The following is a 72,089-nucleotide window of genomic DNA, read 5'->3' as shown; positions in this document are numbered from 1 at the left end:
CCCGTGTTAAGAATAGCTTTCTACATAACGGTAATACTATCTTTTGTTTATTAAATTGTTAGGTGAAAGTATAAAAAAAAGAGACGCAATTTAGAGGCATATCAAACGGGTAGCAATAAAAACCAGACAACCCCTGATAGCGGAGGGGTCATAAAGATGAGAATAGCCACGGTTAGGCACGCGTAGAGGCCAAGGAAAGGAAAGGAAGATAAGAAACAAAAAAAGGGGGAAAAAAAGAAGAGACGCTAATTAGAAACATATCAAACGGGTAGCAAAAAAAAAAAAAAAAAGATAGACAAGCAAACAGAGGAAGTCATAAATTATGAGACACGCGCCAGATGAAGGGAGGGAGGCGAACAGAATAAAACAGAATTGTAGCACCCTATTTTTATTGATTGATGTATATCCTGAATCGTTTATTTTTGAAAATCTATTCTTGCCCTAGTCAGGTATTCAAATCTTAAATTAGTCATTAAAAAAAAAAAAAAAATAATTATTGTAGTTAAGAAGAGAAAAAAAAACTTAATGATTGAGGGATGTTCTGTGTTTAAGGGTTTCTATTGGTCGCTCGGCGGCGAACTCCATTGCTCTTACGAAAAAAAAAAGGGGTTTAAGACATCTTAGGACCGAAGGGAACGGGTGGTTGGAAGACGTAAACCCAGTGCACGGTTTGCAAAATTATCAAAGGATGTGGCACGAGAAAACTTATTGTGAGGTTGTTGGAAAGTGTGCTGGTCGCGTGGGACGGCGTAAGTCCAGTGATGGAAAAAAGGACCTGTGATTGTCAGGTATGGTAACACGAGAAACCATATTACCGAGGAGTGTACAACGGGGAAAGAGATTGTAAAGTCATCAGAGGATGTAATACGAGAAAAGAAAACACATTGTGAGATTATTGGAAAATATACTGGTCGCATAAGACGGCGTAAGTCCAGTGATGGGACACGAAAAAGGACCTGTGACTGTCAGGTGTGTTATACTAGGAGAAGGTAATTACTCCGTCAATTTTTTTTTCTGCCTCGTTGGAGGGCGAGGCTGAGTACCCTCCCTGGTATTCGAAGCAGTATACCAGCCGACCAGGAGACTGGCGGAAAAAAAAAATGCTTCACAAAGGGGCATGGAGTTATTGTTCGCTGACGGCTGGTTGATGCACAAGAAAGTGAACGCGTGTGAGTACAGGATGCCTAGAAACGTTTGTTGTTACCAGTGAGAGTGAGAGAAGTAATAATCTAATTGATGGTAGTGTTAAATCATTTAAACTGTCGAGTAGAATATCTTAAAGAAACTAACGGTGCTGATGTTGTTCTGTTTTGGAAAAGAGAAATTTAGAAATGCTCAGTCGAGAAGGATTTCTCCTTCATGGGACGGGGATTTAATATTGTTAGTGTAGCGTTGAAACAGTTATTGCACTTGGTCTCTGACCAAAATGGCGCTGCTGGGACAAATTATGGGACTGAAGGGCAGGATTGCCTCGGTCGGGGAGGATTTCTCCTTCACTGGATGAGAATAGTGCATGTTGGGTGTGGCGTTAGGGCAGATGCTGTACCTTGTTCCGAGTGAGAGAATGCTTATGGGACAAGTGAAGGTATAAAAAAGCTTGGGCACCGTAGAGTTTAATGAAAGCTGTACAGGAAAGTGTAACGTTGTGTAAGTATGGTTTGGAAAACGTATTAGCTGTGGAGGAAACTTAGTCTCCTTGCACCGGGGTATTTAGGAGAAACGATATGCACCCTCCCCAGCTGGCACGTCTATGTTGTTTTATATTTGGGACCATGGTGAAGAAATTGAGATGAAAGATTTTGTTGCCGTCGGTTGCATCGATGCACTAGAAATGTACGTGTGTGTGTGTGTGTGTGTGTGTGTATCTGGTTGGTGTGCCTGGAAACTTTTGTTGATCTCGTAGGAGAAAGAATTAATTGTATTGGGAATTCTGTATTGTATTGTATTTGGGAAATTCTGGGAAAAAAGAAAAAAAAAGAAACAGTTTAGTTGAGGACGGACTAGATTGGGAAAGGAAGGGGAGTATAAAAAAAATGGATATGTGGATAGGATTTGTTCAATGAGGTGTGAGAAAGAAAATCTGGAGAGTGTTTTTTAATTTGCAGATAGCTGGATAAGGATGTGAGGGGGTCAATGATGAAGAGACCTCCCCAGTGTTAAGTGTAGGGAGAAATCAGGTGACCGTAAACCACTGACGGCAGCGCGCCTGGGCGGGGCAGGGATACCAATGAGTGCCCTCCACCAAAACCTGGATAGGGTGCATGGGCTGCAACTATCGACAAAACCCAAGGTTGCAGCACAGTCAATCCCTAAGCCATTATTAACAAAAAAAGAGAAAAAAAAAGAATGAAAAAAAAACCCCAAATATCAAAAGTACAAATATTTTTCTGATTATTTTATGATGTATGAGAAAGAGAAAATGAGCAAGTAGTTAAAGGGTGTATGAGCCCTCTTTTGATAGTGAACTGAGCATGGTTATCTTTCCTCAGGTGCATGCACATAGATTAAGGCATAGAGAAGGGCCGAATATTGAAAATAAATGAAAAGAAAAGAGAAACTGTTTTGCATGTACATGGGTTAGTCACCTTAAAAGGACTAGTAGAACAAAAAAAAAAATGAGAGTTTAACAATCGAAAAAAAATATATGCATGTATACAATCTCATACACCAAGATAAGCAGAACCATTAGAGCAGAACATTTTTGCATACCAACCGGACCATTGATACAAGAACATTTTTGCATGCCGAATGGACAATTTTTGTCAGTTGCTGTTAATTGACCTAGACTGTAGAATTACTAGTTTCGGATCCGGCTTCTGATGCAGGTCGCGTATATGCCAATTATGGCTAATTGACAGGTGTAAGGGGAGGGCGGATGTGACGGGACACCGGACGATGCCGGGTGTCCCGTTCAGCTAGGTCAAGATAAGAATGCTTATGGCCGGGGGGGGGGGGCGTGCTGATACTGTGTCAAAGATTAAGACAGGCGTTTATGAGATTTTCGGGAGAAATGATATCTGTTTTAATGGCGAAAAAAAAAGAGATAAGTCTGAAAATTGGAATTTCGGACAAAGAGATTATTTTTCTAGTTGGATCTGGTGAGAATGAGTTTTAACTAACGTAATTGATTCGGACAGTCTCGAGAATTTGGGTTCCAAATGTCTGCTCGGAGTCGGGGACCCGGGGTGTTTTAACTCGGAGACCACCAAGCTAGTTTGACAGAAATGTTCACAAAACAATAGAGAAAGGGAAAAGAATAAGAAAATAGGGGGATAGAGAAAGAAATTCACAAGAGAAGAAAGAGGGGGAATAGAAGATAATGGAGAAAAGGAAGGAAGATGCTTTTTATAAACAACGATTGCCTACTCGAAAAAGAGATAGAAGGGTTTTGGCAGTCTTTGGCTAGCGAGCGATGCGTACACATCGGCTCTCGCCCCGCCTGGGGTGAGAGGGGCAGAAATCTCAATAAGAACTAACTTGAAAAGATCTTGTTCTTAGCTAGAGAATTAACCTGATATCTCAAGTATACAACCTGCATCACGAAGCGCGGATAACGAAAACACGACTTTAAACAAATGTAGAATGATTGCAAATAATTATTTTATTTCGTTTAAACGAAATTGACCTCAGAGTTTTTTCTTTGTTTTTCGATTGCCGGCATAAGTGAAGATGCAGTTTATTTCGGGTATGCCCTGACGCCAGACGACGAAGACACATACACAAAACCAGAGTGACGGCCGAAGAGGAAAATGTTGCCACACGGACTTGGGGTCATGCACGTTTAACGTGCCTTGAGCAGCGGAGGTATGTTTTCCAGGGACCAGTGCGTGTCTGGTCACGCTGGAGGGATCCACCACTAGACGACGCATGCCCGGGGCACGAAAGTGTCACATTCACGTGCCAGTGACATATATCTGTTATAATCTGGTGCCGATGACTATCACGATCTGTTGCCGTGACTCTTGTGTCACAACGTGATGCGCGTGACACCTTCCCGTTACAGTGCTATACAAGGGGAAGAGTAGCAGAGATGAATGTGGAAACTATCGAGGCATCTCTTTGCTGTCAGTAGTCGGTAAGGTGCTCTGTAGGATCATGCTAGACAGAATACTGGAGCATATTGCTGATGATGTTTTGCCTGAGTCTCAGTGTGATTACAGAAGATGTTGAGGGACAGTGGATATGATTTTTACAACCAAGCAACTGCAGGAGAAATGTATAGAACAGCAAAAGGGACTGTATCAGGTTTTCATCGATTTAACTAAGGTCTTTGATACAGTCAATAGGGATGCTTTGTGGGGAATTTTGAAAAGGCTTGGCTTTCCTGACAAGTTTATAACCATCTTAAAGCTCTTCCTCGATGATATGAAGGCTGTGATCAATGTTGGGGGAAAACTGGCTGATCCTATCTCAGTAGAAAATGGTGTTAAGCAGGGAGACATTCCAGCACCCACACTATTTGCGTTGTATTTCACCATAGTCTTTCGGATGGCATTTGGGGGGTGCTCTGATGGTGTTTATATTCGTTACCGAACTACTGGGGGGTTGTTCAACATTAGGCGCTTCAATGCAAGTACAAAGGTACTCACCAACACGATTCGTGACTTGCTCTATGCGGATGACTGTGATCTGGTGGCTCATACGCTGACTGATATGCAGCGTCTTGTGGACGCTTTTGCGGTTGCCTGCAGCGCATTAGGCCTGACCATCAATCTGAAAAAGACTGTCTTAATGTATCAGCCTGCTCCGGGCATGCCATACTATGAGCCATCAGTTTATATCTGTGGGTCAAGGATAGCGGCTGTCTCTAAGTTTGTATATTTGGGTAGCACACTGAGTATGTCTGGTACCTTGGATGATGAGGTATCGTTACGGATCAGCAGGGCAACTGATGCCTTCGGAAGGTTGGACGGGCGTCTGTGCAGACGTCATGGGATCTTGCTGCCAACCAAGATTAAGGTTTATGCCGTATGCGTTCTCTCTACTCTTCTCTATGGTTATGAAACTTGGACAACATACAGGGAGCATTTGAGACGTCTCGAGCGGTTTCATCAGATGTGCCTATGGCGAATCTTAGGTGTGGGTTGGCAGATGCATGTCAGTGATATGAAGGTGTGTGATCGAAACCAATGCTTTAGCATTAAGGCTCACGTTATTAAGCATAGACTGAGATGGAGTGGACATGTGGTGAGGATGTTAGACAGTCGACTTCCCAAACAACTCCTTTTTGGTGAGCTCGCTGAGGGAAGACGTCTGGCTCAAAAGCCTAAATTGAGATTTATGGATTGTTTAAGATCCACCTTAAAAATGTGGGATTGATGAAAGAACCTGGGAGAGTCTTGCTTTGGATCGCGGAGGGTGGAGAAGGACCCTGTGGGGAGGTGTGGGCAAGTTTAAGGTGGATCGAACCCAGTATGAGCGGCTGAATGTTTTTAGCCCATTTTTCGATATTTCTCGTCCGAAGGATCGAGCTTCAAAACGATATCAATCTTGTGAAAATTCGTCGCCTTTGTCGAAAGTTTTAGGCAAACATTAATTTTTTCATCCTCAACTGAGCACTTTTCTACAAGGAGCGGTCGCCCTTTTACCGATATTTTCGAAAATCATCCCCTCTTTTTGATTGACGAGCCTTAATTTAAACCTTCGTCACTTCCGGTTTGGCGATGGACACAACGGCAAAGACATTTTTTTCACCTTCTTTTCCTCATTCGAGGTACGGGCTCGAGTCTGCCTGCCTACTACTTTTTTTTTTGCTAAACACCTAGTACCCAGGCTAGTATTTACTAAGGTTATGGTTTCCAGTAGTAAAAGAAAAAATGATTTAATTTATTTTCGGATTTTTTATGAAAAAAAGCATCGTAAATTGTAACAATACCAAAATAATTTTTTTCAGGAACATTATAAAAAACCACCTAAAGTGTGAGAAATTCTACAATTTGTAGTGACAACTTTATTTGTCCAGAACAAATCATTTGAAGAGACATTCTAAATGCAATCGTCGTTTTCAACACGTATGCATGTGAAGTGCATGTAAGCTTACACCGTTGTGTTTTGCCTATCTGCATACATACGATGAAAGGACGTCATACACTAGCAGTGTCAGAAACTAACATTGAAAAAAAATTGAATAATTCGACCTCCTATATTTCCAAGCTTATAAGTACTTGAAAAATGTAATTCAAGCCCTATTTTTTCAATTAAAGGAGCACAGACCACATTTTAAAAAATGGCAGGTTTAATAGCAAATTATTCAATATTTGTTTTTTTAATCGGTTTTCTTAAAAAAATTTTTAAAGAAAATCAACAAGTTTAACTTGCTTCGATAAATATATGTATATATAAATTCAAAAAAATCACTTACCTATAAAAAATGCTATTTAATGGGTACTTCAATTATTCATTGTTAAGAATTTATCCATATTTATATTTTAAATTCCATGTATTTTTTAAATAAAATAATTTTTTTAAACAACTATTTGAAAATAGTGCCATATGCGTAAGCATTGTTATGTATTAGCGAAACACAGGAAGTGGTGTTTATTCTTCTTTTGAAATACGGATGAACAGAAAGGAATAAAAACCACACGTTCGCGTTAGCCGTCTAGCCTTGTGCACAAAGAAATATGTGTCTCCGTATGTAAAAAATACTCACATTTTACTTATAAGTTTTTGCCTTAAAAAAAAGTCGAAGAAGTTTTTCTTTTCTCAAAGAAATACATGAGTATTTGATTTAATATATTTTATTACTTCTTTATGAAGTGATTTTTGTTTTAATATCTAAAAAAACACTGAATGAAATAGAAATAAGTGTCATAATTAAACTAAACTTTCTGTTCAGTATAAGAACATTATAAGGTTTCACTTAAATATAATTCAACGTGGTTTAAAAAAGGTTTTAAACGTTGGACTTTACATGTAAATTTTCAAATAACTGTATTTTTTGTTTTGCTTTAAATTAGCTTATGTTATTTATTGATCTTTTATCTTAAATTTGTGATATATAAATTTGAGGTGATAAAATTAATTATTTTCATTTTAATAGAAATTTCAAAATGGGGGGTGTGAATTAAAAAAAACCCTTATCTAGAATATTATATTCGGTTTATTGGAAAGAGCGTAAAATTTCACATTAAACCTGAAAATATCGTAAAAAATTAACCAATAGAAAATTTTTCATAGATTTTTCAAGTGAAAAAAATTGAAAATAAATTAACTCGTAAAATTCAATTGATTTCATTCCGTAAACAAAATGGCTGCATGAAGGCTCGTAGGTACTCTGTAAACACTGTTTTTGAAAAAATAAAAAATAATATTTCTATTATTTTTTAAACGGCTTTAATAGTTTATTTGGGAATTATATTCCATAAAGAAAATAAACAACCCACTTATAGGAATTACGATATTTTTATATTTTATTCACAGGTTTTTGTTAGGGGTGTCAAAAATTCCCCCCAAATTCTGACACATCTGGTCATGCACCTAAGTTCCCATCATGGGAAGTACACTATCAAACGAGAAATAATTATTTTCAAGAAATTATTTAGAACTGCTGTTTGCACACACACACACACACACACACACACACACACACACACACACACACACACACTTGCATGCCACTTAAACATGTAGACGCATATACGTTTTAATAACCATTTTATTTTCCCTAAAAATACGCGCATGTTCCCTGTCAACATAAAACCCCATCAATATGAACTTATTACCTACTTCAACGAGTCACTATAGCAAAGCCCTTTCAATGAACACTTTATGTACATAATCATTAATATTATTTTTGGATTTGAATTATTGTTTCTTTAACAAATTCATAACTGTTATTCATTTTATATATAGCATCATCCAACATCCGCGCTCCCATAAAGTTATCATAAAATTTCTCATTATGAGTTTTGTAAAAGAAAAAAAGAAAAGAAAAAACGTAGATCAATTTAGTAATAATAACTCCTGCAGTATACAGACTGTGTCGGAAATTTATCCTCTTTCAGATAAATTCGACGCGAAAATAACTAACTTGCAAAAAAAATAATAAAAATAAATAAAATAAAACGATCGAATAAAAAAGGGGGTAAAGAATAAAATATAAAGGTCTTGTTTTAAAATGAAGAAGAGATTTTATTCACAGCGAATTTGTTTGACAATTTTTCCCTTTGCGGGCACTAAATTAAAAAAACACAGAATGCAAAAAAACAACAAAAAAACAACAAAAAACGCTGATTACTATTCTGAAAATGTATCAATGAACGAATACAATATAATTCAGATAGTAGTTCCTAATCACACTCTCATAGCAATAAATTTTAGGAACCTACTCACAAATTGATGGCGGACAGGCATGTGCCTTTTTCCTTTTTTGCTCAATTTAAAGTCCTTTAAAATTTCTCTCCTTCCAAGTATGTGCAAGCAGTAGCCACGTAAATAAGTATTCAGAAGTTCGCTTTCAACGCGTCCGGGGTATTCTTTGCCGGGTTATTCTTTGAAGGAGGGCACTGAAAGTTCCGTATCTGCGCCGGGCAATGAATCCACGTCCACTATCCACGCCGCAGGAATCCAAAAGAGGTCGAATTTCGCGCTGGGCGCGTGACGTCATCAAGAAGCTAGCGTTGCTCTTTTTCTTTAAATTAAAGTGAGTTTCGTACGAATTCAAAATATACGAAACTAAGAAGCATAAAAGATACGAAATACAGAAAATCAAATATAAGAACCAGAATAAAAATATAAATGTAATATATATATATATATATATATATATATATATATATATATATATATATATATATATATATATATATATACCGCACAATGTTCGGCTGCAGCATCTTTCGAAAAAAAAAACAAAAAAAACATGGATTTGTCATCTTAGATCTACAGAAAATTATTCTCATTATCAGACTTCTTCTTTATGCGCCTTCGAGGTCGTCCATTGGGCACACTCATCTGGATGTTCAGGCTCCTTAGCCTAGCAAGAGGGAGGATCTGTCTCATTAGCAGTTTCATCAGGAGGATCAGTCGCCTAGTGAGAATGGGTCAAACGCAATTCCAGAGGGTACAGGTGCTTTAGCGAATGGTCATGAATTCTACCATCTGATCTCCTCACTTTAACAGATCTCACACAACCATCATCTCCCCCCACCAGGTCTAATACTCTGCCCAAATACCAATAAGCCCGTGGTTTAGCTGGATTCTTCACTAAAACCCCATCCTCAACCTTGATAATGTTATGGAAACTATTCTGGTACAAGTCTTTACTCTGCTATCGCAAACTGAGTAAGTATTCTTTGTATCTTACTTTTGTATACATGTATCCTATTTCTCTAACTCCTATTATTCCACCTAATTATTTTTCTCTTTTTATCCACCTCTATCAACTTTACTTCCCTATCTTTATACCTTTGTCTTACACCCCCCTTTACACCTAGTAAGAACGCAACCCTTAGGATTATTACTATATATCTTCTTCTGAAAATTATTATTATATTTTTACAACTTCCTACTCAATACCCCCTCGTAACTACCCCTCTAATTCACCGTCAGGTCTTCCCCTATCTACCTAGATTAAAACCTTAGTACACGACGGCCCATGTAATCCACTCTATACCTTTCATTAATCTCATAACATTACGCCATAAGCCATAGTCCTTTTATAAGTAATGCTGTAATAACCGTTACATTTGATAAAATCCTATTGAGCATATACCCCCTCGGTTTAATTCATCATCATAATATTACGCCTAAAAACATACGCCTTCTCTAAATGCTGTTGTGATCTCGGTTACTTCTGTCGATAAAATACCTTTTAGCGTAAACCCCTTCCTCATGTACACCCTTCATAGATACTATACATCTTACATAGGATAAAATAGAATCTTCAGCCAGCCTACCTTATATCTTCCCCTTGAGTTTAAACACATGACAAAGTTCTCTCTGATTCTCTCTCCTCTGATCTCGAGCGCGTGGTTCAGTGGGGGAAGATGTAGTGGTTACCTTTAATGCATCCAAAACCAAACTCCTATCCTTACATCATCAACGCTCTGATCCCCAGCTGGCATCAATTGTGATGGATGGCTCTCGTCTGGGTGAGGCCCCGTGTTTTGACAAGCTTCTGGGTTTGACCTTTACTCCTGATCTGAAATGGAACACGTACATCAAGTCTGTTGCCAAGGTCGCTGGGAAGATGGTGGGATCCTTCTACCGTTCCAGAAGATATCTCACTACTGATGCAATTCTCTATCTATATAAAAGCCAAGTACGTCCAAGGATGGAGTACTGTTGCCATATCTGGGCAGGAGCTGCTAAAAACAGCCTATCCTGCCTTGACAGAGTACAAAATAGACTTCGTGGCTTAGTGGGGGATGCCCTTTTCTCTACCCTGCAACTTCTCTCCCACAGAAGAGACGTTGCGAGCATATCCTTGTTTTATCGTTATTTCAATGGCAGGTACTCGTCTGAACTCCAATCTCTGGTCCCCCCTCGCCAATCTTTCACAAAAAACACCCGTCTATCTGAATCCACTGTGAAAAATTTCCCCCACTCTATATCTGTGCCTAAATCAAAACGCGGATTCCATGAGCAAAGCTTCTTTCTTAGAACTGCACGCCTGTGGAACTCTGTTCCATCTTCCTGCTTCCCACCGGACTACAACTTGGATGTCTTCAAGTCCAATGTTAACAAATTCCTAATTAACCACCCCCTTAAGTAAACACTTCATCAAATCTCCACACTAACGTAATGTACTTGCAATAACCTTTATCCCTGAGTCGCTTCCGGGCCATGATAAGTGGTGATCACTGTGTAAAAAAACAAAAAAAAAAACGCATAAACTACTCACATTCTTTAAAACTATGATAGACACTCTATATACCTTTTTACATTACACTTCATATAATACTCTCCTCCTTTATCTTAGAGTTCAATATAGTTCTCCTAAACAACATCAATAATTTTATTTATTTATTTCCTTTCTGATGAATCCCTCGTAAGACGTCACATCCCCATTATGTTACCTGGCATCTTCTCTACTCTTCTGATGAGAAGCATTAAGCTTCGAAATACCTTGGTATAAAGAGTCCCCTTTATGCCCAAACAAAATGTATCTGTACCCTTATAAAATAAAGGAATCATTCTATATATACAAATATATAGTTTTTGTGACTTCATTTTCCACCCATATTGTCTCACACACACACACACACACACACACACACACACACACACACACACACACACATATATAGTGTTGATCGCATGGGCTATGTGGGTTTATAGTTTTTTTTATGGTGAGCCTCTGGCGAGTAAGCGATTGAAAATGCAGCAAAGACTTAATTTTGCTGACTTGTTAATCGCAAACAAAACAACATTGTAATGCATTACTTTTGAATATAATAAATTGCCAGCAGAGATACGTAATCTTTGGAATTTTGACGAACAATACTATTACACTATATATGCTCTGAAATAAAAAAAAAACACATTCATTGAGCTAGTACTTTTTTCCTTTATAATCTTTTAAAAATTCCAATAAAAATATTTTTGAGAATTTAAAAAAATGTTTTAATACATTATGATTGGTATATACTAAGTGATTAACATATCAAGTAAATTATTAACCTATATACATATATATATATACACACATACATATGTGTGCGTGCGCACGCGCGCGCGTTTGTGTGTGTGTGTGTGGCCCAAATAAAATATCATCCAGTTTCTTGCTTCGCTATTACATAACTTTTATACCCCGATTTACATTGACTGTCGGAGAGGTTCTTGGCTATACACAAAGACGCTTCAAGGTGGCATTAATATAGGTCAGGGACCACGATACAAACTCAATAACAGAATAGATGCAATCCTCTTGAGTAAATAATAAAACATTTGGTGCGACCGTTTTTCGGGTAGGGGTAATAGGACTTTTTTTATTGTCTATTGCGGAGCTCTTCTGCAAAATATTATATATAAAACTCACTATGTATGTTTCCATTTTTTCGAACAGCATTTTCTCCTAGACTCTGTAGTCGATAAAAATAGATGTTAAGGGCCAAAAATTGAAAACTTAACAGTCGTAAATCGAGTTAAAGTTTTCTTATACGCATAGCAAATGTATATACATTTATACGTTATCGTTAGTTTATTTTTCGCTATTTCTTATCTAACTGACCACAGCTAAAATGGTGACGAGTAAGACTGGAGCGCTGTATGTTTCGATTTCGGTTTCGATTCTAGCTGACGGCATCCAATCATATATATAGTTTTTAATTTTGAAATAACTACTAAATATTGGGCACAATATAATAATCAATAGAGTATTGAATCTGTAATAAGAAATACATAAATTAAAATATCATATTTAAAGTGTATTTTATGGTCAGACAACGCTGAGCGCATCGCTAATTCTATAAAAGTTGAAAAATAGTTGAAATAAAAATAAAACGAACAAAGTTTTTTGCTGTTGTTGTTGTTGCTGTTTTATTAGTAAATATACGAATCGCGAGAACAAAACTGGAACTTTCTATTTGGGGAAAGGACCGTGACCGTCGTAACATAAATAGAATAAGGTCTAGCCACTAAGAAATAACCTCATGCCTGAGGTACAAGGAAGCAAGATCTGTCGAACAGTAAGGCTGTCGATAATGAATAATAACTGTTTACAAAAAGCCTTAAAAAATGTGTAGAAATTGCATTGAAAAAGAGAAAAATTGGGAACACGATTTATACTATAACTGAACTTATTCAATATGAATTAGAAAAAAAGAAGAAAAACAAAAATGAATTCAAAAGGGAAAGTTTTTTATTGGTTTTGCGAAACAGACATTTAAAATATTCTAAAATATGAAACTTTACAGTATATTCATTGCAAAAATATTCCCTTTTACTTGCACATATCCAAATATAGAATAATTTTTTATCTTTTGGGAAAGAAAATACAGTCACTTTTTGGACTAGTTTTATGAATCCCTCAGCAATAGATAACGAAAATAATCATCCTTCGTAACAGTCAGTGTTGTGGCCGTTCTACTTTATTCTGTAACGTTAGCAGGTCATTTCACTTTAAATGGCTATACCTCCTACTATTTATGATGGTCGTGGAATAATACACAGCCTGACTGTGGACTACTCGTTCCTAATTAAGGAAGATGGATTGTCACAGATGCAAGTCTCTGTCGGCCAGAAGCACCAATCCTTCTCGGTAGATATACAGATATTCTCGTCACAGCAGGCATTTCGGTCATGCTCGCAACTTCTATACACTCCAATGCACTGTAAATAGAAAAAATAATCGGTGCTTATTTAGAATTAAACTACTTTAAATAACGAAAATGTCATATTCCAAAACTTACGTAAATTGGTTAAGTAGTTTTTTTATATATAGAAAATCATTCCTTACGATTTTTAGCGATTTTAATAGAAAATTGTAACTATTACAAGACTGATTTTGATCCCGATGATTCGAATTGAGTTGTCTCCTCCTTATTTATATAACATGGCGGATCGAAATATAACCTCTGGCTTCGTCAGAGAATTTGATTTTTTGGTTCAAAAAACAAATACTTGATAAATTTATGATTTTTTTTAATATTAGCTCTTCCTGTTTTAAGAGGTACATCATAAAGCAAAATAATTCTGTACTTTTGTTTCGAAAATAGGTTTATTGTAAATAAGCATCAAAGTAATCGTAAATATTGTAGTATTGCATGTAGACCAAAAATATCTGGCACTTGTGAATTTTGGTTATTTGAGACTATTTCTTTTGTTTTTATTTTTTTAAATACCTCCTTTTAGAGCAGAAGAAGACAAGGTAAGAACAAAATGTCCAAAAGGTAAGTTAAAAATAAATATATGCAATAATACAACGCTCTCAATATTTATTGAATAAAAATTAAGAAAATTCTTAAATGAATGACAATTGTTCTCTTGTTTTTTGTTCATTTTACTTTATCCGAAGTTCTCAGAAATCAAGGGACTCGTTTCTTGGACTAACACTTGATCTCTATGTAAGACACATGCAGATCAATTCGAATGTTTTAAACACAAAGTTAGTAAAAGTTAGTAAAAAAAAAGTGTAGAACATTACCTCTCTCTCGCCAACCGACCATTTAAATATGCTATAGAATATTTATCTTTTCTGTTTCGTTGCCTTACTGGATTCCAGGACAAGAATACATTTACATTTGGAGTTGAAAAGATAGGACAACGGAAGGAAGTCTCATTTTAACATTAAAAAAAAAATTATTTATCATCTTCGTTAGGAATAAATATATGATTGGTTGGTTGTCTTTATTTTACGGCATATCAGCCCTTTTGGGTTATTAATTGCCGAATCCAGTGATTTTGAAGAGCAATTTTTTAATAGAATATATTTGTTTTTTAAGTCAGTTTCTATTTAACCAACAGTTGGGACCCTAACAAGTACTACCACTCCTGGTCAGAGTGGACCTGAGAGCAATGGCAATTAAAGGGTGGCTCCACACTCCCCAAATCCCGCAAGCTGGTTCCTCACCATGGGATATAGTTTAAGGTAATATCCAGGACCGGAAAATATATATGAGGTAAATGGGTTAGTAGCTGGAAGTGTAAGGATAGATTGAATATTATACCGGCTTGTTGAAGGAGAGAATAGTTCAGTGTACATGTGTTGTAGTTAGTGGTAGTTAGAACAAAAGATTAGACAGTCCTGAGACGTAAATTAGATATGCCGGTTAAGTGAAAAGTGTTCGTGTATATACGTGTTGTAGGCATGTTTGTCTGATAAGAGAGACAGGAACAAAGGATTAGAGCCCCGTGGTAGGAAAGAGAGTATGTGTGTGAAGATAGCCATGTTGGCGGTATTTACTACCAACCAGCCGGAAGAGAGAAAGAGAGAGAGAGAGAGAGAGAGAGAGAGAGTGTGTGTGTGTGTGTGTGTGTGTGTGAGAGAAAGAGAGAAAGAGAGAGAGAGTTGCCGGTTTCGCCTTATATACACTTGGTTACGTGACTGAGAGCTGGTTTGTGATTGAACAAGCAAGGAAGACGGTAGATTTAAAATCTCGAGCCGCGAGATTTCGCCCCTGCAATAGCAATTTTCGCCTGCTACAGAGTATCCAACTTCGTAATGTTACTTGAGGTAACATGCCTTAGAGAAGGTGCAATACTTAGTAAGAGTTTACTTGTAGCAGAAAGTATCCTAATGCCGGGTTGTTCTGCGTAACCTCTGTACCGAAAAAAGCAGTGTTAAGTGCGCATTAAAGTTAGCATTAAATAAAAATGTATTACTTTTAAATTTTATAGTATTGAACAGTGTAAACATTTCCATTTAAATCCATCATTTCTTTTACTTGTGTAATAATTTCTTCCTGCAAATATGCGTCTCGCAGGAAGATAAGACCTAGAGATTGTAAAAAGGCGTTTTTGTGCTTTTTTCTGGTTGAATGTTTTAAAAAAGATATTGGACATATTCAACATATTTATATTCATTTGTTTTGCAAGTACTTTAATTGAATGAACTCATTGCACTTGTACTCCTCTCGATGTAAATACCCTCGACTAAACCGATAAACAACAAGATCCCACCTCTTTAGTATTGTAGTCTCTAGATGCCGGAGAGCCTTCTACTCTTATAGGTTATTTCCTCGGACTGCCAGAATTTAGAATTCCCTCCCTGCTTCCTGCTTCCCTGACTGTACAGCCATGCAGAAATTTAAATGTAATGTCAACTGACATCTCGTTCATCTCCTTACATAGTCTCCTGTAAAAATGGTTTCAAATAACAGCACCTTACCTCCGTGTGTCATTATGCCTTAGTTTGAGTATACAAAAATTAAGAAAAAATGATCCCCAAATTGAGATACTGAAATACTCATAACTAAAAGTGAAAATAAACCAAAAATGTTATGGGTAATCCTTTTACACTGGCACAAGAAGTTTCCTTGCAGACTCCCTGTCTCAATTTTTAAGCTAGCTTGGAACTAAAGGCCGAAAAAGAGTCGAAGCCAGCAAACGCCTCAGAGAGATAACCGAACAATATGCAATGTGGATAAGGGCATAAGGAAATATCACATCGTTATATAGTAGCAAGAGTCCACTCCATAGTTATTTCTGTCAGATGAGGACACAGATTTTGATTACATCACGTTTTCATGCCAAGGATATATATATATATATATATATATATATATATATATATATGATTGCAACGTCTTGTCAGACGAGTGCCACTCCCTCAGACACTTAAAATCCATGAGCCCAAATGCATGAGGGAGTATCTATACAACGATGATGTTACAGTGTCTTAGCTTTGTACGACAGCTAAGTCTCTCTCTCGGTTCAAAATGTTGAGATCCTGCAACAAGCAAGAACAAGATAGCCAGCAACAAATTGAACTGCAGACCAGCTTAATGCGGGTACTGGTCTGTCGCTTTATGGTTTTTTAAATCAGAGATTTGCTTCTCCTAGAAAGGTTGCCTTCACCACGGCTTACGGGAGCCCTCTCTACCCCAATACACACACACACACACACACACACACACACACGCACACACACACACACACACACACACACACACACACACAAATATACACGTTGCTAGTTGGCCGTTGACCCAGAAAAGGAGTTCATTCGCCCTTTGGAAGGTCTTGTTTTTAATCCTTCAGGGAGACTAGCCGCCCTCCTCACCAAACAAGTCTGGCGAGGGAACCAGTTTAGTCGCCGATGACCCGACCATGAGGCAGGTAGTACTGGGTTACATGGTACCAGTAGCATATGACATGAACTATACATGACATGACATGTATATATATATATATATATATATATATATATATATATATATATATATAGAGAGAGAGAGAGAGAGAGAGAGAGAGAGAGGGGGGGGGGAGATATATAAATACCCGTTCACATATATTTTTCACGATAAAGCTAGAACCCAGAATTAGACAATCGGACAACGCCTAACCGAAAGTAGGTTTCAATGTACTGCATCTCATCAGTAGCAGTGTCAGAAATTTCGTGAAAATAGTGAATAATTCCACCCCATCTTTCCAAGCTTATAACTCCTCGAAAAATGTAATTCAAGTCCTAATTTTTTTTTTCAATTAAAGGAGCAAGGACCAAGGTTTTATTAAAAAAAAGCAAAAAACAAAAACAATGTGTTTTTTGTTTTAAAGGTTTTAAACTTCGGACTTTACAGGTAAATTTCTAAAAAAGCGATTTTTTTTTGTTTTAAATTTGAATATATTATTTATTGACCTTTTCTCTTCAATTTGTGATATATAAAACTCCCCGACATAAATTAATTATTTACTTTTTAATAGACATTTCAAAATGACAGGCGTGAATTATTCGACCCCCTGTCTTTCCAAGCTTATAACTCCTCGAAAAATGTAATTCAAGCCCTAATTTTTTTTTCAATTAAAGGAGCAAGGACCAAGGTTTCATTAAAAAAAAAGACAAAAAAAAAAACAATGTGTTCTTATAAAATGAGGTTTTAAACTTCGGACTTTACAGGTAAATATCTAAAAAAGGGATTTTTTTTTGTTTTAAATTTGAATATATTATTTATTGACCTTTTCTCTTCAATTTGTGATATATAAAACTCTCCGACATAAATTAATTATTTACTTTTTAAGAGAAAGTTGAAAATGGGTGACACTTGGGGGGCGTGAATTTAAAAAAAAACGTTTGTCTAAAATATTATATTCGGTTTATTGGAAAGAACATAAAATTTCACATTGACCCTGAAAATATCGTAAAAATAGAATCAATAGAAAAATTTTGATAGATTTTTAAAGTTTAAAAATTGAAAAATATTGAGTTCGGAAAATTCATTACTGTTTTTTTAAAAAAAAAAATTTCTATTTGTTATAAGGGACATAATTACGGATAGCACCGGATACGAAACGGTGTATAAAAGAGCGTCTTGAATTGTCTTGGAGTCAGTCAAGTGGTACGCACTAGCCCGACCGTCTCGCGGCTTACACTCTCCAAGTGTAGTCAGGATTAACCAAGCTCCCAGGACGAGCGTTCCGCTCACACACGTTAAGTTACCTTTTTCCTTTACCTTCATTTACGCGTATATCAACTTCAAGGCGAGCAGCCATTTTGTACTGTGTATTATTTCGAAGTACGAATAAACCTTTTTGTTACGCATTCCACTCGGCGTATTTGTCATGTTATTATATACCGTCAAAACGGGATATAACACTATTACTTTTAAAACAACTGTAATAGTTTATTTTGGAAGTATAATCCATAAAGAAAATAAATAACCCACTTTTAACAGAGAAATTACGAGATTTTTATATTGTATTCGCAGTTCCGTGTTAGGGGTGTCAAAAATTCCTACAAAAATTCTGATACTGCTATCTCATCAGTGGCGTGCTCCGACATAGGCGCGAACCCAGGTCGTCGCACACATGAAGTGTGCAATACTGACGACCTTAAATTCTTATATGTTTATCCAGTTCTGCAGTCTACGATGTGACAAGCAACGCGTCCTATACAACTAAGATAGTTATTGCTGGTATGCAGGCGGTAGATATCACATCTACAAACATTAACTGAAATTAGCCGACTCCCCAGACACGTGGCCCATATTAAGGTCATCAGTATTGCACACTTCATGAGTGCGACGACCTTAGTTCGCATCTATGTCGGAGCACGTTACTGATGAGATGCAGTACATCGAAACCCACTTCGGGTCTGGCGTTGTCCGTTGTCAATGCAATGGTCGATTCTATCTAATTCTGGGTTCTAGCTTTATTGTGAAAAGTGTATGTGAACGGGTATTTATATATCTATCTATAATCTCCTGTTAATGTCTAATATATGTATATATATATATATATATATATATATATATATATATTATTTTTTCTAAATTAAAAAATTTTTTTTATTACATTTTCACCCCAAACAAGGCACATTGCCACTTTGGTGTAGGGGGCTACTATCAGGGGCAGCAGCTACTTGGGCACTATGTTGGGATTTGGGCAGCAAGATGTCGGTTCACGTTACACTTGAACTTCTGCATGTCAGTACAGTTAGGGAAGCAGGGACCTGGAATGGAATTTCAAAGTCTAGCCATTCTGGGGGAGAAACTACTGGAGTAGAAAGATCTTTTACATTTAGAGATCTCTACTGTGTGGGGGTGGGATTTAGTTGCCTGTCGGGTTTGTCGAGGGTGTCTACGTCGTGGGGGCACAAGTGTCTGCAGTCCGTCAGAGCATTCACCATTAAAATACTTGTAGAACAGGCAGAGGGATGCAACGTTTCATCGATGGGACAGAGGCTGAAGCTTAGATGCCAGTTCAGGGCCTATCAGATTGGCGACTCTCTTTTGAACCTTGTCTAGAAGCTAGAGACTAGCAGCAGATGCACCAGCCCAGATGTGACAACAATACTCCATACATGGGCGAATGGTGGCCTTATAGAGGTACAGGATGCTTTCAGGTTTCAGTAGTTTTCTAGCACGGTAGAGAGAGCCTACCTTTTTCGCAACAGCCCTGGAAATCTTTTCAATATAATTGTTCCAACTCATGTTTCCTGTGAACGTTAGGCCAAGCAGTTTGAAAGATGTACACTCAGACAGGGAGTCACTGGCCATTGTTATTGGTGACAGAGAAGGTTTCTTGTAATTATTGAAGGAAACCAGTTTAGTCTTGGCAGCATTGAATGTGGCCATCCATTTATGTCCCCATTCCACTACAGATTGGAGGTCATCCTCTAGTGTTTTTTGCCATTTCTTTAGTTATGTGTTCATTTGTTTTCCTGTCATGCCTATTATAGAGCGTGGTATCACCCGCATATATACCCATCTCAAGGCAGTTTTCTCGGGGAGGTCATTAATAAATATTAGGAACAATAGAGGTCCAAGGATAGACCCCTGAAGTACTCCCACATTTATATCACATTCTTTAGATGTACGACCGTCGAGGAAAATCTGGATTTTTCTCTTATCTAAGAAGGATTTAATTATGTTAAGTATTCTACCAGTGATACCGTATGATCTAATTTTCCTTAGGGGACCCTCATGCCATACCCTGTCAAAGGCCTTATATATATCTAGAGCTGCCGCTCTACCCTCCTCCGCTTTGTCCAGTGAATGGTATATACGTTCAGAGATTGCAGTTAGGATGTCAGCTGTGGAACGGCTTGTCTAAATCCATATTGTTTGTCAGTCAGAAGCTTAGCATCTGTAAGGTGCCGGATTAGAGCATGGTTAATTATGGTCTCAAATATTTTGCCGAAAAGTGGGAGAAGGCTAATGGGACGATAATTTAATGGTCAGTTCTTTCGCCAGAATTCTTGAATACTGGCACCACAGAAGCAGTTTTCCAAGAGCCCGGAAAGCATGATTCATTAAGGCATTTGTTGTAGAGTTTGGAGAGAACTAGAGGTACTTCGGCTGAGCACTTTTTTAATAGCACAGTTGGGATGAGATCAGATCCACATGCTTTTGAAGTGTCAAGATTTTTTATGATAGCCTGTACCTGAGCAGGGGTGATTTTTAGATCGTCTAGCGTAGCATCTGTCCGCAAAGGAAAAACAGGCACAGGGTGGTTGGAAGGGTCCAGTGTGGAGTTCGAGGCAAACCGACTAGCAAGCATATTAGCCTTGTCAGTTGCTGAGCAAACAACCTCGTGAATTGTTGGTTAGTGGGGGAATTGTTGATTTCCCATTATTTGCTACACTATTGTAGATTTTACAGAAGTCACGATTTCCTAATTTTTGTGCTTCGATGTGTTTTTTAGTGGTTTCAGTAAATTCTCTATTAGCTGTCGCTATTTCTTTCTTAACGTTACTTCTAGCTTCTATATACTTCTGTTTGTTTTAACTGGACTTATGTCGGTTAAATCTGCAGTATGCATGCTGCCTTTGAGCAATGGCAGTTGCGCAAGTCGAAGTAAACCATTGGGGAGAGTGGGCTTGCTATAAAATTTCCGAATGGGAACATGTGCTTCAATTGCTGTTTTGAACCATTCAGTTATCTCGGTTGCACACTGTTCAGCAGGAAGAGAAAAAATATTTCCCCATGGGGCATCTCTGATTAGATCTCTGATGGCTTCCCAGACAGCCTTTTTATAATATCTCGTTGTTTTAGCACTGGCTCTTCAGTTTTGGGTCTAGAATTTAGGGCGATTTCTACCATTATCACTGCATGGTCAGCGTTCACGAGTGGGCTGTCAGCATTTGTTATACAAACCTTGGGAACTGTAGTCATAAACAAATCTACAAGTGATGCGTGTTGTTCTTGCTGGTCAGGGAAACGGGTTGGAAACGTAGCCATTTGTGATAGGGAGTGAGATATAGCGAAACTATGTGTTGAGCTGCCCGCTGCATCTGTGTGAGTAGAGAATCCAAGCCAGTTTTTGTGGTGAACATAAAAGTCACCAAATACATGTACTTGTGCGCTAGTGTCGAGGGAGAGTAAAATGGCGTAATGTAAACATATTGTACGGTATTTACAGCATCTCTTCCAAATTTCGGATTTTTAATCATGTCAAACGCACTTTATCTTCTTGTAGCGAAGTAGAAAAAAAAAAAAGAAATTAAAAATATATATATATAAGACACAGCTGTTCCTTCCAAAAGGTTGAGCTCTTCAACGCCCAAAAATCACCGTCACAACAAGAATTCACCGTCACTTCTTCCAACCGTCGTTTCACTCTCTGCGCTCTTCACCCTGCTTAAAAAAAAGTACCGTTTATGTGCTGCCATTTCTCCACTTATGCAAATTGACTATCAACCAGAGCCATCTAGTTTTCCAATTTGCAAAGGGGGACAACTCAAACCACACGCCCCCTTGATCTATACGATCATCACATGTCAACCCATCACGTAGTCGCTCGACCAACATGGCGGCCGTCTCTCTCGCTGCGATCTCCGCGGAGCCTCTTCGAGAACGTCGCTACTTGGTTCGACGTCGCTGTCTTCCTCTGATGACACCACTATCGACCGCACATCAAGGATGTGTCGAGGGATGCCGTCGATAGATACATTGTTCGGGGACTGGACACTTGTCACAATGCCCCTCCCCCAGCGTGTGGTACAGCGAGCATCAGGCGGTTTGATCTACACTTCCTCTCCCACTCGCACAGTCGCTCGCTTCTAGCCTTCCTCCGCGGGTACCTGTGCAGTTCGGGGATGCCGCGGCTCGTACTTGAAGACTGCCCTCTGCGGCACTGACTCCACTTTTTGCCCTGACTTTGGAGCCATATTATACCAGAAGACAGCTTCTGGTGGCAAAATCTGGCCCCTTTCAGCTATAGCCTTAATGGTCCTGTGATGCCGCTCCACAATTCCGTTTCCGCCTGGTCTGTATGCAGCCCTGAAATAGCGCCACACTCCCCACTTATCCGACACATTCTCCATGGCAGCTGAGCGAAAGGCAGTTCCATTGTCCATTAGCACTTCCGTCACAGAACCCCTCTTCAAAAACACCTCTTCCAAGACCTTTGCAATTTCACCTGCATTTTCCGCCTTGATGTCCCTGCAAATGGCTACTCTTCCTTGTCCACAGTCGACCATTGACAGATACGGCCTCTGTCGATAGTGCGTTACGTCTATCGCCAACCTGCTCCAGTTCTCTGCCACCTAAACCTCACCAGCTTCGTGTCTACTCGGCGCAGGGTCGATTGATTGACACTGGCTGCATCTTTCAACCACTGTCCTAACGGCCGATTTTGTGATTCTGGGGTCCACCTTCCTGGCCAAGAACAAGGTTCTATCCATTCCAAAATGGTGCATGTCATGCGAATCCTTCAGGGTTCTTCATTCAAACAACATATTACAACAGCCGCCTCATTCGGCGCCTTTAGCCAGATCTTCCGCACCCTCGTCATCACATCTGCTCTGTTCTTCGCTGAAGGAACGATAGTGACCCTAAGTTGAAGATCAAATTCCCTAATCAGCTCTCTTAACATCATCAATCGACGCTTTACTAGCATCTCGGCAGCGCCTTTCGTCTTCACCCTCCTTTCTCCTGTAGCTTCGGATTGGATCCAGGAGAACACAGTGGCTGAGTCGGTCCTCACCTCAACATTCTGTAGCCCCATTTCAAGGCTAAGTTGATGCCCTTCATAACCGCATCCAGTTCCGCCACATTTATGTGAGCCACGTCGTCCTTCTTCCGCAACCAAGCAGCATCTTCTGCAGTAACACCACCTATCTCCAAGGTGACCCCCACTGCTATACAGCTTGCATCACACCACACAACACCTTCTGCACTGTTGGGTATATGCCAAATACCTCTCACTGGATCCTCCCTCTTCAGCTCTTCAATAATATCTCTCATAATGTCCACAGTCTCTTGATCAACTCCATCCTCCCCCTTCGCTCCACTAGCTAGCCTTTTGATATAACTACATGCAGTCCGTAGCCATCCTGCAATAGGGTAATAGCCCACCAGTCTTCCGCATATTGAGAAGAGTTCTCGCCTGCTCAATTTTTCCGACACCTCCGGGATCTCATTTCCCCTCCGGAACACTAACCATCCTATCTGGTCCTTTCTTAGTTGGAGCCCTAACACAGCTCCTCCCTCCAACGATACCGGGCGTTTTGCAATTAACCCAAAGCTGTTGAGGTATTTTACTACGTCCTCCGCAGTTGTTACCGTCTCATCCACCAAAATATCATCAATGTAGGAACTGGTGGCTCTTCTGACTGCGTCCTCCTTGCTTAGCACCGTTTTGAGGATCGCTGACATGATTTTTGGTGCAGAATTCAGGCCAAACCCCAACCTAGTCAGGCAGTACGTTCGGCCCTTGTATCTGACCAGCTGGTATTTCCAGAATTCCTGTGAAATTTGGATCTGCAGGTATGCAGATTTTAAATCAACAATCGTCGCAGCCTTCTGAATCTGCCTCCACTCTCGCATGGTCTCTCCGCACACGTCCATCACATCGCCTCCCGTGTGACACGCAACGTGTACGGTTAGCTCCCTGAAGTCCAGTACTGGCCGAACTTTTTTTTTTTGGCTGAACAACCGCCATTGTATTACTGCGGCCACACCATCCAGCTTCTGAATCCTTGCTACAAGATCCACTTTTTTAAGCCACGCCACCGTCGCCATTAAAAGGCTTAATCATGCTGCTTAAGCCTGCGTTGGCCATCGCCGAAATAGCTTGATGTAAAATGGGGGGGGGGCACCTCAAATACACAACCGGAATGTTCAAGTAAGATTATCGCTACAGTCCTCTGTCTCTTCTCTCTCGTTGCCTTCTCTCCTGGCTGATCGGGAGTCATCCCTCAGCACCCAGAAACGAACATCGTTTTATATGTTCCATCTTCACGCACACACGAGATTATGCGAGAACGGACGAAATAAAAATGCTGGCCGCCATGTTTGTTCTTCCTTTTCTTCGCCTGAACTCACTCGCTGAGCACCCACGGTAAGACTTCTCTTTCTTGCTTCTAACCACAATATTAATATCAAAGAATAATATTTTATGACCTATCTCCATTACAAACAACGTTTTATAGGCTTAAAAGTTCTGTTTTACAATTAGTATACAAACATCGGGAAAAAGGAAAACCTCAATTCAGAACGAAAACAATGAGTCGCTTTGACTGCTTATCACCAAAAGAATTCCTATTTCTCGGTAAGTAAATAATTTAGACATGTAAAATCATCAAGATCAAAGAATAGACGCCAATTTGTTTCTGGTACAGAGACGTTAAAATTCACGAAATAATTTATACTTAATTTTGGCCATTGAAAACTTTCAGAAACTTTGTCGACCCACCCCTGGTAAGATTTCCCCGATGTTTTTAGCAAGCAGAAACAAACCATTAAAAAGAAATCACAAAGAAAACCCTTGTAGAGAAATCAGGGAAATAACACTGGTTGTAGGTACACCGGTGATGGTTTCTCTTAGTTTGAAAGCAGATAGCTAACGAGGGATTCGAGAAAGCACCTTCTCTCGTACGGTAGGTCAAAACTCATATGAGAGAAAGCATATTGATCCGTTATGTTGTATTACTTGTCCGTATTGCATTTGTTAATGTGTTAATAAATATGTATATTAGTACTTGGGATCTGTCTAGTTAGTCATTACACGTGTTAGTTTAAACTAAACAGAAAAATACAAATAAAACGCAATAGCTCAATTACATTGTAGGGAAACGTGCGACTTACCTAATTAGCACGTGTGGATAATTCAACGGGTCGGTCGTGGAATGAAATGAATGAAGAAGAAAGCAACAAAAATGGCTGCCTTATCTCTTTATATGCCTGCAATGTGACCACCCGATATGCAAATGAGATGCTCCTTGTTGGAGATAAAAGAGGGTTGATTTTTAGAGGGTTGTTCATTTTGAAGTTGGCTTTCGAAGAAATAAGTTGAATTAGCAGAAGTACGTTGGGAGTTGAGAGAAGGTGCGTTACGTGTACATAAGTTGGAAATTTGGACAAAAGTGTTAACCTTACCCAGGAAATTATTGGTGTGACGGACGGAAGAAATAACACTCAAGTTATTGAATTATAAGCTATTTCGGCTCTCGGTGTGCGGTGACTCGAAAGGCAGAAAATGGACAGATTCGACTTTCGCTTGATACCTGAGTTTGATGGATCTACCACTGGACCGTCTGTCGTCGAATGGGTGGAAAAGGATGAAAAGATCTTTACACTGTGCAGAATTAAAGAACCAGCCACAGTCATTCGTTTGAGCTTAACCGGAGGGGCCTATGCAGTCTACCAGCAACTCGGGGATGAGCCAGATTGGGATACAATCAAACACAGCCTGTATACAGCGTTTGGTACAGATCCGTTTGTTGCATGGCAACAGTTAACGAGCCGGCGACTTCCCCCCACGGAAACCGTTGATGTGTACCTAGCCGACCTACGAAAGTTGTCGGTACAATTTGGTGGGATTAACGATAAGATATTAAGATGTGACTTTTTAGTAGGCTTACCTGAGGAGGTCAGCAAACTGTTGCGGGCATCGTCACGAACTGATGAATTGACAACAGAGGAGTTATTAGCCCGAGCTCGAAATATCTGTAAGGAACAGGAGCCAATTGCAGTAGCAACTAGAATTCAACATGCAACAGTCGAACCGCATGGAAACAATGTAGATTCTCTCACAGGAAGTAATAAGCGTGTAGGCCCAGTGTGCTATCGCTGCAATAAGTATGGGCACATATCTCGCAACTGTTCGGGAAACGACGTTAGGGCAAGGTACTATCACCACCCTTGCCCCTTGCCAACCAATAAAAACAGGATTACCGGTCATTGGCGTTAAAATTGACAATGTGCAGTGTTCAGCACTCATAGACACGGGGTGTTCCCGGTGTATAGTTAGTGCACATTACTGTCAGATGTGGCGGGAGCAACCAGTCAGTATTATGACGATCAATGGTTTATCCCGAGCATGTTGTGGTGAAGGGACGATCACGATCTGTACTGAGAAGGGTGACACAGTCAAAGTTGATGTTCTGGTGATGCAAGAAAAACCCCTTGGATATGACATGTTGATTGGAATTGATGCAACACAAGCACTAGGAGGCGTCATAATCACAGCGACTGGAGGTGTAATGCTTGGAGAAGGAAAAGAAGTCTGTGCAGCCATGTCTATTGAAGAAAAGGACTTCTGTGCTACGTTTGACGACAACGAAAAGGCGTGGCCTGCAAAGTGAAAATGAACTATGAGCCAGGCACCAGATCAGCTGTGCAACACCATTCCAGAGTATGCAGCTTCCACAAAGAATAGAGCCGCATATGAAGAAGAACTTCAGATGTGGATTGATAACGGATAGTTAATATCGTACATACAGGAACGTCTGGGACCACCCAAAGGATTAATTCCGCTCATGACTGTTGAACAACCTACTAAAGATAAAATTCGGCCCGTAATGGATTACCGAGAATTGAATCAACATGTTGATGCTTTCACTGGAAACGCAGAGGTGTGCGCTGCTAAACTAAGAGAGTGGCGTCAGAAAGAGAGTAATGTAGCACTGCTGGATTTGAAGAGAGCCTACCTACAGATACGTGTCCATGAGTCATTATGGCCATTTCAGCCAGTGATAATCAAGGGAAAACGATATTGTTTGACACGTTTAGGTTTTGGCCTAAACGTAGCACTCTTAATAATGACAACTATTATTAAAACTGTTTTGATGCAAGATGAGACCACAGCAAAAGCTGCTTCAGCTTACATTGACGACATCTACGTTAATGAGGATACAATGTCTGCTGATGTGGTTCGAGCAAAATTGGAATCGTTTGGGTTAATAAGTAAAGATCCTAAGCGCCTAAAGGACGGGGTGTCCGTGTTAGGCCTAGAGGTCTATGAGAAGGGCAATACTTTGCGATGGAAGTGAGGGAGTGCAATTTCAGAGTTACCCAGTGTATTGACAAGACGCATTGTGTTTTCTATTTGCAGTTAATTAGTAGGACATCTACCTGTCTATGGATGGCTCCGATCGGCAACAGGAGTGTTAAAAAGACGAGTAACAACAGTAACCAAAGGATGGGACGACATGGTGGATGATGATTCTCTCCAGCAAATGATGGCTGAAATGTTGTCCAGAGCACATAGAAACGACCCTGCCCAGGGTGAGTGGCAAGTATCTGGAAACGAACTGAATGCATGGGTTGACGCAAATTCACTGGCTACAGGTGTCGTGTTGGAACAGTTGGGTGCCGTTATGGAAGATGCGTGCTGGCTTCGTCCGAAAAATGATGCCCAGCATATAAATTTGGCAGCACTCGATGCCACGTAAAAAGGGCTTAATCTTGCATTGCAATGGCAAGCTAAGGTTGTGCATCTTCACACTGACTCGTTTTGTGTTTACCACTGGTTGACCGACACCTTGACTGGAAAGGCTCGAGTTAAGACTAGAGCTGCAAGTGAGATGTTAGTACAAAAGAGACTGACAATAATAAAGCGTATAGTTGACGAATACAGCTTGCAGGTGGACTTTACCTTAGTTTCGTCGATGCAGAATTTTGCTAATAGCTTGACTAGAGTACCAAAGAAGTGGATTGATGTAATAAGGCAGGGATCTGATCCTCCACACAGACATGCTCGGCCGAAACAGATCAATTTACACCTGACCAGATCCGTACAATACATCAGCAGAGTGGACATCCCGGAATTCGGAGGACAACATATTTTGTCCGAAGAGTGTGTCCTTCAACTACAGAAGCATCAATCAAGGCAGATATACGCTCGTGTTAAGAGTGTCAACGAATTGATCCGGCACCATCCCAATGGCAAAAAGGGAAGCTTGAGACGGAGGACAACTGGTATCGAGTAGGAATGGACTGCTGTATTGCCATTTGGTGAGTGGATCTGGACCATGCAGTAGTCTCTGGTGATGCCTCTCGATGCCATACTAGTAGGTAATTGTTACGGGTTTACCTTTTCGTGTGCTACAAAAAAAATCCTGTCTTTTTCTCTCTTACTTTCCCTCTCTGTACATCTCTAACCAAGTATGCCGACCTATTCCACAAATCCCCAAACCTCAACATGAAATATCTCCAGAATAAAAACTCGAATAAACCTAGGACCCCATCTTCCAACGTAGACTCCTACTACCAGGTCTCCTTCTCCAACATCAGGGGTCTACGTTCCAACCTTCCAGAGGTTGAAACACAATTACAGGAGACGAAACCGAACATATTATTTCTAAGCGAAACTGGAATATGGCCGACCACTTCCCTAGTTCCGAGTTCATAATTTACGGATACTCTAACTTAACAGCTAAATCTGACCCCCCAAGATCGCCATGGGTATGGAATATGTGCCTACATTAAAGATGGCTTCCCGTGTGGCAGAGATATCTCTAGTGAAGATCCTAATTTACCCTATATTTGCTTCAGGGTTGCACTTGCTAACAGCACTGCATTTATATTTGCCCTCTATCGGCCCCACAACAGCGGAGTTACTATCTTTAAGAGAATATCTGAGAAAACAGACCACATACTGTCTGCACATCCCTCGGCTAACACCTCTGGTGACGTGGAATGGCTGACCCATTCAAATAAGACGGACGATGAGGGGAGGTTTTGTCATGATTTTGCCATTGCTTATGACATCACTCAGATTGTTCACGAGCCCACCCGTGTGCCCGATAAACCCGGTCAATATGCAAGCCTTCTAGCCTTTTTCTCTCAACTTCCCCTGAGCTATGTTCATGTTCCGTTCATTCTCCTATAGGATCCTCCGACCACTCCGTTGTATCAGTTAAGATAAAAACGAAATGTAATAAGTCCCCAGACGTACCCCTCCACCGTACTGCATACCGATACTCTATGGCTGACTGGGATAGCTTCCGTACATTCATATCTAATTTACATCTGCACTCCATGTTTAAAAAGGAAGTGTCCTCTATAGTATCAGATCTGACCGAATGTAAATTGTGGGCATAGACCAATTTATACCATCTAAAAAAATCCAACAAAAACCTAACAGCCAGCTATGGTTCTGCCCAGAATATGCTGCTGCTATCGCGCACAGAAATCACTTTTTCCATAGCTACCAACGTAATAGATGCACTGAGACTAAAGCTGCTTTCAAGACTGCCAGCAACTACCGTAAAAGAGTAATAAATAATGCAAGAGAGCTATATGCCAGTCTCATATCCAAGGTAGCTGATCAGTGGCTTGGTTCCCACCAGTTTTGGCAAATAACAAATAGGATCCTGAACAGAAGTGTGCGTTCTATCCCAACCATTATCAATGGACCAGAGGTCATCTCGTCAGCGTCAGACAAGGCCAAACTATTTGCAAAGAACTTTGCAGCTAATTCTACCCTATGCGACGAAGGCCATCAACTCCCATATTTCCTCCTATAATACAGAACAAGCTAGGTAACATACAAATATCCGTGCATGGGGTCGCCAAGCTAATCAAGAACCTTGATTCCAGTAAAGCAACTGGCCCTGATGGCATCCCAATTATAGTGTTAAAAAAGCTTCAACCAGAACTCGCTCCCATACTTACGAAACTATTTAAGCCGCTGCCTTAAGGAGAAGTGCTTTCCGACTCCCTGGAAAACCTCGTCAGTATGCCCTGTATTTAAGAATTCAGGTGATAAGTCATCTCCCTCTCAGTACAGACCAATAAGTCTCCTGTGTGTTATGAGTAAGTTGCTGGAATTCATATTAAATGGAGAAATAGTCAACCACCTCAGCAGGAATAACCTTCTTAGGGACACACAATATGGTTTCCGCTTTGCAAGATATACCGCAGAGGTGATGACGGTTATATCTCACAGGATTAGTGAATCTCTTGACAAAGGCTTCCTTTCTAGAGCAATTGCTCTTAACATATCAAACGCCTTCGATAAGGTATGGCATAAGGGTCTACTTCAAAAGATTTCCAGCTACGGTATAACTGGAAATGTTTTTTCAATCATTAAATCATTTCTCGCCGATAGGCTCATAAGAGTAGTGGTTGGTGGACAAAAATCGGAGGCCTGCAATATAAATACTGGAGTCCCTCAGGGGTCTATCCTGGGCCCAACTCTCTTCCTGATCTACATCCATGACCTCCTTAAACACATATTTAAATCATTCATTGACATCTATGCTTATGACACGACCATATACGGCATCACATCAAAGGCTGTAAATGACAAAGTTCTCTCTGATTCTCTCTCCTCTGATCTCGAGTGCGTGGTTCAGTGGGAAGACGTGGCTGGTTTCCTTTTGTTTTTTTATTCAATTTTCACCCCAAACAAGGCACAGTGCCACTGAAGCAGGGGGCTACTATTAGGGACTTAATTAGCAGGGTCATTATGAAGGGAGATGAGTAGAAAGATGTTTGTTAACATTATACTTGAACTTCTGCATATCAGTGCAGTTGGAAAAGCAGAATCCCGGAAGGGAGTTCCAAAGACCCGCAGTTCTGGGGAAAAAACTATTTGAGTAAAAGGCTTTCATGCACCTAGGGATCTCTACTGTAAAGGGATGAGACTTAGTAACTTGTTAGGTGTGTCGGGGGTAGTTACGTCGGGGAGGTACAAGTGTTTGCAGTTCGTCAGAGCATTCACCATTAAAGTATTTGTAGAACAGGCAGAGGGATGCAACATCTCGTCTATGGGACAGAGGCTGAAGCCTAGATGACAGTTCAGGACCTATCAGGTTGGCGACTCTCTTTTGAACCCTGTCCAGGAGCGAGAGACAAGCAGCAGATGCACCAGCCTAGATGTGACAACAGTACTCCATACATGGGCGAATGGTGGCCTTATAGAGGTATAGGATATTGTCAGGCGTAAGTAATTTTCAGCACGGTAGAGGGAGCCAACCTTCCTTGCAGCAGCCCTGGCAATGCTCTCAATGTATCTATTCCAGTTCATATTCCCTGTAAACGTTAGGCCGAGGAGTTTAAAAGAAGTACTTTCAGGCAATGTGTTCTTGACCATTACTATTGGTGGTAGAGAAGGTTTCTTGTAGTTATTGAAGGAAACAAGCTTAGTCTTAGCAGCATTGAATGTTACCAACCATTTTTGTCCCCATTCCACTTCGGATTGGAGGTCATCTTCTAGAGTTTCTGCCATTTCCTTGGATATGTGTTCATTTGTTTTCCCCTCATATCTGTTATAGAGAGTGGTGTCATCGGCAAATATACCCATCTCCGAAACAATATTATCAGGGAGGTCATTTATGAATATCAGGAATAATAGAGGTCCAAGGATAGACTCCTGAGGTACTCCCGCATTTATGTCATATTGTTTGGATGTACGACCGCCGAGGACAATTTTGATTTTTCTCTTACTTAAGAAGGATTTAATTACATTATGAATTCTTCCAGTGATTCCATATGATCTCATTTTCCTTAGAAGACCATCGTTCCATACCCTGGCAAAAGCCTTAGATATATCAAGGGCCACCGCTCTACCCCCCCTGTTTTGTCCAATGAACAGTATATACGTTCAGAAACTACAGTTAAGATATCTGCTGTTGAACGGGCTTGCCTGAATCCATATTGTTTGTCAGTCAGAAGTTTAGCAGCTGTTAGGTGCTGGACTAGGGCTTGATTAACTAAGGACTCAAATATTTTGGCGAAAAGCGGGAGGAGGCTAACGGGGCGATAATTTAGTGGGTCAGTTCTTTCACCAGAATTCTTGAAGACTGGTACCACAGAGGCGGTTTTCCAGCAGTCGGGAAAACAAGATTCGTTGAGGCATTTATTGTAAAGTTTGGACAGAACTGGATCAACCTCGGCAGAGCATTTTTTTAATAGCACAGCCGGGATGAGATCTGGTCCACATGCTTTTGAGGTGTCTAGGTTTAATGCATCCAAAACCAAACTCCTATCCTTACATCATCAACGCCTTGATCCCCATCTGTCATCAATTGGGATTGATGGCTCTCGTCTGGGTGAGGCCCCGTGTTTTGACAAGCTTCTGGGTTTGACCTTTACTCCTGATCTGAAATGGAACACGTACATCAAATCTGTTGCCAAGGTCGCTGGAAATATGGTGGGATCCTTCTACTGCTCCAGAAGATATATCACGACTGATGCAATTCTCTATCTATATAAAAGCCAAGTACGTCCAAGGATGGAGTACTGTTGCCATATCTTGGCAGGAACTGCTAAAAACAGCCTATCCTGCCTTGACAGAGTACAAAATAAACTTCGTGGCTTTGTGGGGGATACCCTTTTCTCTACCCTGCAACTTCTCTCCCACAGAAGAGACGTTGCGAGCCTATCCCTGTTTTATCATTATTTCCATGGCAGGTGCTCATCTGAACTCCAATCTCTGGTCCCCCTCGCCAATCTGTCACGAAAAACACCCGTCTATCTGAATCCACTGTGAAAAATTCCCCCCACTCCTCATATGTGGCTAAATCAAAACGTGGATTCCGTGAATAAAGCTTCTTTCTTAGAACTGCACGCCTGTGGAACTCTGTTCCATCTGCCTGCTTTCCACCGGACTACAACTTGGATGTCTTCAAGTCCAACGTTAACAAATTCCTAATGAACCGCCCCCTTCAGTAAACACTTCATCAAATCTCCACACTAACGTAATGTACTTGCAATAACCCTTATCCTTGAGTGGCTTCCGGGCCTTGATAAGTGGTGATCACTGTGTAAAAAAACACAAAAACGCATTATTAGGGCAGGCATTGTTTGACCTTGACAGATTGTGGTCCGACACGTTTCACAATATGGCGCCTGTTGACACGACAGGATGCATCTAGCATTATACGACAGTTGATATCTATCTTTTTTCAACGTGGTGCCCCGCTGGAAATTCTGACTGATAACGCCACTACATTTCGATGTCAAGAATTTCAGAAATTTACGCAGGAATGGGGGATTAGAATGCGTTACCGATGTGCATATTTTTCAGTAGGTAACGGTATAGCGGAGCGGTGTCACCGCACCATTAAAAGAATTGCAGCCAGGACACGGTGTTCTATTCTAGAAGCTGTGTACTAGTATAATGTGACACCAAAGGACGATGCAACACCAGAAACTGCACCAGCTAATGGGATTTACCGCTATGAACAGCGTATAAAAGGAATTGATGTCACACCATCCACCCCTGTTATACCTCTTCTGATTCTGAGGATAATGAGGAAGATCACGTACAGTTTAGGGATGATCCTGATCGCCTTCTACTCCTACAGGTGAGCATAGAAACACTACCTAAAGAACCAGAGGAGGGAATGATGGAACATACAAGTGGCAATAGTGATTGTTAAGAATGTATATATATATATATGTATGTATATATATATATATATATATATATATATACATAGAGAGAGAGAGAATTATAGTGTAGACGCGTTGACAGAAAGTAAATATCAGCTGATTGGATTGCGTGTGAGTCATGTGATCAGGTTAGCTGAATCGAGATTTGGTTGCGACTTGGACGAGAGCAGACGGCTTCGCCGTTGTCTCCTCCCCTTCATTGGGGGTGGGGAACGAACGCTGACGTGGTAGAAACAGGACCTACAACAAAGGCTAAATTCACTTTCCAATCTTCTGTGAACAAACTGGAAGGTGAATAAAAAAACTATAGAACCAATTTCTTGTCTTGGTGTGATATAAATCTTCGTCCCCAAAAACAGGTATCAAGTCTCCCTCCCAGATGAAAATTTCCAGATGAACCAACAAAATGGCAGAAGGTATGTTAAAATGACATGTCACACACATATTCACACTTAACAGCATATGAACATATGTAATAGAAAGACCACTAGATGATCACACACACACACAACGTACCAATCTTTTATAAATAGACACGTTTTAATATATCACCTTCATTCCAATTTCAACCAATATACAACAAACGCTCATTTTATGATACAACGTAACAAACACTCATTTGGTGTCCGTTGACCAGTTTGCATCGACGATGCGATATCGAACCTGGGGTTAAAAATACAACGTGGAAGTAGGTCCTGAAATGTGAATGAGATTGCGTGTCAAGAAAAAAAGACAAGAAAAACACATAAAACACAATAAAATGTCTGGAGAAAAAAAAAGAAAGAACAATAGAAAAAAAGGAACACACACGTACAACCTTTTCACGAAGAAAGAAAAAGAAAGACATACAAACAGGCAGATGTAAAACTTTATATATAGAAAATAGTTTTAAAAATGTGTATTGTATTAGGAATTAGCTCGTTATGAGCCGAAGAAAAATATCACTTAATGTAAAAATTAGAAGGGAAAAACAAAGAATTACGTTATTCTGTTTAAAGCAATTGACCGATGAGACAGTAAGAAAATGTAATGGGAACACGCACAAATGAAATTGTTTTGAATGTGTCAATCATGATATGAAATATTTACACCGTTGCAGAAGTTTATAGAGGACATGCCCATCGCTTCTTTTGAACTGGTTAAAAAAAGAAAAGGAAGAAAAGAAAAAAAAAAAGAATTGATGCTCTTTTTCAGGCCAGAAGCAATGGACTGTTGCTGTAAATCGTGAACATTGCTTTTGCAGTTTTAACGGCATTTTTGAACATTTTTTAAGGACTGAAGAAGGTTGGTTTATGTAATTGTAACGATGTTATCGTTTCGTTTCGTTACAATCCTAGTTTTGTAACAACGTTATCATTTCGTTTCATGACAATCCTTGTTTTGTAACAACCACGCATGCGCACTGGAAATAAAGGCCCCCATGTTTTATATTTAAAACTAACAACACGCGTCTTTTCGTTTCTCTCTATTAACCAACCACACAACACGAGCTAACACAGCGTAACATGGTGACAGCGGCAAAATAAAGGGAAAAATAAAATAAAACAACGATAAAAGTAAGACATTATTTTTTTTTCTCTTTTCTTTTCGAACCAAAACTTCGTAAAACACACATACACACACGCTCGTTGAAGCTCGCAACAACACTACTGCTACTATGGCTAATATATCGATACCAGTTCCCATTCTCGACTGGGACTCGCCTAACACTGCAGAGTTATTCAACATATTCCAACAACGTTTGGAACTTTATTTCACAGCAAAGGGAACTAAAGAAAAAGAGAAAGTGCCTATCATTCTACTCGCAACTGGCGAGGAAGGAATTCGTAGATACAACAGTTGGTCTATGTCAAACGAAGACTGGAGAGACGCCAACAAAATTTTAAACGCATTTTTGGAGCAGCTGGAACCGGCAACCAACCACCGTATATGTAGGCTCGAACTCAGTAGATACCAACAAAAACCTACCGAGACGACAGACATATTTCTAAACAGGTGTCGCTTACAGGCGAAGAAATGCGATTTCACAGCCCATGAAATGAACGAACGTTTAGTAGAAATACTGATAGCCAACACGCCCATACCGGACTTACAAAAAGAACTGTTGAACAAGCCGAAGGGCTACACAATAGAAGAGGCTGTGAAATTAGCACGCACATATGAGGCTTCAGCCGTGTATATAAACAAAATACACCAACTACATGGCCTATCATAGATAGACACCATAAATCGCGGTGGTCGTGAACGCCAGGAAGGCAACAGAAATACCAGCAACTTGTGTAAAAATTGTGGACGGGACCACCGTTTTGGCAAGGAGCATTGCCCTGCCAGGAACGACATATGCAGCTCCTGCGAGAAAATGGGCCATTGGGCCAAATTGTGCTTCTCAGCGAGACTCAGACCCAGGAAACAAGAAAAACCCTGGCACAAAAGCCGCAGCCAGCCAAGGCACAGACAACATGGAACAGGCCGAAAAGTCGACAGCGTTGCTGAACATGACGACCGAGCCACAACAAAACTACATGCGGCGATGGAGCACCTCACATTCAGCATAATTAACAGTGAACATCCACTGCACAAACAAAAAAACAACACAAAATGAAGCGTTTGTCAATATCAACGTTATATTGACAGACCACCCAGGTACGCACAGCCTCAAACTGAAGGTAGACACGGGTGCACAGGCAAACACACTACCTTTACGCATATTCCGTAGTATGAGCCCCTCCGCCATAAACGAAGACGGAAACCCAATACCTGGATCACTAAACCCAATGAAATGCGTACTGACAGCATACAACAACACTGAAATAAAATGCCATGGCACCACAAACATCAGGTGCAAATACAAGGACTCTTCATGGCTCAACACTCAATTTTATGTGGTCAACACTCCAGGACCAGCTATACTGGGCCTGCCAACATCTGTAGCCTTCAACGTTGTGGCAATGAACTGTGCCATATCCGTTCAGCAACAACCTATAAACAGCATAGATGATCTGATGCGTTTATACCCCGACAGATTCGACCGCATTGGCGGGTTCAAGAAAACACACAAGCTCACTGTCAACCCTAACACTCCATGCCACATAGACGCACCAAGAAGAACGCCAATAGCCATGCGGGAGAAGATCAAGGCTGAACTAGACGAGATGGAGTCACAGAATGTCCATCGCCGTATTGAGGAGCCAACTGACTGGGTAAGCTCCCTTACATATGTAACCAAACGCGACAACACAATAAGGGTCTGCTTAGACCCAAGGGCACTAAACAAAGCCCTAATGCGGCCGTATCATCAAATCCCAACAGTTGAGGAACTCAATCACCGGTTTGCAGGTGCAAAATGCTTCTCGAAAGTGGATGCTAAGGCAGGATACTGGTCTATAAAGCTTGACCAGGAAAGCCAGATCCTGACCACTTTTCAAACACCATTTGGAAGGTACTGCTTCAACGACTTCCATTTGGTTTAAACGTGAGCCAAGACATCTACCAGCTCGAGATGGACAGAATACTTGAGAAGTGCACAGGAGCATGCGGTATAGCGGATGATATTGTTGTATATGGCTCAACAGGACGTGAACATGACAACAACCTAAGGCACCTCATGGAAGTCGCCACCCAAGAGGGCCTCACAATGAATTCCAAGAAATGCGAGATAAAACGCCAGGAAATCTCCTTCTTCGGAAATATATACACCCATTCTGGAATGAAACCTGACCCAGCAAAGGTACGAGACCTACAGGAAATGCCAGAACCACGTAATAAAACAGAACTGCAACAGTTTTTAGGTGTAATGACATACCTATCCCGCTTTATTAAGGATTTCAGCTCAAAAACCACTGTATTACGTGACTTACTTCACAAAGAGTCAGAATTCCAATAGGAGCCACACCACCAGACGGTTTTCAAAAACCTGAAGAGTGAAGTGTCTGAAACATCCCTGCTTCACTACTTTGACCCCAAGCGCCCAATCTACTTACAATGTGACGCAAGTCTTCATGGAATAGGAGCAGCGCTTCTACAACCAGACTCAGCCGGCAATTTAATGCTGTCTTATACGCAAGCAAGAGTTTGACACAAACAGAACAACGATACGCATGTATCGAGCGGGAACTACTGGCAATCGTGTTTGGCACACATAGATTCCACACATATTTATACGGTCATGGTTTCCAAATTGTCACTGACCACAAACCTCTTGTCATGATTATTGACAAACCTCTTACCCCAGCTCCAGCTCGCCTACAACGAATGCTCATCCAGCTACAGGGATATAATTTCAGATTATCCTACAACAAGGGATCCGAAAACATATTGGCTGATGGGTTATCACGCCTGCCATCACCTGGTAATTCGGACCCTATCGATCTGGATGTTCGAGTTGACACCATTCGTTTCTCTGCTGACCGCATTGAAAAACTGAGAGACTGCACAACAGCTGACCATCTGCTTAACCAGCTAAGAGATACCATTGTCATGGGATGGCCTGAGACAATCAAGCAACTGCCTACCGATATCAGAGAATTCTGGAGCCTAAGAGATCAGCTATCAATTGATGACAGCCTTATCCTTAAAGGACAACAAATTGTCATTCCTCAAACCCTCCAAGAAGATATCCTAAAGCAACTCCACACCGCTCACTTAGGACAGGAGAAAACCTAACTCCTAGCCAAAGACACTGTCTATTGGAAAAATATAAACAGAGACATCGAACAATTCACAAGCTCATGTTGCATCTGTCAACAACATCAGCCATCACAAATGTCAGAGCCTCTTCTGCAGCACGACATTCCGACAAAACCATGGGACGTAGTTGGAACAGACCTTTTCGAGCTCCATGGACATCAATGGCTGATCATAGCAGACTACTACTCCAAGTACCCTGTTATCAAACAGTTACCTGCCCACTCACCAAGCAGTGTTGTCATAAAAATAACGCAACAAACCTTCGCGGAGTTTGGCATACCGTCAAAAGTGGTTAGTGACAACGGGCCGCACTTCTCAAGCGCCCTTTACCACGAATTTGCCACAGAATGGGGTTTCAACCATCAGACCACCTCACCTCGAAGACCACAGGGAAATGGTTTCATAGAGCGCCAGATAAGGACCATCAAGACCATCCTCAAAAAGGCCAAGCAATCTAGGACAACACCCGAAATTGCATTATTGCAATGGCGCTGCACACCTATCTCAAACGCCATACCCAGCCCCGCACAGCTACTCATGGGTAGACGAATCCAATCCCCAATTGCAACAAAAATAGAAAACAACCACCAAGATCAGGATCAAATATATGATGCTTTTAAACAAAGGCAACACAGGCAAAAGAAATATTTTGACCAGCATGCGCTCAAGGAGGACCTACCACCTTTATATCCTGGCCAGAGGGTAAGAGCACAAAACCCTACACACGGAAACTGGGACTTAGCAACCGTAGCTTCTCAAGCAGATGGTCCCCGATCATATCTCCTTCAAACTGCAAACGGATATATGATACGGAGAAACCGGCAGCATATTAGGAGTGCTCCAATAAGGCCAACACCACCACAAAAGCATGTAACATTTGCAGAACCACCTGCATGTACAACTCAGTCTCCACAAAGAGACTCCCAACAATACACTCGCAGTGGCAGGATGGTTGAAAGATCATATTCTTCGCATACAATAAAGATGGGAGTACTGCAGGCCCATGGGCTTAAAAGACTTGTTGTAGCTGCAACGAGGGTGCACGATAGAATGCACCCACATAGATTAAGCTTGCAGATAGGGCCGCTTCTGAGCTTCGGCTGATTGAAAATGCACAATCTTGGGAGTAACAGAACTTCCAACTCAAGAGCAGACGTGTAGTGGTGACGTGACCACTATGTAGTGAATCTGAAGTAGGAGAATGAATAATAAAAAAGATAGAATATATGCCGCTGATACGTAAGAACTTTAGAAGTCAGAAATCTTTCAGATGAGATGTCGGCAAGTTTTTTATTTTAGATAAGGCGGAAAGGACCTTGATATTGGAATTTGCATGGGATGGCTGAATGAGAGCTGTTAACGAACATGAGGTTACTTTACCCACATTCCTGAATGATGCCATATGAGCCGTGAAAAAGGGTCCGGTCGAATAAATTATTTAAGACGGGAGACACAGAAAACATATGTCTGCGCCGTATATTTATTCAAACGCTCATTTTGTGCCGTTCTTTAACCAGAACACCCAGAAAGAGTGTGGAAAAAAACTCTCGAACCTGGTGGGTACCATAAAAGAAAAAAATATTATATAGACACATCGGGGAAAAAATATTGTACACTACACATAAAAATGAAAAGATAAAGAAAATTAAAGAAAAAACAACAACGTAGGGTCCTTTCATTGAACAGTGGTGAAAAAAACAAACAAAATATAGACGCAACGGAAAAAAGACACATTAAAATTATGTATAGTTATATATTATGCTAAATTAAGAGAAATAAAAAAACCCAGAGGAAATTGATAAAGAAAGATACATCAATCGGCATACTGATAAAAAATTGTTGATTTTGAATATGCAGTCAGTGTGTAAAACAGAAAGAAAAAAAAAGAAATAGAAAAGAAATATAAACTTTAGTTACAGAGTGTGAATGAAGAGACTTGTCACAATTACGAGAAACACGTCAATCAAATATTTGTTATGAATTTATGGGTTAAACAATTATACACAGTTAAAACGTGGTTAAATTGTAAAAGCTTTGCGTACTTTTAGGAAAAACAATATGTATTTTTTTTTGTTAAGAAGCAAGGGACATTTTCTGCTAATGTGAAATTGTTTTTTCTCTAATTGTACGGGTTTTTTCGTAAGAATTGTTTTTTGGGGGGTGGAAAAATGTTATGCATTGTATGTAAACTGTTTGATGAAATGTTAAAATGTATGTTTTTTAGATTAAGAAAAAAAAAAGAAAAAACACAAGTGTTGTCTTTGGGTGATGGGGTTCTGTGATTTCGAGTAGGATCAACATGGAAAAATCCATGGGTGGAAGTTCCGATATTTTTCGCTGGGCTATATGCCTTGAAAGGCAGTCGCGGTTACCGACCTGGAAAAAAAGTTTTTCCAATATAGCAGGGCGAAATATATTTCTGTCCAACATCAGGGAGCAAATGGAGTTCCCCTGACGTGGCGTAAGTGGCAGAACAGAGGATGGCAGAGTAGGCCATAAGAAACATCACTCGGATAAGTAAAAGGTGATATTTTTTCTTTTTCAGAAAACCCCAGTGTTGGGTGACATGGCAATTTTAGTTTCCATCGATTGTTATTTTTTGTTGAATTTTGTTTTATGAAGGATTGTCTAAAAGTTATAAGTGATAAGGTTTTTTTTTGTTTGTTTTTTTTTTTGGGGAAACGACCATGTATTTTGATTGTAAATGTCTATGTATTTTTGTAAACGACTGTGATTTTTTTTATTTTTGAGATTCTGTGAGGTGGTAAAAGGTGATATAACCGACCTCAAAATTTGCTGACGTGGACACTTTTGGGTTTCCACGAATCTATGTTATGTTATTTGTAACTTTTTATTGGTGAGATGAGACTTTGTGAATGATTATAAGAATTTTTTTAATTTATAATTTCATGCGATTGATGTTTTCTCACAACAGAATTGTGCAGATTTTTTCTTGTTCTTGTACATGTATTTTTTCGCAGAATAGAGGAGGAGTGAATCTTTGCCTTTTGGGGTTTATTGAGATAATGATTAATTTATAAGTAAGAACATGTTGTTAATTAAGTAATAATGATAGTAATAATAATGATAAAATGTTAAAAAAGAGAAAGAAATAAGATTTAAGCAGTGTAGGAGAAAAAAATACACTACTGGGTTGAATAAGGGGTCAACTAGTTCTTAAGTTTGGAAAATTCAAAGGTTCAGTCAATATTTATTCTAATTTTCAGAAATGGTTGTAGAATGTTTTTTTGTGTGTCGTTTTTTTCGTGGGATTTTTCTCTCTATGCGTAATTCGGCGGGAGACATAGGAAAATGCTCTCGTAATGTTATAGGAAAAATCTTTTATCTCGTATGAGGCATGTGCTTGTGGAAACGCGTTATAGCGTGACAAGAGATATAGTGATCTTTGCAAGATCCTAAGATGCGAGATGGAGGCCATGGGATCACAGAGAGTTGTTGACCTTTGAGGGCGCAAGGATTCGCGCCACATGGTATTATTTGTGGATGTAATTTTATTTATTTGAATTATGATTTATTGAATAATGGTATGACATTTCCTTTGCCAGTGGGGTGAGCTTAGGATTCCCTAAGAAAAAGTGGGTAGTAAAAGAAATGTATGTCTGCGCCATGCATTTTTTATAAATAATGGGGGAAGGAATGTGAGAAAATGGATTGACAGAGAGAGAGGGGAGTGTGAATTATAGTGCAGACACGTTGACAGGAAGTCAATATCAGCTGTTTGGATAGCGTGTGAGTCATGTGATCAGGTTAGCTGAATCGAGATTTGGTTGCGACTGGGACGAGAGCAGACGGCTTCGCCGTTGTCTCCTCCCCTTCATTGGGGTGGGGAACGAACGCTGACGTGGTAGAAACAGGACCGACAACAAAGGCTAAATTCACTTTCCAATCTTCTGTGAACAAACTGGAAGGTGAATAAAAAAACTATAGAACCAATTTCTTGTCTTGGTGTGATATAAATCTTCGTCCCCAAAAACAGGTATCAAGTCTCCCTCCCAGACGAGAATTTCAAGATGGACCAACAAAATGGCAGAAGGTATGTTAAAATGACATATCACACACATATTCACACTTAACAGCATATGAACATATGTAATAGAAAGACCACTAGACGATCACACATACACACAACGTACCAATCTTTTATAAATAGACACATTTTAATATATCACCTTCATTCCAATTTCAACCAATATGCAACAAACGCTCATTTTATGATACAACGTAACAGTGATGAGGACGATGGACATGAGGAAGTAATACCACCAGTTCCTCATCAAAGTACCCGAGAAAGACGAATACTGTCCACCAGCCGTGATTGTGAAACACCGCCTATAGCATCACGAGAGTGAATGATGAAACATACTGAGGAAGATGGAACCGAGGAAGTGATGCCTCCGATTAATCGAAGGAGTACCTGACAAAGACGGATACTGCCTCCTTGCCCTGATTGTGAAACACCGCATAGGGAACCACAAGATTTTTTAGAGGGTTGTTCATTTTGAAGTTGGATTTCGAAGAAATAAGTTGAATTAGCAGAAGTACGTTGGGAGTTGAGAGAAGGTGCGTTACGTACAGAAGTTGGAAGTTTGGACAACAGTGTAAATCTTACCCAGGAAATTATTGGTGTGACGGGCGGAAGAAATAACACTCAAGTAATTGAATTATATACATTTACACATTTATTGTACACTGTCAAACATTTAAAGAACAACACAACATAGTACAACGGAGAAAGTTCAATAAGACTCACCGGCTAGTGGAATAAGTCCTTAGAGCTCATATCGTGGTGGAAAAAGGTTCTCCTCTCCTTGAGAGCGGAAATCAACACGTCTGCCCGTGACCAAAATTAAAAGACACAAGGAATATCTAAGGGAAGATCACTCCTCCCCGGTGTCCTCTAATTTTTAGTCCCCTACACTATCCCCAAAATACGGAGTACTTTTGATTGAATGTTGTGAGAGGATTTTTTTATGTAGAGACAAAGTCTCTTAAATGGACAGGCCATTTTACCTGTCTGCCCGAACGCGTTTTTTATAAGGGCGTTTTTCCAATGTTACTTTGACTGACATCATTTGTGAGGGATCTACTTCTAAATATGCATCCTCGAGTGTTGCAGGTTTCAACCTGTCAATTGAAATATTTTGTTCTTCGCCCTTAATGAGGACGCTGAAGTACTTGTTGTTTTTCTTATTGACTTTAAAAGGTCCACGGTACGATGGTTGCAGGGTATGCGACCTCGCTGTATCGCGAACAAACACATGTGTGCATTTCTTTAGTACCTTTGGTACATATGTGTTAGCGCACTTCTTTATTCCTGATGGAGAATATTTCATTTAGGCCATGGTTCTTTTCAATCTATTAACGAATGATGCGGGGACCCAAACTCTATTTGGTGTATCACAAAAGTATTATGCTGGCAGGTGTAGTGTGGTACCATACAGCGCTTCTGCTGCTGAGCAATTCACATCCCTCTTTATTGCTGTGCGCAAACCCAGCAAAATTAGAGGAAGGTGTTCTAACCACTTTGTATTGCTGGTAAGCACTGCTCGTAAAGAGGCCTTTAGGCTGCGATGTAGACGTTCGACTGCATCATTTGCTTGTGGATGGTATGTTGTGGTATGTATACTTCTGGTGCCCAAAAGTCCTGATAGTTTATGAAACAGTTCGGACTCGAACTGTTTACCTCTGTCAGTTGTCACATTTTCCTGGACACCGAATCTTGCTACCCATCCAGCGAGGAAAGTTCTGGCTGTTGTGTATGCTGTCATATCCAGCATTGGTAAGGCTTACAATCACGTTGAAAATCTGTCGACATATGTCAACAGATAGCTTTGGCCTTCACATGTCGGAAATGGACCGGTGATGTCGAGGTGTATGTGCTTGAACCTCTCATCGGGTACTGGAAATGTGCCTAGTGGCACACGTGTATGTCAACCGACCTTGGCCTTTTGACACTGCACACACTTCTTCGTCCATTCTCGCACGTCTGCTTTCATCCTCGGCCAGACATACCTGTCTGTCATTAAACGTATCGATGCATTGGCCCCTGGGTGTGATAATCCGTGTACCGCATTGAATACGTTTTTCCTTAAGGGTGCTGGGATATATGGGCGCAGTTTGTTAGTGCTGATATCACACACTATTTTTCTAGGGTCGTTGGGGTGTGCCATTTTTACCAGTTGCAGTGATGTTCCATTATTCTGCAAAAGCTTCTGCAGGTGTTCGTCTTTTTCTTGCTCCATAGCTAAGGTGCTGGCCTCGACGGAAGGTCCCAATGTGAAGGAGTTTATTCCTCGTGACAGTGTACCTGCTGGTATATTGTCAGTTCCCTTCACGTGTCTGACATCAGACGTAAACTGTAGAATTATAGTCCAACTGACGAACCTCTCGGGAAGAGTATTTGTCTGAGGAGGAATGCAGAGCGCCTAATAGAGGCTTGTGGTCAGTCACCAAGTAGAATGGATGTCCCTCTAGAAGCTGCCGATAATGTCTCATTGCTGAAAACAAGGCCAACAACTCTCTGGAAAATGTGCTATAGCGTGTTTCTGCGTCAGTCAATTTCCTGGAGAAGAAAGAAATAGGTCGCCAGTAACCATTACATTTTTGCTGCAGGACCGCTCCAATTCCAGTTGCAGATGCATCTACTGCCAGGCAAAGTTCATTATCGGGTTGAATGTGGGAGCAGCTTTGTGGTGTCTTTTAACATGGCCTTTACTTTGTTGAATGCTGCTATTGCTTCCTCCGATAGTGTAATGTTGCAGTTCTTCACATTTATCAGCATACCTGTCAATGGCAAAAGTACTTGGGTAACATGAGGGAGAAACCTACCATAGAAGTTAACTAATCCTAAAAATTGCCGCAACTGTCTCATTGTAGCAGGAATAGGGAAATCTCGGATGGACTTGACTGTCTCTGGGGACGGGGTAATTTCCCTCTCTGAAATATGGTGCCCCAAAAATATAACCTCGGATTGACCAAAAGTACACTTTGATGGATTTAAAACAACACCATATTGGTCCATGCGATCGAATACTTTGTGCACATGGTTTATGTGTTCCTGCCTATTCTTGCTAGCAATGAGGACGTCATCTATTTATGCACACACAAATGACAAGTCTCACAGAACCTAGTCTATAAAACGTTGGAACGTTTGAGCTGCATTGCGTAAACCAAATGGCACACGCAAAAATTAAAACATTCCAAACGGTGTGGTAATTGCCGTTTGGGGAATATGCTCGGGCTCCACCGGGATCTGGTGGTATGCCCGAATAAGGTCTAATTTATAAAGATCTTATTATTCTGGGCAACTGCTGTTATATCTTGGATATGTGGTACTTGGTACCTATCCGGTTTCGTAGCGGCATTTAAAGCTCGGTAGCCTCCACATGCCCGCCATGCATTTGGACCCTTACTAACAAGATGAAGAGACGAGGCCCATTCGCTATTTGAAGGGCGAACTATGCCAAGCTGCATCATCTGCTGAAATTCTGCTTTCGCAGCCTTCATTTTGTTCGGGTGTTAAACGTCTAGCTTTACAATGGACGAGTGGGCATTTTGTCTCAATGTAATGAGTTACAGTGTGCGGTAAGACTTCCTTGTGAAAGGAGGGGACCGATATTGAAGGATATTCCTTCAACAGCCTCAGGAAAGCTTCGTTCTGGTCTACATGTGCTACTTATGGACCTAATGGTGTGCCAGTCCTCACCACCCCACATGCTGCAAGTTGTGTGCTTGGATCTCTGAGACACTGGCCTGACATATCTACTACCAGGCTAAATGCTTGCAGAAAGTCAGTACCCAGTATAGCACTGCTTACGTCAGCCACTATAAAAACGTGGATAAACGATCTACGTAAACCTAAGTTGAGGTGCATGCACCTCTCCCCATAAGTCCGTAATATCGAACCGTTTACAGCTCGCAGTGTAAATTTACAGGGAGGAGACCTTTTGTCAACTGATGTTGCCGGGATAAGGGAAACTTGTGTCCCACTCTCCACTAAAAACGAGATGCCTGTGTCCTATCTACAACATAAAGTAGGCGGCCAGAGAAGGATGCACCGACAGTTGATGCCGTTCTCGTCTGTCTGTTTAGGCTTTTCCCCATCCCTTATAGTTGCAAGGTGGAATACAAGAGTTAGCATTTTCGCCAAATCTCTTGTGCTTCCAACAAATAGCATCTTGCTTGCGTTCCCGGGGTTGGCTGCGACCTCCTCTGCTGCCATGTCCCTGCTTCTGCTTCTGATGTAATGAGAGTCTGGCGATGTCTTCCGCCATTCTGTTCATACGGGCTTTCAACCGTTTTTGGCCCTCTAATAATTTTTCCAGAAGCTCGTCTCTTCTAGAGGTCTGCACGCTGGATACTGCAGACGATTGCGTGGATAATATGTCTGCAATGTGATCTGCCATGACAGCGAGTTGTTCCACAGCGTGGACTCGTCCTAAGCAGCAATAGCCACCTTATACTTCGCTGGGATCCGTTGGAGAAAACTATGTTTAACGATGTTTTTATCCATCGCACTTTCCGCTAATTTTTGTAGCCGTTTTAGAAATTGGGACGGCTTGCTATCGCCCAGGGTCTCTTGTTCCAACAACTGATAAATACGCTTATGTGTAGAAACAGTCACAGCAGTTGTGACTTTCTCCTTAAGCATATCGTACGGCTTCTCCGTAGGTGGAAAGATTATTAGCTCTCTTACCTCAATAATTGTATCCTGAGGTAAAATGGATGCGACGTAACAGAATTTGTCTGCCTGGTTGTCAATCGATTTTTGTTTGAAAAAAAAATCGAGTTGAACAAAAAACAAAGCAGGGTCGTCGCGTACTAATAAGGCATTAAGGTTACAAGTTGTCGCCATTAAAAAAAAAAAAATTATTTATTTTCTTTTACCGCACTGGAAATTACAACAGTCTAGAAGCAGAGAATGGAAAGAAAGAAATAGTAATAATACAACACGGAGTGTAAGGGGGCACAGAGACCGAACGCAACGTACTCGCTCATATCAGCCAATCCCGTATCAGGCGCCGAATATGACCGTGGCAGGAAGACCGACAGCCGTTTTAGGACCGTAATTGTCCTATGAGGAATAATTTAGTTTCGAAAAGAACTTGTTGCATTTGTTGTACACGATTAAAACAAAACCCTAGTTCTATCCTTATTCTATCGACAAAAATATGTAAAGAATAAAAAAAAAATCGTGTTGCTATCTTAATTACGCTACCCTACGAATTTTCATTTAGGGAATAATAATTAGAATTCTAGTAATAAAATTTACATCCTAACTTTTCTTATTGTTCATAAAATATTATTTTACTTTCTTTTTAGTTTTTACAGAACTTATTATCTATGTGCGTATATATATATATATATTCTCGGGGTCACCAATTTGTTAGTTTAAACTAAACAGAAAAATACAAATAAAATACAATAGCTCAATTACATTTACACATTTAGTGTACACTGACAAATATTTAAAGAACAACACAACATAGTACAATTGAAACAGTTCAATAAGACTCACCGGCTGGTGGAATAAGTCCTTGGAGCTCACCTTGTGGTGGAAAAGGGTTCTCTTCCCCTGTAGAGGGGAAATCAACAATTCTGCCCGTGACCAAAAGTAAAAGACACAAGGAGTATATAACGGGCAGATTACTCCTCCCCGGTGTCCTCTAATTTTTGTCCCCTACACGTAATTTATGCTTGTGAAGTGTTTCTCGGTTTCAGATTGATTAATTTTATAATGCAACGCAATACACCCAACACCCTATTGAGCTTTTTTTCTTCTTTATGAAATAAATGAATTAAACAAATTAAAACAATTTTATATTTTACTTTAAATTTGATCATTAATCATGTTTGACAGTATTTTTATTTACAAAAATGTTTAAGTCAAATATTAAATATTTGGAACATTGTAAATCAAATGCATTGTTTTTAAAGATTATTTAACTAATTTATGCAAAGTTTAAATTTTTATTTTTTATGCAAGTAACATAAATTTATATCGTATTTTGATGTTAGCATGATGTATAAGTGGTGTTACTTATAGTTTAAATAAATATTTATCATTAGTACTAACAATGGAAACTTAAGTTTTTAAAAATATTATAAGAAACGTTTTTGGAATAGAAAATTAGACTAAACATTTTCCAATTCCGATACCGATCCCAATACCTCACTAAGGCTCGATATTTCCGATTCCGATTAATCGTTCAAACACTAGATAGGCCACTCCCATACATATAAAGTACATTTATGTGAAACCCACTCGTTTTGGAGTCCATAGGGAACGAACTCTCACACACAGTCACACACACAAAGTATCCTTTATATATATATATATATATATATATAAGTAGAGATACTTAAAACGATATAGTTGTGATTGTTACCGATCTCTTTGTCCTGTTTTCCTGGTTTTCTTCGTTGAGTTGAGTACCAAGCTGTGAGAGCATTGACGAAACGATTATAATATGCAGATAAACAAAAGCGGCAAATAGCAGCGACATCTGACAGTTCGGGCCTGAAAAATAAAGGAAGAATAGTGACGAAACATATAACAGCAATTCTCGTTGGTATTCATTAGAAAGTGTCCGATTATGTGTGGTGAAAACAATAAATGACGGGAATTTAATAGTCCTTGTTTACATTGGTGATCTCTTAAATCAACGCATTTCAGATAAAGCAATTACGTGTTATATTGAAATTATGTATAGTCTTGGGAGATTGTATACCTTGGAAACTATATAAAAATGATTAAACAAAAATCTGTTTAAATTATTTTGTTATTCCTAGGGAAATTATTTTTGGAATAAGTCATTTCATCTTCTGCAATCACTGAATCAACTTGTTTTCTCGAATTTACAATCGTCTTAAGTTTTCGGAGATCATCAGTTGTTTACGATAAAATACTGTTTCGGGGATATAAAAACAAAACAGTATATTAAATCATGGCACAGCAGCAGTACTAATCATACGCCACCTCCTTAAACAAAAGAACAACAAATCTTCCGATATTAGATCCAAGTTTTGGTCTGGATATTTTAGGCTAACCTAAGTTTCCTTATTTGTATAAGGGCAAGGACGTTTTTATGCGGCGTGCAAAATACTTGAAAAAAAGGAGTTTTTTATCAAACATTTTATAAATAAACTAGCAAAGATATCCGTGGGTAGAGCAAAGTCTCGACCTTTGACTTTGACTTTGAAACATGGTGTATACCATCCCTAGGTCGGAGACACTCATTGTGTCAAGTTTGCTCATGATCGGTTCAATGGTGTGAGTTATAGTAGAGTATATATACATAGGTTATGGCCTTGACCTTTTACATTTACCTTTAAAATGGTGTGCACCATCCTTGAATTTTGACCTTAATCATATAGGAATGCTAAATATTTGCATTTCTATGCATTTGCTGGTTGCAAAATTGTATACACGATCCTTAAGTCAGGGACTATCATCATGCCAGGTTTAATCATGATCGGTCCAGTAATGTGAACTGTAAGAGAAGATATATACATAGGCTATGACTTGGACCTTCTATCTTTACCTTGAAAAATGGAGCACAGGATCTCTAGGTTGAGGACCATCATCATGACAGATTTGGTCATGATTGATTCGGTGGTGTCCTCTGTATGACAATTGTACCCAGGCACACACACGAACGAATTCTATTACTTTATATATATATATATATATATATATATATATATATATATATATATATATATATATATAAGTTTCATCCTTAATTTTTATATCTAAATTCAGAAATGTAGCACTTGTTCCGTTGTGTTCACAATTTAATTCTAACTCTTTTGAATATATCAGATGTTTATTTCTTCAAATACTCCGTTCTCCTACCATCATGATAATCATGTTCACGATATATCATTTTTATTTAATAAATATATATATATATATATATATATATATATACTAGCAAAAGTACCCGTCGTTGACTGGGTTCAAAAACAGCCTACAGAAAATAGACTCTGATTTATGAAAGTATGATAGGTTATGAAAAGGAAGGATTGTAAATTTAGGTTGAATTTGGGGGTATCAAAACCAAAGCAAAATATGATGAAAGTAAAAATAAAATTGATAAACCCCATAATTTATTATACGATACCTTTTCATACTGAAACATTTATCGCAATATTATGTGGATCTCTATTAAAAAACCTTGTTAAACTTTGTGACATATTTCAATTCCATGGAGGTCAGATGCGAACGAACACCTCATAATTTTATTATACCATATTTCTTCAAACTGAAACATAATTATCAAAGTATACTTACGCAAATGGATATGAAAAGTCTTTATTAAAGTTTGTGCCTATTTCCATTCTATGGAGACCAGGCGCGAACGCAGACCCCACAATTTTATTATACCATCCCTATTTAAGATAAAACATACTTATCAAAGTATTCTTATGTACATCTATATCAAAAACACTTGTAATCGTTCTTTTTAATTTTTAAATTTTTTATTTCCATACTTTGTGGACCAGACGCGAATGCAGACATTTGTTTTGTTCATTCAATATACACCAGATTGAAAGTATTCAAGAGTGATAACTAATGAATTTAACGAGGTTATTAAGAGTGCTCAGTAAAAAGAATGATATTTTTTATATAAACAAATTTACATGGTCACGACATTGGACATTCTAATGTTTTGGACAAATGGTCCGTTAAAACCACAAGTCCGCGGCAGGCGACTTAAATGGTTGCTTTCCACAGAAAATTTGAGGACTGTTTTTTTTTCTGTTGAAAGCAACCCTTTATTAAGTCACCTGATGAGGACTTGTAGTTTTAACGAACCATTTGTCCAAAACTTTAGCATATCCAGTGTTGCGAGCATGTAAAATTATTTATATATTATTTTGTGTTCTCATTTAAAAAAAAAAAAAGTTTACTTTTTTTAACATGTATATTTAGGCAGCATTCTTTCATTTAGGCCAATTTCATTAAATAATGCAGGCAATTCCTGTCTACATATTTGGGTTTATATCATGTTCAATCTTAATCTGATGCAGCTGCCATAGTCACTGTCGACTCGATTACTTTCGGATTCGTCTCAATCCATCATCAGGGATAATTAATGCCAAACTGACTAAGATATTTATAAAAATGTTCTTTTTTTTTCTCTCTCCATAAACCACATGTTAATAGATATGTTCATTATTCTCTGCCATGAAATTGATTTCATTAATGTTTTTTTAAAACTTTGATTGCGTAATTAACTTTGATTGCGTAATTAACTTTTATTGTGTAATAAACTTTTATTGCGTAATTACCTTTTTTGCGTAATTAACTTTTATTGCGTAATTAACTTTGATTGCGTAATTAACTTTTATTGCGCAATTAACTTTTATTGTGTAATTAACTTTTATTGTGTAATTAACTCTGGTTGCGTAACTAACTTTGATTGCGTAATAAACTTTGATTGCGTAATAAACTTTGATTGCGTAATAAACTTTGAATGTGTAATTAACTTTGATTGCGTAATTAACTTTGATTGTGTAATAAACTTTGAATGCGTAATTAACTTTGATTGCGTAATTAAGCTTTGATTGCGTAATGCTTTTAGTATATGAAGTTTGTTTGTACGAGAATAGTTGTCTACTAAGTTTTTTTTAAATTAGAGGTGGAGACAAAGAATGTTGGTTAGTAAAGTGCTTACCAATGGCGTCGTTTTCAGATGGATGCATGGTTAAGCTCCTCAACAAGGTTGTGGTAGTCAAACCTAAATGCATGTTTCTTTTTTTTTTTTCCCTTCACTGTCAGTGGCAGTCTCCTCATGGACATTTAAACTCAAAGGTTTGTTTTATCCAAATTTGTTAATTTCTAATGCATGATAATTTCTTTACATGTTTTATCTCTTTGTAATCTGCCCTAGCTCCCTTTTGCATCCCGCCTTCAGCCAGAGCATAATTATCCCAATAGACATTGTCACAAACTATGAAATCGTGTGTGCCAAGTTAGATTCTTATTGGATCAACTGTGGTCATTTATGCATTAATACTCTTTGGAAGGTATGAACCCACAAGTTTTCTACACCTACAAGTAAAAAAGAAAAAAGCGACTTGTGTTCCATTGATCGTATACAAGGAATTATTTACAATAGATATTATTTGGTATTAAATAACCTTCAAACGTGTTGATTTGCCGTAAATAAACGAATCCACCTCCCCTATATTTGTCTGCCAATCTCTAAAGCAGTGGCATGCAGAGGTTTAGTGATGCCCTGCTGATACTCAGAACCAACTACTTGATTGTATGCCCCAAATACTTGTGTATAAGTCCTAGTACTGAAAAATATTATGAGAAATTGAGTTTGAATGTGACTTACTGATCCCTCCCTGCTGCGTCACAATTCAAATTAAAGGAGACTCTCGTTCTCAATCTATTTTGCAAACCACTGAGTAGCAGACAGCATCACTTTTGTCTGCATGTAAAAAAAAAAAAAAACTCTTAAAAAATGTCTCTGCTTCTAAGACTTTGTCCAAAATTGAAAATAAAATATTTTGAAAAGTTTCAAATTCTTTTAGTTTCATTTTCAGTTTCTTTTTTTGTTTTCCTTTTCTTTTGAATTTTTTTTTCATTTGTTTTCTTTTTATTTTTTTTTCGTCTGAAATGAAAGAAAAAATGTATCTCAAAATCACTTCAACAGTTCGAACTTACCACCTCGAACTCTCATTCCTGACATTTACTTAGGGCAGATAAATCTGTCACTCGGCTGCTTGTGACGTCATATCCTAGTTTTGGCTAGTGATTGGATGATTCCAAACTTTTTCCCGAGTCCAATACAATTACAAATTCCGATTCTTAAATCAAATATTGATAAAAGTAAATCTAAAAAAACTTATTCTATCGTTATGTCTGAATTAGCTTTTGTTTGTGTTGATCCATTACATTTCTGCTTTGTATTTCCTTCTATAAATTTTCTTGATGTACAAGGTCGACAATGCTTCAAGCAAACTACATTAACCTCTTATATTTAAAGTGCATAACATGAGGAAATTTTTTCTCTCTAAAATATTTGCCCGTGATTGACTGAAAATAATGCGACGAATGAGGATTTATTTCTCTTTTCAAAGTTCGTTATTAATTGACAAAATGTATGAATTTTTTAACAATTTTTTTTTTATTTTTACGTAGGAGACGCTACTTATCAAGGCCCAGAGGCCACTCAAGGATAAGGGTTAAAGCGTGTACAGTAGTCAATGGGACAATATCAAAGTAATCATTAATAGTGTAAATTTGGTAAATTGGATTAAGGGAAACAGCTCATCAAGAACTTGTTTACATTGGACTTGAAGACGACCATATTGAAGTCAGCTGGAAAGCAGGCAAATGGAAGAGAGTTCCACAGATGTGTAATTCTAAGAAAGAAGCTTTGTTCATGGAATGTACGTTTAGGTTTAGGCACAGATAAAGAGTTGGAGAACTTATTGATAGTGTTTTCAGCTATATAAGTGTTTCTCATGAAAGTTTGGCGAGGGGGGACCCTAGATTGGAGCTCAGACGAGCACTTGCCATGAAAATAACGATAAAGCAGAGACGGGCTCGCAATCTCGCAATATCTCTTCTGTTAGAAAGAGGTTGCAGGGAAGAGGAAAGGGCATGTACCTGGCTCTTATATAGATAGAGAATTACATCAGCAGTGATCGATCTACTGGATCGATAGAAGGATCCCACCATTTTTTCAGAAACCTTGCTGATGTTTGATGTACGGGTTCCATTTCAGATCAGGAGTAAAGGTCAAACCCAGAAGCTTGTTAAAACATGGAGCCTCCTTTAAGATATCAATTCAAAATATGAGACCTCCCCAAGACGAGAGCCATTCATTTTCACTGATGCCAGATGGGGATTAGAGCATTGATGATGTAAAAATAAAAGCTTGGTTTTAGATGCATTAAAAGTAACCAGACACTTCTTTTCCCATTGTGCCTCGTGCTCAAGATAAAAGGAGAGAGAATCAGAACTTTGTCATTTACAGCCTTTGATGTGCTGCCATAGCTGATAGTGTTGTCAGCGTAAATGTCTACAATTTGGACGTCCATTGATGTAGATCAGGAAGAGAGTAGAACCCAGGATGAACCCCCTGAGGGACTCCAGCATTAATATTATGAGCTGATTTCTGCCCATCAACCACTACTCTTATGTATGAACCTATCAGAGAGAAATGATTTAATAATTGAGAAGACATTTCTAGCTATACCATTAATGGAGATTTTATGAAGTAGACCTTTATGTCATACCCTATCAAAGGCCCTTGATATGTCAAGAGCAATTGCCCTAGAAAGGAAACCTCTGAGAGACTCACTAATCCTATGAGATATAACCATTAGCACATCTGCTGTAGATCTAGCAGAATGGAAACCATAGTGCATGCCACTAAGGTTAGTTTTGCTGAGGTGGTTGACTACTTCTCTATTTAACAGATTCCAGTAACTTATTCATGACGCACAGGACTTATTGGTCTGTACTGAAAGAGAGATGATAGATCTGAATTCTTAAATGCAGGGCATACTGATGAGATTTTTCAGGATGTTCGGAAGCAATTCTACTCAAGACAGCGCTTAAACAGTTTTGTTTGGTTAAAGCTTTTTCAGCATTTGATTGGGATGCTTTACTGGAATCAAGGTTTTTGATTAGCTTGGCGACATCATGCACATATATGTGTATGTCATATAGCGTGTTTTTTGATACAGGAGGAAATACAGCAAAAATCTTGGTTTTGTTTGATGCTGACGAGATGACCTCAGGTCCATTGATGATGGTTGAGATAGAGCACACGCTTTTGTTCAGGATCCTGTTTGCTATTTGCCAAAACTGGTGGGAACCAAGCCGCTGCTCAGCTACTTTAGATTTGACGGACTGAGCATATAGCTCTCTTGCATTTTTCATTACTCTTTTTTTTTACAGTGGTTACTGGCAGTCTTGAAAGTGGCTTTAGTCTCGTTAGATCTGTAATGATGAAAGCAATGGAAGAATTTATTTTTTTAGCACAATGGCAGCAGCACGTTCTGGAGAGAACCACAGCTTGTTGTTAGGTTTTTGCTGGAATTTTTCCGAGGGTATGAAACTGTCTATACCTACAATTAACCATTCCGTCAGGTCTGACACTATAGAGGACACATCCTTTTTAAACATGGAACACACAGGTAGATCTGATGTAAATGTACAAAAGCTATCCCAATTAGCCATAGTATCGATACTGTACAATGGAGAGGTATGTCTGAAGACTTATTACATTTTGTTTTTATCTTAACTAATAAAACCGAGTGGTTGGAAGCTCACAGGGAGGACAGTACGGAAGATGAACATAGCTCAGGGCAAGTTGTGAGGAAAAGGTTTAGGAAACTTGCATACTGACCATTAGTATCAGGCACACAGATGGGTTCACGAACAATCTGAGTGAGGTCATAAGCAATAGAGAAATCATGACAGAACTTTCCCCTAATCATCTGTCTTGTTTGAGTAGGCTTACCATTCCGCATTGTAAACATTGAAGTCTCCACAGACGTGAATGTTAGCCAAAGGATGAGCAGACAGGATGTGGTCAATTTTCTCAGATATGCTCTTAAAGATATTAACTCCGCTGTTGTGGGGTTAATAGAGGGCAAATATAAACGCAAAAGTGTGAACGAGTGCAACTTGGAACCACATTTAAGTCATTTAGTGTCTTCTCTGGAGATGCCTCTACCACATGGAAAGCCATCTTTAATGTAGGCACATATTCCATGACTATGGCGATCTTGGGGGGGGGTCAATATTTGATTATATACATATGTATTATATACTGCACTGTATTTTGTTACTAATTTTTAATGCCGTATCCCGGGGTTCTACTATAGTATTATATATATATATATATATATATATATATATATCCACCTCGTTAATAATCCAATTTACCAAATTTCCATTACTAACGATTACTACAATATTATCCCATTAACTACTGTACACTCTATAACTCTTATCCTCGAGTGGCCTCTGGGCCTTGATAAGGGGTGACTGCTATGTAAAAGAATATATAGTAAGTTATAAAATGTATATGCTGATTAAGCTACACAGAATATTCCGCGTTTCATCTACGCTAGGATTCATCAGGCTTATTTACGCATAAATTTATACTTTCGTATATTAATTTATGTGATTAAATGAAGTAGTTATATATTGAAATTAGGCTAACATTTTTCCAATTCCAATGATCCAAAATGTTGTTTGTTTTTTGTTTTTGTTTTCTTCACATTAGTTTTGGCATTGGGCATTCCATGACAACATTCTAATCTTATGGAATTTTCCACTTCTTCGATTAACTTAAACTGATGTGAAAAAATGCCGTTATTAATATTATTTTTACACATCTGCATCTAATTATTCTACACCATCAGGTGTTTCCTTTTTTGACTTATTGGGGTTGGAAGAAATTATGAAGGTCATTTCTTATTGATCGCTTCCATCTAGATTATCAGCATTTGTGTAGCATCTTCATTTGAACGAGTTGTACGAGTGTAACAAATATTTTCTCCAAGATCACTTGCTAGGAAGTCTTGTGGTGATGGAGCAAAGAGACCAAGGAATAAATGGCCATGATTAGCATGCACCAGATGCAAGGAAACAGTAGTCGCACATGGGTGTGAACCTGGAACCGTGTGATTACAAGGCAAAAGCGATCTTGCAAATTAATTGGTGTTCAGACTTAAAACTGAATATAAATTAAGAATGTGTGTGTAAATATTCAACTGATAAACTCTTCATGTCAGAAGCAGAGATTCATCTCTGAATTCGTGGAAAAAGTGCATGGAGAATAGTGGTGACTATGTAGAAAAATAAATTTTGGTTTTAATGAATTTTAATCTTCGTATTCTAAGTGACGACGATCTTTTCGAGGCTGAGGTTTAATCCTTGCCGCAGGCGATAATAACTAAGCATAATCTAAGTTAACACTTGTTAGAAATGAGAGAAATGTCGATTAAATAAAATGTTTAGTTCGAAATACAAGTTACTGAGATTTGATTTTGTTTCAGGAGGATTGTTGTGCCAGGTTAAGCAGATGTTACGTAGCAGGGTCTCTCTCTCTCATACATATATATATATATATATATATATATATATATATATATATATATATATATATATATATATATATATATATGCAAAGAGAGTATTCATTCATTTAATTGGCAAAGAATAAACGCACAAATGATTGCCATTTACAAAAAAAAAAGTGAGAATTTGGGGGGGGGGCTATTAACAAAGAGAAACTATACAAGGGGAAAACTGGGGGTCCGAGACCAGCGTCTGTCCAGGGAGGTCTTGAAGCCGAGTAGCTAGTTTGATGGAGATACCACTCGAACAGAGAATGTTGCTTGATGTCGAAGCCTTCAGATCCATCGAAGGTTAACGACCACGGAGCCTGTGTCTTAGGACAGAGTGGAAGAACACATCCTGGTTCAAGCCGCACCATCCATGAAAGCCCAAATATGACAGCAATGCTCCATACATGGCCGAATGGTGGCCTTATAGAGGCACAGGATACTTTTGGTTGTTAGTAGTTTTCTAGCACGGTAGAGAGCCCACCTTCCTTGCAGCGGCCCTGGCAATGCCCTCGATGTAATTGTTTCAACTCATGTTTCCTGTGAACTTTAGGCCAAGGAGCTTTAGAGACGTACTCTCAGATAAAGAGTCGTTGGCAATTGCAATAGGTGGTAGAGAAGGTTTCTTCTAATTATTGAATGAAACTGGTTTAGTCTTGGCGGCATTGAACGTGACTATCAATTTTTGTTCCCATTCCACTACAGATTGGAGGCCATCCTCTAGTGTTTCTGTCATTTCTTTAGATATGTGTTCATTTATTTTCCTGTCGTGCCTGTTATAGAGTGTAGCATATATACTCATCTCAGAGGAAATTTTGTCGGGGAGGTCATTTATGGATATAAGGAACAGTAGAGGTCCAAGGATAGATCTTTGGGGCACTCCCGCATTTATATCATATTGTTTAGATGTACGACCCTCGAGGACAACCTGGATTTTTCTCTTATCTAAGAAGGATTTAATTATGTTAAGTATGCTACCAGTGATACCGTATGATCTAATCTCCCTGAGGAGACCCTCATGCCATACCCTGTCAAAAGCCTTAGATATATCTAGAGCTACCGCTCTGCTATCCACCGCTTTGTCCAGTGAATGGTATATACGTTCAGAGATTACAGTTAGGAGGTCTGCTGTGGAACGGGCTTGTCTAAATCCATATTATTGGTCAGTCAGAAGCTTAGCATCTGTAAGGTGATGGACTAGAGCATGGTTAATTAAGGTCTCAAATATTTTGGCAAAAAGTGGGAGGAGGCTAATAGGGCGATAATTTAATGGGTCAGTTCTTTCACCAGAATTCTTGAATACTGGTACCACAGAAGCAGTTTTCCAATAGCCCGGAAAGCAAGATTCATTAAGGCATGTGTTGTTGAGTTTGGAGAGAACTGGAGCTACTTCGGCTGAGCACTTTTTTAATAGCACAGCTGGGATGAGATCAGGTCCACATGCTTTTGAAGTGTCAAGGTTTTTTTATAATAGCATGCACCTGAGCAGTTGTGATTTTAAGATCGTCTAGCCTGGCGTCTGTCCGCATAGGAAATTCAGGTGGGGGTGGTTGGAAGGGTCCAGTGTGGAGTTTGAGGCAAACCGACTGGCAAGCATGTTAGCCTTTTCGGTTGCTGAGCAAAGAACCTCGTGATTTTTGGTTAGTGGGGGAATTGTTGATTGCCCATTATTTACTACACTGTTGTAGATTTTCCAGAAGTCACGAGTTCCTAGTTTTTGGTGCTTCGATGCGTTTTTTAGTGGTTTCCATAAATTCTCTCTTAGCTGTCGCTATTTCTTTCTTAACGTTACTTCTAGCTTCTATGTACTTCTGTCTGTTTGAACTGGACTTATGTCGGTTAAATCTGCGGTATGCATGCTGCCTTTGAGCAATGGCAGTTGCGCAAGTCGAAGTAAATCATTGGGGAGAGTGGGGCTTGCTATAAAATTTCCGCATGGGAGCATGCGCTTCGATTGCAGTTTTGAACCATTCAGTCGTCTCGTTTGCACACTGTTCAGCAGGAAGAGAAAAATATTTCCCCATGGGGCATCTCTGATAAGATCTCTGATGGCTTCCCAGTCAGCCTTTTTATAATATCTCGTTGTTTTGAGGACTGGCTCTTCAGTTTTGGGTCTAGAGTTTAGGGCGATTTCAACCATTATCACTGCATGATCAGCGTTCCCAAGTGGGCTGTCGGCATTCGTTATACAATCATCAGGAACTGTGGCCAAAAACAGATCTAAAAGTGATGCGTGTTGTTCTTCTTGGTCAGGGAAACGGGTTGGAAAAGTAACAATTTGTGATAGGGAATGAGATATAGAGAAGCTATGAGTTGTGCTGCCGGCTGCATCTGTCTAAGTAGAGAATCCAGGCCAGCTTTTGATGCACATTAAAGTCACCAAACACATGTACTTGTGCGCTAGTGCCGATGGAGAGTGCTGTGTCTATGCTGTCAGAGACTTTGTTTATTATGGTGCACTTGGGTCGAGGGAGAGTAGTAGAGAAAGTAAAAGTAGCTAATGTTGTGTTGCATGATTAGTCTAAAGCATATAAAGGCTTGATCATCCGATTATAGGTGTGTTTCTCTAGTCAAGGGAAAGGTATTACGAATGTAAACTCCAAGTCCGTGCATGTGTCTGTCCTTACGGCAGAGTGGGAGATATCCAGGCATGTTAAATAGTTAGAGGGGATGGAGGAGTGTAGGTTAGTCTCACTTAGTTCTAAGATATCCGGGGTATTTGTTAGGAGAAATGCTTCAACATCAGCTAAATTAATTCTAAGCCCACGGATATTTGTGAATGCAAGCTTCAAGGGAGGAGGCAAGTTGGACTTGTTTGACCCTAAGCCAGGTTTAAGCTTATTTTTAGATTGTACTGTCATCATATTTTTTACGAGTTTCAGTTAGGTAAGGGGGAGCTGAACAGGAGGTTATGCAGAGTATCACACATGCATCACAAGTAGACCAACAGCTGACCCTTCTTCACCTAGGACAGTGGCCTCAGGAAAGCCCACCGGAGAAGAGTGCAGGGTCCCTTTCCATGCGCGACATGGCACTACAAACATCCCGATATTATACAACTGTTGATGGAGCAGCCGCTCTAAGCGCTAGCAAAGAGTTAGGGCTCCTGTACTACCAGTCGGAAACAGCAGCCAGTAACTGTCAATCCGGTACCCTCAACCCATCAGAGGAAGGTCAACCCAATCTAATTGCTACTCTCAAGTGCCCAGTTTTAGGGGTGGGCGTGTCGGGAGTTGGAAAACCGCGTTCATTGCCCTAGACAAGAAACAAGATCTACCACTGGGTGTTTATGTCGAATCATTGTGATAGTGTCTTTGCGCCTGACTAATAAGCAAAGAAGGGGCATGGAAGCCGGGCGATAGACAGAACATATCTACTCCTTAAGCAATTTAGGTTTGCAAACCGGTAATTTGTTGTAGTCACTAGCTCTAGGAAGGTTGTCATCCGATACTGGAGAGGCCTCCCTCCCCTTTGGTTTAGTTCCAGAGTTTTCCTTCTCCTAGACGGATGATCTGGAAAGATCTACTGGGTCCGTCAGCACTGAGAGGGTTTGCTCCGCGCCTGGGTTCTAATCTAGGTATTTCTGTGACTCCGCGTGGTTAGTTAATGTTACTGGGTTAGTTTGTAGAGGTTATATATCTAATGAATAGTTACACTCCTCAAAGTGAATTAGGGGCATTGCTATTTCATTGTTACTGGATAAAGGGGGTGAGTAGAGTCATGCAGTGTAAGCAACTATGATTGTAAGAAGGCTTGTTACAAAGGAGATAATGTGATTTGATGCTTTCCCTTTATATATACTTTTTATTTTATTCATGTTAGCTTGGGTCTAGGATAACATTAAAGTGTGAGTAGGTGTTAAGAATTGAACTACGAGTTATGCCCAAACTATATTTTAGATGTCAGGAGGGCTTGAGATGCAAGTGCAATATAGTACGGATACAACAGTAAGTTTTGAGTCATGTGTAATTAGGTAAATAGATATATGGTCAAGTTTGATAGAAAGAGTAGAATTCATTAGCGTCATTTGAACGGTGGACGAAGAATGCACACCTCGAAGATGAAACCTTAAGCTAAGTACATTTGTATGCTCACTTTTTTTAAAGTCAATCAAATCTAACCCTCTTTTTTCGTTTGTGCTCATATCATTCTATGTAGTTTTATTTTATTTTTATTTCTCACACATCTTAACCATTCTTAATTCACTTATTTTAAAACAATTTCCTGACTAATTTCTTTCTTTCTTTCTTTTTACCATGTCACATCGAGGTAGTAGTGGGGGGGAGAAATCCTTATTAGCTTATTTAGATGACAGAAGAACTTTATTTAAGTACGATACTTAATGTTAACAGCCATGGTAAGATGCAAAAAAATAAAATAAATATAAATAAAAAAAATTAAAAATTTAGAAAATTAAAAATAAGTGCCCCCCAATTTAACTTTCACTATATTCGTAACTGAAATATGCAGTATCTTAGCTGTGATACTAGGACTATTTTTCCTGAGTGGATGCTATGCTCTGTGCCTAACCTTAATGTCTGCCTATAAATACAGAATACGAATTCCGAATCGCCATGAACTAGGTCTAGGAAATGGGAAAAAACACCTAACGGCTAGCTACGAAATCCCAATATACATCTTACCTTCAAGACGACTACGTCTGTCTAAACTGCATGCGCAAAAAAACCTTACCTGAAACTGTAAATCCTAATGGCGATCTGTTATTTGTAAGTTAATAACCCCTGTCTCTTGGACTCTAACAATCTGCTCCTTCCCACCAAACCGCCACTTAACTCCTACATTGGACAGCGTTTGTAGTGGAATCTTTAACTTCCAGCCCCTAACCCTAACATGCTAACTGCTTAATCACTAAATATCTATACAATTCTACCTCTTAGACATGCATTGGAGTTCATTCCTATTCCAGTTAGGTACTTAACAGCCAAAGTATGACTCGAAGGCAAAGCGCACTGCATTACATAACTGTCTCCTCCTAGATAGCTTTGCAACGATTTATACGAAACTGAACCAATGCTCCTTGTTATGCTAAATGGCCATGACTCCTACTTTAAAGCTGAAATGATCTTCCTCAATAATAGAAACACACTTTGTACCTTCAACTTTATTCGCATCAACGTTATATAGGCACATGAATTTTTGGCAACAGCAACGGATGACCACAGGTAAGAAATACTTTTAAAATAACATTAATTGGTTAGCCTAATTTATCTGGATAAAATAATTAGATCCAGTATCATTTTTTTTATTTGTGTTGAAAATGAGATGGTGTTGGATCAACATAGCTGAGGAGCCATGATTTAGCACGCTGTTTTATTTTAAATCTGCGAAACAGTATTTCACTGTTTCATGTAAGTAAAACGGTTCAAAGATGAAGGAAGTTAATTGTATCGCTTACAAAATAATTTTCGAACGAAGGATATTTTCATAATTTAAAAAGCTTTAAAGAAACTTCCAAGACATGTATATATATATATATATATATATATATATATATATATATATATATATATATATATATATATATATATGGATATATATATATATATATATAAATGTATATATATATGTATATATATATGTGTGTGTGTGTGTGTGTATGTATATATATATATATTTTACACAGTGATCACCACTTATCAAGGCCCGGAAGCCACTCAGAGATAAGGGATATTGCAAGTGCATTACGGTAGTGTGGAGATTTGATGAAGTGTTTACTTAAGAGGGCGGTTCATTAGGAATTTGTTAACGTTGGACTTGAACACATCCAAGTTGTAGTTCGGTGGGAAGCAGGCAGACGGAACAGAGTTCCACAGGCGTGCAGTTCTAAGAAAGAAGCTTTGTTCATAGAATCCACGTTTTGACTTAGGCACAGATAAAGAGTGGGGGAAATTTTTCACAGTGGATTCAGCTAGACGGGTCTTTTTCGTGAAAGATTGGCGAGGGGGGGACCAGAGATTGAGTTCAGATGAGCACCTGCCATGGAAATAACGATAAAACAAGGATAGGCTCGCAACGTCTCTTCTGTGGGAGAGAGGTTGCAGGGTAGAGAAAAGGGCATCCCCCACTAAACCACGAAATTTATTTTGTACTCTGTCAAGGCAGGATAGGCTGTTTTTAGCAGATCCTGCCAAGATATGGCAACAGTATTCCATCCTTGGACGTACTTGTCTTTTATATAGATAGAGAATTGCATCAGTAGTGAGATATCTTCTGGAGCGGTAGAAGGATCCCACCATCTTTCCAGCGACCTTGGCAACATACTTGATTTACGTGTTCCATTTCAGATCAGGAGTAAAGGTCAAACCCAGAAGCTTGTCAAAACACGGGACCTCACCCAGACGAGAGCCATCCATTTCAATTGATGCCAGATGGGGATCAGAGCGTTGATGATGTAAGGATAGGAGTTTGGTTTTGGATGCATTAAAGGTAACCAGCCACGTCTTCCCCCACTGAACCACGCGCTCGATATCAGAGAAGAGAGAATCAGAGAGAACTTTGTCATTTACAGCCTTTGATGTGTTGCCGTAGATGGTCGTGTCACCAGCATAGATGTCAACGAATGATTTAAGTATGTGTTTAGGGATGTCATTGATGTAGATAAGGAAGAGAGTTGGGCCAAGGATTGACCCTTGAAGGACCCCAGCATTAATACTGCAGGCCTCCGATTTTTGTCCATCGACCACTACTCTTATGAGCATATCGGAGAGAAATGATTTAATGATTGAAAAAAACATTTCCAGTTATACCGTAGCTGGAAATCTTGTGAAGTAGACCCTCATGCCATACCTTGTCGAAGGCCTCTGATATGTCAAGAGCAATGGCCCTTGAAAGAAAGCCTTTGTCAAGATATTCACTAATCCTGTAGGATATAACCGTCAGCACATCTGCGGTAGATCTTGCAGAGCGGAAACCATATTGTGTGTCACTAAGAAGGTTGTTTCTGCTGAGGTGGTTGACTATTTCTCTATTTAATATAGATTCCAGCAACTTACTCAGAACACACAAGAGACATTGGTCTGTACTGGGAGGGAGATAACTTATCACATAAATTCTTAAATACGGGGCAAACTGACGAGGTCTTCCAGGGAGTCGGAAAGCACTTCTCCTTAAGGCAGCGCTTAAACAGTTTCGTAAGTATGGGAGAGAGTTCTGGTTGAAGCTTTTTTAACACTATAATTGGGATGCCATCAGGGCCAGTTGCTTTACTGGAATCAACGTCCTTGATTAGTTTGGTGACCTCATGCACGGATATTTGTATGTTACCTAGCTTGTTCTGTGTTATAGGAGGAAATATATATATATATATATATATATATATATATATATATATATAATTATGTAATTAATAGGGGAAGTTTACTAAGTAAATTCAAAAGTTAGATTCAGTCCAACAAACGTATTAATGGGTATAGTATCTGATGTTGAATGGGCTGGTAAACAGCAAAACAAAATAAACCAAATACAATACGTAAAAGTCCAGCTAGAATTAATCACTGACAACTTTCTCTCTCAACTTCCAGCACGTCTCTGCCAACTGCCTCTGCCAACAGACATTTTATCAGAAAACTGAACCCATTTCATGTGCATATGTGTGCAGTGGAAAATGAGATCTGGTGAGATTCCACGAGACTACACCTTATAAATACATGGCTGCCATCTTTAATTTCTCTTTCTCTCAGATCCCATCCGAAGGTAAGTTCTATGACCGCAAGACACACACACACACACACACACACACACACACACACACACACACACACACACACACGGGGGCGCTTTCCTCTTTGATTATTACATTCAACTCTACAGTATCCCGACAAAGTAAAAATAAAAGGCTCGATGTTACAGTAAGAAAAAATATTGATTCTACTGCACTGCGAATACTACTAAAATAATCTTTAAATCATTGGAATTACCTTATTCTATAACTCTATTGTATTAATTATTAATACAGATTTCAGTGCAATTTTTCAACATCTACAAAAAACATAGCTGTCTCTTTTCGACTTGAGATCTTAATCTGTAACATAAGACATCATGAAACAAATTTATGAAAAGTTTTAAATACTTGAAGCTATCAACATAAAAGTCCCTAAACCTGGTATAAACAATATATCGCCTATCAAAGCAGTAATAATATTTTAAATGACTGTCGTATCTACAATCCTATTTCCATGCGATTCAAATTATCCAGCCCAGATATTGGCTCGCTAATGACCCCAGAACACCCGGTACCTGCTGTCTACGAATCTTGACAAAGTTTCCCAGGCTAGTTTTTCTCAGCTCATTATTTGACTCTCATCCGAAGATCATTCGAAAACAAATCGAAAAAGTTCTGTGATGCCTATTGGACATATATTAACAATTATGATTTTGAATCTTGCTGCCACATCTGGGCTTGTGCATCTGCCACTAGTTTCTCGCTCTCAGAGAGGGTTCAAAAATTAATTTCTCATGTAATACGTCCCACACTATCAAAAAAACTCAACCCTCTGTCCCATCGCCGAAATTTTGCATTGTTATGCCCGTTTTACAAGTGTTTTAATGAAATATGCTCCGACGATCTCAAAGCACTTGTACTCAATCGACGTAAATACTGGCGACTAATCCATAAGTTCAAGTGTAGTGTGAACAGATACCTCGTTGATCAACTCCCTATATAGTATCCCGGTATATCTTGTTCCAAATAGTAGTCCCTTGTATTCAAGTGATATTGTCACTTGTTTGAGGATGAAAAAAAACTTTTACAAAAAAAAAGAAACACTCACATACATATATGCAACAAAATAATAGCAAATGTTGCGAAAAGTATTTTCTCTTACCTTTCATTTTTTAAATTCTTGACAATATTTTCTCTCGCAGAGTTTCTTGGTAGACACTGTCTGAATATCGTCTGAAAAGTGTCTTTCTGGATACGCAAAATGTTGTTGATCTCCTTCGTCTTAGCTTTGAACTGATCTTTACGGTTTAAATAGCAAATTTAAAGCCTTTTCTCTTCTGAAACGAGGCTAACATTTGAAAAAAAAAGAACTTAAAAGTAATAAATATTCAGACGGAATTCTAAAGGTGAGACAATAACTTATAGACATCAAAGCGAGCGGGTGGATATCACACGAATAATGGGCGTGTCATCGTGAAATCAATTTCATGACGTGATGTGTTGCTTTGTCTTATGTTATTTGACTGGTGCAACATTTTCTCAGTTTCCTTTATTATCAGTTTTGATTTACATAAAGCGTTATTCATATTATTGAAGTCAGTGTGTTTTAAAAGTATATTTTATCTGTAATATCTGTATTATCTGTAATAACGTTGTGCGTTCCAGCTCCGTTAGCGCGGTTATGTGTGCCTCCATACGTATATATTATTTTATGTATCTACATAAAAATTTACAATCTTTTATGAATCGATTTTCTGTATGAACTTCAATAATACTTAATACGTGAGTACAGATAAATAGTAAGTTATGAAAATATATATAGCAGCTAACTCAGAATCTTCTGCCTTTCATCATGCAAATAGCCTGACGAATCGTTCAGTATATATATATATATATATATATATATATATATATATATATAAATATATATATATATATATATATATATATATATATACTGAAATTCTGGATTACATTATGTAGAATTATGACAGGGTTTCTTGTTTGACAAAGGAGTAGAAATATTTTTTCCCTTAATCCATAGATTTTCAATGAGTGACTCATCTCGTCGGAGGAAATATTATTAGCAAAATAGATGTGGGTAATTATAAATTTTGCTTATTAGAACATATTTTGAAAATTAAAGTTGAAATGAAGGTCTAAAAAGGATAATCTATGGTTAAAATAAATAAATTTTGTAGTAATCTTATATAATTTAATACAGAATTTCCGTTTATATTATTATTCTATCTCGTATATTGAGGTTTCCCTATCTGCTTGGGGTTGTCTTATAAATATTGATACTAATATTTATTTGGACTTTAGGTTACAATATTATACAATGTGTAATACTATGGCATTTCAGTATCTTATATATATTTTAAAAAAAGTACCATATGCACCGAACTCTAGCATTGACTCATCATTTGGAGTTGTGCTCATTCGGACTTTAATCTGAAGATCTCGGGGATCATTCCCGTTCGTTTGAAGATACCTTCTCTTTGTAAACAGAAGAAATTCTCTTAAAGTTGAACGAGATTAGCCTCTATGAGATTCTATCATAGTACATAGATCACACGTATCTTTATTTTAAATATAGTGTTTTCCCGGGTTTTTTTTGGGGGGGGGTTACATTTTTTCTCCCCATTAATACATTATAACGCCATTTTATTTAAAAAGTATATTTTCCCTCGTAGGTTTCTCTTGCTTTTATAATTAAAAAAATTCCTCGATCAACTTTAAAAGAGTGAAGCAAGTCCATTCTACTGCAGATATTCGAACTGTAATCACTGAACATTTATACCAAGCACTGGATAAGGCAGGGGAGGTGAGGGTAGTAGCCCTAGATATATCTAAGGCTTTTGACAGGATATGGCACGATGGTCTTCTCATGAAAATAAAATCGTATGGTATTACTGGACGAATGTTTAGCATGATTAGACCCTTCTCAAATGAGAAAAGAATCCAAGTTGTCCTCGATGGGCGTATGTCAAAAAAGTTTGATATAAATGCGGGTGTACCTCAGGGATCGATCCTTGGACCTTTATTATTTCTGATATTCATAAATGACTTACCTGATAAAATTGTCTCTGAGATGGGTATATTTGCCGACGATACTACGCTCTATAGCAGGCATGTGAGGAAAACTAATGAGCACATATCTAAGATAAAGGCCGAAACCCTAGAAGAATGTAATGGAATGGGGTCATAAATGGATGGTAATGTTCAACGCTACCCGGACAAAACTAGTTTCCTTTAATAATTACATGAAACCTTACCAACCACCAATAGCTATGGCTAGAGATATTTTACCTGAGAGCACTTCGTTCAAACTCCTTGGAAACACAGGAAACATGAGTTGGAATAGATACATTGAGATCATTGTTAGGCTGCTGCAAAGAAGGCAGGCTCTATCTCTATCGTGCTAGGAAGTTACATCTGAAAGTATGCTGTACCTCTACAAAGTCACCATTCGCCAATGTATGGAGTACTATTATCACATTTGGGCTGGTGCATCTGCTACTAGTCTCTCACTCCTGGACAGGGTCCAAAAGTAAGTCGCCAACCTAATAGGTCCTGAATTGTCATCTAAACTTCAACCCTTCGCCCACCGATGAAATGTCGCATCCCCCTGTCTATTTTACAAGTACTTTAATGGCGGATGCTCTGACAAACTACAAGTACTTGTACCCCCTCGACGAAAATACCCCTCAACAAACCCGACAAGCAGCAAAGTCCCATCCCTACACGGTTGAGATCCCAATATGTAAGAAATCCTTTTACTCTAATAGCTTCCTTCCCAGACCGGCAGGACTTTGGAATTCTCTTTCGATTTCCTGCTTCCCCAACTGTACTGACATGCAGAAGTTCAAGTGTAATGTGAATAGACATATTGCTGCTAAACTCTCTACATAGTACCCATGGAACTTAGGTCCATGGTAGTAAACCCTGCATCAAAGTGACAATATGTCTTGTAAGGGGTAAAAATGTAATAAAAACTAAATAAATAAATAAATAAACCGGTCAATTGACCTCTTATTTTTTCCATACTGTCAATCAAAAATATCAAAACATGTCTTCCCTTTTTAATTGCAGTATATAAATTATGTACCTGACAATATATATATATATATATATATATGTGTGTGTGTGTGTGTGTTGTTAAATTAAATTAAAAGATTAAAAGTATCCAAAATTAAAAAAAAAACAATGAATTTAACAAGTTAGTGATAGTGCTAAATAAGAAGAGCAAGATAAGTATTTCTTTCGTTTTAAGTAAACAAATTACTTGGTTCTGACAATAACAAAGCTACTATTTCGGTCAAATAATGACTTTCAAATAACTTAAACTTTAAATTTCATTGAGTTATTAAATACATGTCACTATGAAATCGAAAGTTTAGGTTACTTGATAAAGGTCATTATTTGACAAAAACAGTAGCTTTCTTATTGTCATAACCTTAAAATTTGTTTACCTAAAATTAAATAAAAATACACACACACACACACACACACACACACACACACACACACACACACATATATATATATATATATATATATATATATATATATATATATATATATATATATGCATGATGAGAATAATGGGAATAGTGTTCCGACGAAAAAAGAGATAAAACGTTATGAGTTAATCATCGTTTCGTCTTTATTTCGAGTCTTCCTCTGGATGAATGAAATTAAGAAAAAAACAAACAAACAAACAAAAAATACTAGTACAAATAGCTCAAAATTTTCTTGTGTAAAATGTGACGCTATATGGGCTGGTGCATCTGCTACTAGTCTCTCACACTTGCACAGTGTTCAAAAGAGCGTCGCTAACCTAATAGGTCCCGAACTGTCAGCTAAGCTTCAGCCTCTGTCCTATCGACGAAATGTTGCATCTCTTTGCCTGTTATACAAATATTTTCCTGGTTGATGCTTCGGCGAATTACAATCACTTGTACACCCTCGATGTAAGTACCCCCGACAAACCCTCAAGCAGCAAAATCTCACTCCTACATAGCGGAGATCCCCAGATGCCAGAAAGCCTTTTACTCTTACAGTTTCTTCCCCATACTTGCCAAATTTTGGAATTCCCTTCCGGGTTCTTGCTTCCCCAACTCTACTGACATGCAGAAGGTCAAATGTAATGTAAATGACAAAGTTCTCTCTGATTCTCACTCCTGTGATCTCGAGCGCGTGGTTCAGTGGGGAAAGATGTGGCTGGTTACCTTTAATGCATCCAAAACCAAACTCCTATCCTTACATCATCAACGCTCTGATCCCCATCTGGCATCAATTGTGATGGATGGCTCTCGTCTGGGTGAGGCCCCATGTTTTGACAAGCTTCTGGGTTTGACCTTTACTCCTGATCTGAAATGGAACACGTACATCAAGTATGTTGCCAAGGTCGCTGGAAAGATGGTGGGATCCTTCTACCGCTCCAGAAGATGTCTCACTACTGATGCAATTCTCTATCTATATAAAAGCCAAGTACGTCCAAGGATGGAATACTGTTGCCATATCTTGGTAGGAGCTGCTAAAAACAGCCTATCCTGCCTTGACAGAGTACAAAATAGACTTCGTGGCTTAGTGGGGGATGCCCTTTTCTCTACCCTGCAATCTCTCTCCCACAGAAGAGACGTTGCGAGCCTATCCTTGTTTTATCATTAGTCCCATGGCAGGTGCTCGTCTGAACTCCAATCACTGGTCACCCCTCGCCAATCTTTCACAAAAAACACTCGTCTAGCTGAATCCGCTGTGAAAAATTTCCCCCACTCTATATCTGTGCCTAAATCAAAACGCGGATTCCAAGAACAAAGCTTCTTTCTTAGAACTGCACGCCTGTGGAACTCTGTTCCGTCTTCCTGCTTCCCACCGGACCAAAACTTGGATGTGTTCAAGTCCAACGTTAACAAGTTCCTGATGAACCGCCCCCTAAAGTAAACACTTCATCAAATCTCCACACTAACGTAATGTACTTGCAATAACTCTTATCCCTGAGTGGCTTTGATAAGTGGTGATCACTGTGTAAAAAAAAAAACAAAACAAACATCTTGCTGTTTAGAATAGTGTCCTTGCAATTATGTCCGGATAGTAGCCACCTACATCAAAGTGGCACAATGCCTGGGGTTAAAATACAATAATATATATATATGTATATATATATATGTTTAAAGAAAAAATAGAAAAAACCGAATGAAATTATTAAAAAATCAACGTTTCGTCCTTGTCTCAGAGGACATCTTCAGGATAATTGAAATATATATATAGACATCAAACAACCTTCCCATACGCACACATATTCGTCCTTTCCCGACATGGGTTGGATTTTAAAAAACTGTCTTTTTTCGCACGATCTATGACTTTTTCTTTTATCACATTTTTATTTCAATTATCCTGAAGATGTCCTCTGAGACAAGGACGAAACGTTGATTTTTTAATAATTTCATTCGGTTTTTTCTATTTTTTCTTTAAACATAACGTCAACCACCGCTGGTACATTTTTTCATTCCATATATATATATATATATATATATATATATATATATATATATATATATATATATATATAGATATATAGATATAGATATATAGATATATATATATATAGTCATCTACATACATTACTGTTTCGCTGTTTCACAGCTAATCAGTGCTGCTAGACAAGCAACTACACCAAGCCAGGATCGAAACCCGACGCCCAAACGACAGTTGGAGCTTCTAACCGTTGCGCTATTTGGCTGCTGCTATACGGGCAGTGAATGAACAATGTTCTGACATTCTCCAAATACCTAAGCTCAAATATTTTTACACAAAGAGCATCGCTTAATATGCTAATGGTAATTTATATATCACTTCCCAATATGCTCAAGATAGGGAGCATTATAGTCATTCACATATAGTACTGTTTCGCGGTT

The 72,089-nt window shown here is 39.0% G+C and overlaps 1 long non-coding RNA gene across 1 annotated transcript; it reads right to left on the bottom strand.

Annotated features, from left to right (window-relative positions):
* Positions 1-12,787: 12,787 nt before the first annotated feature.
* Positions 12,788-66,470, bottom strand: LOC145278126 (uncharacterized). The gene is made up of 3 exons (XR_013868350.1): positions 66,329-66,470; positions 48,764-48,894; positions 12,788-13,275 (listed from the first exon to the last, which is right to left on the bottom strand). It is a non-coding gene; the product is annotated as an uncharacterized LOC145278126 (long non-coding RNA).
* Between the last annotated feature and the right edge of the window lie 5,619 nt (positions 66,471-72,089).

Source organism: Euprymna scolopes, chromosome 6 (genome assembly GCF_053919585.1).
Source record: "Euprymna scolopes isolate OS-2025 chromosome 6, ASM5391958v1, whole genome shotgun sequence".
NCBI classification, from domain to species: domain Eukaryota; kingdom Metazoa; phylum Mollusca; class Cephalopoda; order Sepiida; family Sepiolidae; genus Euprymna; species Euprymna scolopes.
This window is presented reverse-complemented; position numbering and strand designations above follow the sequence as displayed.